Here is a 72,089-nt window from a genome sequence, read left to right as displayed (position 1 = left end):
AACAAGGGCGAAGAAACGCAACAAGCAAGTGACGTGATAGCAGTCGCCGACTTTGAACGCCCACCCGACGAAACCTTCAAGCTTCCGCACCCCTTCGACGTGAAAACGGCGCAACCGCAAGAAGAAAGGAACAAGTTATTGGCTTTGCTGCGTCGCTACAGCGAGTGTTTTTCGTCGAACTCAAAGTTACGTCAAACACCTCTGGCGAAGCACCGGATAATAACCGAGGATGGAGCCCGACCTACCCGACAGTCACCGTACCGCGTCTCTTCCCACGAGCGCGAAGCCATCCGGACTCAAGTCGACGACATGCTGAACGACGACATTATACAGCCATCGAAAAGTCCGTGGGCTGCGCCGGTCGTACTCGTGAAGAAAAAACACGGCACACTGAGGTTCTGCGTTGGCTACCGGCGATTGAACAAGATCACCAAAAAGGACGTGTACCCCCTGCCACGAATTGACGACGCCCTCGACACCTCTGCCATGCGACCACCTCTGCCATCGATGGACCTGAAGACCGGCTACTGGCAAATTGAAGTGGACGAGAGAGATCGAGAGAAGACTGCATTCATAACCCCGGACGGCCTATACGAGTTCAAGGTAATGCTGTTTGGGCTGTGCACGGCGCCAGCAACGTTTCAAAGAGTCATGGACACTGTGCTAGCTGGCCTGAAGTGGCACACCTGCCTCGTATACCTCGACGACGTTGTGGTATTCTCCCGGACTTTCGACGAACACCTCGCAAGGTTGCAGTCTGTACTCGAGGCCATCCGTACGTCGGGGTTAACGCTGAAGCCTGAAAAGTGCCGCTTCGCGTACGAGGAACTGAAGTTTTTGGGCCATGTCGTCAACGCCGCGGGAGTCTTGCCTGACCCGGCGAAAACTTCAGCCATAGCGAACTTCCCAAGGCCGAAAGATAAGAAGGGCGTGCGCAGATTTCTTGGACTGTGCGCATACTACCGGCGCTTCGTCGCAAACTTCGCACGCATTGCAGAGCAGCTCACGCGCTTGACGAAAGATACCACCAGGCCTCTCAAGCTTGGACGTTCCTTGGTTTCCCTATAGCCGGCGTAAAAATCGACACCAACCTACAGCGGCAGTTTTCCTAATCAAGTCCACCAGACGGCGCAACCGAGAGGTTACTTTTGGTAGAGAATACAAAACATTCATTCCGTGACTCAGAGAGCCAACAAAGTTCGCTTACAATGTGTTGTTTAAAAAGATTATTAACAAGTTCCGCATCAAACATCTGTTGAGCAAAATGTACGCAACTTTTTACGAACAGCCGACTGGTGCACCACCTCGCTTGTGAATTCGCAACCACAAAGCCAAGCTAAGCCAAGCTGGATTGCGGTTAACTTATTCTCTGTGGTCTTGTCAAATCTAGTTTTCTTGAGTATTTCTGCGCTGTGAACATGCAGTAAGTGTGATACGTGCCACCGGGAAGGCTCAGCGACCCGCGTGAGCCTGTTGGAGCCCGTGTTTGCGGGGCCGCTGTACCGCCGCATCGACTTGTTGTGATGGCGCATCTAGGCCTATAGCCAGGCTGCGACTCCTCTTGCTATTGGCATCACTCTTCGTTTTACGGACTCGCCTCGGTCCAGACCTCGCCAAACGTACGTGTTGCTCCTCACGACGGATGCGCCCGTCTGAGGAGGAGGAGGAGGAAACAACTTTTATTGTCAGACAGAGCGCGTTAAGTGCCCGATGGGGTGGCTCCCTCTTCACGGGTTCCATATGCTTCCAGGGCCGCCTGGCCCCTGTGGATCAGTCGGAGCTGGTCTTCCAGGGCGGGGCTGGATAGCAAGATCTCCCATCGCTCGTCAACGGTGAGGATAGTAGGCGAATTACTTATGGGTATAGGTGGGGGGCGGTCTTTGGAGAAATCGCACTCTCCTATGACGTGCTGGAGAGTGCCTAGTAGATTGCAGTGAGGGCATCTGTTCTTGTAGATTTCAGGGTACATTTTATTCTGGAGGCAGGGGTGAGGAAAGGAGCCTGCCTGTATTTGCCTGTATATTGCTTGTTCTGCTCTAGTCAAGGAGTGGTGGGGGTGTGGGAATGTCTTCCTACCGTCCCTGTAATATTTGACTATATCTGTGTAGCTGGTGATGGGTTGCCATCCCCTTCCCTCCTCCTCGGTGGCCCGGGAGTTCAGCGCTCGGGCCTGTTGATGAGCATATTCGTTGCCCTCAACAGAGGAGTGGGCCGGGACCCAAACTAATTCGATCTTTTGTTTAGGAGGCCTAGCTTTTTCGAGGAGTTTTAGAGCCGCAAGGGACACCCAGCCAGATCTGTAGTTCTTGTACGCAGCTTGTGAGTCCGTAACGATCTTGGTGACGTTAGGTTGCAGGAGTGCGAGGGCTATCGCCACTTCTTCTGCTTCCTCTGAAGATGGAGTGTTGATCGATGCGCAGTTGACCAGCTTGTCCATCCCGGTGACCGCGACCGTTGCCCTTGCGGAGTGTTTGGGCAGGGAGGCGTCTGTGTAGAGGACAGTGTCGTCTTCCTCCAGGGTCCTGGAGAGGGCTCTGGCCCGGGCGTCGCGCCGTCCGGCGTGCCTTGTGTGGTTCATGTTGCGCGGTAATGGTTTGCTTTCCATCTTCTCAGTCCACTCTTCGGGTAATTGGCCGTGACAGGTATAGTGGGATTGCTGCCATCCGATCTTGCGGAGGACGCTTCTTCCCGCCTTGGTATGGCTAAGGCGGACCCTTTGATTGGACAGGTGGGCTTCTATAAGCTCGGCTACTGTGTTGTGGACTGCCATTTGTAGTAACTTTGTTGTGGACGAGTTTGTGGGAATACCCAGGGCCTGCTTTGTGGCTTTCCTGATTATTGTGTCAAGTTGTATTACATCATTTTTCAGGAGTTGCATATACGGCGCTGCGTAGATAATTCTTTAGGTAACAAAGGCCTGAACGAGGCGCAATGTGTCTGATTCTTTCAGACCCCTCCGCCTGTTGGCCACTCGCCTGATCATGTTCAAGATCTGGTCTGACGCGAGCTTGATTTTTCTGATCATAGCCGTTGCCTTGCCGTCTGCCTGGATCAAGAGGCCTAGGATCCTGAGTTGAGGTACCGGAAGGATGCGGATCCCTTCTAGAGTGATTCCAATGGTTTCTGATCGTTTCCCTGATGTACGTGGTCTAACAATGGTCAGCTCCGACTTTTGAGGCGAACAGCAAAGGCCACAGGCCTTCACATAGCTGTTAACCGTCTCAGCTGCTTTTTGGAGCGTGTCTTCGATCCATCCATACGATCCTGCTCTCGCAGTCCAGAGGGTGATGTCGTCGGCATACAATGCATGTCCCAGGCCATCAATGGACTCGAGAAGCTTGGGCAACGGCAGGAGAGCAATGTTGAACAGGAGTGGGGAGAGAACTGAACCTTGCGGTGTTCCTCTATCCCCCAGTAAGATCGGTTGGGATGTCTTCTCTCCTATTCTGATCATGGCCGTTCGGTTGCTAAGCGTGCTCGCCACTACAAGTCTGTCTCGCGCGCTGTGCACGGAGTTGGTTCCCACCACCTCGCTGAAGCATCACATCAAGGTATGCCGCCACATGTGCGCACCCCTTCCTGGCCGCCCGACAGTCACGTTGTGCCTCTTGCTCGCTGGAGGCATTGCGATCAATCCCGGCCCCAAGCGCACGTCGTCACGTCCTACTTGCAGCCGCTGCGAAAAGGTTGTCCATGACAACGTCGCCGCTCTCCAATGTGATGGATGCGGAAGGTGGGCACATCGCACGTGCGAACTGATGACGCTCGCTGTATACCGCCGCCTTTCATCGTCGACTGAGTGCTGGTTGTGTGCCCTTCGTTCGAAATCTTAGCGCAAGTGAACGAGTTGTTATGGCAAAAAAAATGTCACGAAAGCGACTGCCCCTGTAAACTTGCAGATGTCAATAAACGATTTGTTCTCACTTGCTGCTCACTGTGGTCTGTGCCAGTAGAGGCCATCTGGTCACCTGGCGTAACATCACTTCACTAGCGCGGCGCAAGTAAACACGCGGCCAGCCAGCAACCAGCAGGAGCAGCGAGCCGGCGGCTGCCGTGCGAGAGCAGCCATGTTATTAAGGAGCTCAAGCGGCCTGTGCAAAAAGCATCCGCCATGTTTACAAAGCCTTGTTTCAACGGCACCAAGCGGGCTCCCACCGTAGTTCACGACGCCGCCGCTACGATTTTTCTGGCACTACAGGCAAAGCTAGACCTTTGCTTCTCTAAACTCGTCCCTGTTCTGTGATACCACCGCTTTCAGCTGGGAAGACGACCAAGAAAAGGCATTCTGCGAGCTGCAAAAACACCTGCAAAGCCCGCCCGTGCTCGCTCATTTCGACGAAAACGCCGAAACGGAAATACACACGGACGCCAGTGATATAGGCTTGGGTGCCGTCCTTGTCCAAAAACAAAGCGGGTGCGAAAACGTAATCGCCTATGCCAGCCGTGGTCTGTCGAAGGAGGAGAAAAACTACTCTGCCTCCGAAAAAGAGTGCCTGGCTATTATATGGGCCATTTCAAAATTTCGCCCATACGTGTATGGCAGACCGTTCAAGGTTGTAACAGACCACCATGCGCTGTGTTGGCTCGCCAATTTGAAGGACCCCTCTGGCCGTCTTGGGCGGTGGAGTTTGCGCCTGCAAGAGATCGACGTTACAATCGTCTACAAATCCGGCAGGAAACACTCCGACGCCGACTGCCTGTCCCGCGCCCCTGTCGACCCACCACCACAAGACTCCGACGAAGACAGTGCGTTCTTCGGGGTTGTTACGGAGAGCGACCTAGCCGCCCAGCAGCGTGCCGACCCCGACTTGCGAGTAATAATCGACTACCTCGAAGGACGAAACGTCTCCGTGCCTAGAGCGTTCAAGCGTAACTTACCAGCATTCAGCCTCAAAAACTCCGTCCTCGTGAAGAAGAATTTCAGCCCGGAACAAGAACGAATTATCTACTTGTCATCCCCGCAGACCTTCGTGACGAAATTTTGGAAGCGTCCCACGACGACCAGTCTTCCGGACATCTCGGCACAGCTCGCACTATTGCAAAAATTAAGGCGAAGTACTTCTGGCCCCGCCTTACATCCGACGTCACCCACTACGTTCGGAGTTGCCGGGACTGCCAGCGACGAAAGACGCCGCCGACAAGACCCGCCGGACTTCTACAACCGATCACCGTCCCGTCGAGGCCCTTTCAAAAGATTGGAATGGACCTTCTAGGCCCGTTCCCGACGTCACGATCGGAGAACAAGTGGATTGTCGTAGCGACAGACTACATGACGCGCTACGCAGAGACCGCCGCTCTTCCACGGGGGACTGCACAAGAAGTCGCCAAGTTCTTTATAAACCAAGTGGTGCTGTGACATGGAGCCCCTGAAGTCCTAATCACGGACCGCGGAACGGCCTCTACCGCGGAGCTGATGCAAGGAATCTTACGCTACAGCAACACGGATCACCGAAGAACGACGGCGTACCACCCCCAAACGAACGGACTAACAGAACGTCTGAACAAGACAATTGCGGATATGCTGTCCATGTACGTCGACGTTGAACATAAGACTTGGGACGAAGTCCTCCCGTATGTCACGTTTGCGTACAATACAGCGACGCAGGAAACTACGCAGATGACACCGTTCGAGCATGTCTACGGAAGACGACCGACTACGATGCTCGACGCCATGCTTCCGCATGTAGAAGACGACGACCTCAACACCGACGTCCAAGGATACCTTCAACGTGCGGAGGAGGCCCGCCAGCTCGCTCGAGTTCGTATAAGGGACCAGCAGCTGGTGGATGCCGGCCGCTACAACCTCCGACGCCGAGACGCCCAGTACCAACCAGGGGATCGTGTGTGGGTTTCCATCCGACGACGCGCCCTGAGCGAGAAACTTCTGCGACGGTATTTCGGACCCTACCACATTCTGCGACGTGTTGGCCAACTTACCTACGAAGTGATCCCCGATGGGGACTCCGGCACATCACGACGACGTACGCGGCCCGAAGTCGTCCACGTGGTTCGCTTAAAACCTTTCTACGAACGATGACGAACTTTTATTTTCATTTGCGGACTGTCGCTTATGTTAGCATCGGGTCGATGCACTCTTAGAGGGGGGGGGGTAATGCCGCGAACCATGCATTGGGTTTGTTTATTTGTGTTTTGCTTTTACCGCCCGGCTGCGCCGGTCTGTGTTATCTCCGTGCCAAGGGAAGCGCGTGTTCCATTCTTTCTTTTTGTGCCGCATGTGCTATCTGTTCTGATAGGGAGAGCATTCCGATCTAACGTGAACATCCCGGAATAATCTTCTTGCATCTACAATGTTCTCGATGCGAATCGACGGTTCCAGAACCACGCGCGCCGAAAGATAAAAAGCATGCAGAGCTGACGCCGGGGCATTCGATTCTGCGACGCTCGCTGACGCAAGTCACTTTGTTGACCGCTGCTTCGCCGCCTCTCTATTCTTTTGAGTTGTTAGGGGAGCACAAGTTCGCTCCAATAAACTTGTTTCTCCTGCACGACAACTGCGTCGTCCTTGGCTTCGTGACAATATACATATGTCTGTGCTTTCAACCGTACCTTGCATTCAGTGAGCATCACCCCCAATTTTCGAAAGAAAAGTGCGCTTCTCAACAGAGTATTCATGCTGCTAGTCATCATCACCGGTCACAGTTGGTTCAAATAGTAAACTGGCTAATCGGGGTCGACGAAAAGCGAAGCAGTCGCGAGTGCGTCGACAAATAAGAGCCACATGTAGAGACGTTAACCGACAGCTCAATACCCTGGAGAAGACGTGGTCAATCACACCACCAGGTTTTAAGAAGGCACTGCACGCTTATCTTCAATTATGTGTTTTTACAATATGAACCTGGCAACGCTTAACACGAGAACCGTATCTAATGCATCGAGTCTAGACGTGTTGTTCGAGGAATTAAAGGGCATTAAATGGAATGTCATAGGGCTTAGTGAGGTTACGAGGACAGGTGAAGCCTTTACGGCGCTGAAAAATGGACACGTTCTATGTTACCGTGGTCTAGTGGACAGAAGTGAACTGGCAGTTGGATTTATAGTCAATAAAAGCATAGCTGGCAACATAGAAGAATACTATACCCTTAACGAAAGGGCAGCAGGCTCACTAAGTGGTACACGCTCAGGGTGGTAGAGGGCTATGCCCCCACATCCAGCCACGACGACCTGGTAGTGGAACGCGTCTATGAAGATGTGGAATCGGCAATGGCTAAAGTAAAAACACAGTATACCGTAGGTATGAGGGACTTCAATGCTAAAGTAGGGAAGAATCAGGCTGGAGACGAGGCAATTGGGAACTATGGTCTGGGCTGTAGAAATAGCACGGGGGACCTACTAGATGAGTTTGCAGAACGGAATACCTTGTTGGTATGAATACCTTCTTCTGTAAACGGGAGAGCCGCAAGTGCACGTGGAGCAGCCCGAAAGGGGACCACAAAAATGAAGTAGACTTGATATTATGCGATACCCCTGGTGTCGTGAAGGATGTGGAAGTGCTCGGATGGGTAAGGTGTAGCGACCACCGTATCGTAAGATTTCGAATTAAGCTAGATTTGAGGCGGGACCGTAACAAGCTAGTACAAAAAAAGACGATTTATTGATCTAACAGTAAGGCGTAAAGTAGGAGAATTTCTCTTTTGTGCCTTTTTCACAAATATGTTTACAATTCAGCTCACTCAAAGATACATCTTAAAGTTCCGACTAACATTTCACGTAGAGTAAATAACCAACATAGTTTTTCCCGCCAGTACGGTAAAACAGATGCATTTAACTTATCCGCACTTCCCATGGCCATCAGGCTTTGGAACGGTCTTCCTGATAACATTGCGGCCGAATCTAAGGGCGACGCATTCCGTAACCTTCTTCATGCTCACTTTTTTTCGTAATACAGTACCAATCTGTTATCACTGTTTTATGTGAACTTTGTGTTTCATTTTTTTTTTTTGCTTCAGGTATCTGTTTTCTCATGCTTGCTTTTAATCTTGAATGTGCGGAATTTTAGTCTTAGTTCGTGCAAGATATAGCACACATTATCTTTGTATTTTGCGTTTCTCTAGATATGTATTTACGGCTAAGTTCTTGTATAATGTTTTCTTGGACTGTGGTTCTTTGTAGTGCCTTTTTGAAAATCTTGTTAATGTCGCACAATTCATATGTACCCCCCTTACTCAATGCCCTGCCAGGGGCCTGTAAGGTACTTTAAATAAATAAATAAATAAATAAATAAATTCAGGATAGCGCTGCAGAAGCAAAATTCAGGTCTTACCGAGGAAGCCGAGCATACGACACAGGAGGCCAGCGACAACCCTACACGCATTATCACGGAGTGTGGAGTAGAAGTCGGGGTCACGATGGCTAGACAGTATAATGGTAAACTTTCCCAAGAGACGAAAGATCTAATTAGGAAACGGCAAGCCATGACAATCTCCACCCCAGCTGACAGAATAGAACAAGCGGAGCTTTCGAAGTTAATCAATAATCGTAAGACAGCTGACATACGGAAGTATTATGTGGAGAGGTTCGAATACGCTGTAAAGAACGGAGGTAGCCTGAAAGCAGTGAAGAGGCGTCTTGGAGTGGGGAAAAGTGAGATGTATGCACTTAAAGATAAGCAAGGCAACGTCATCACAAATAGAAATAAAATAGTCACGGTGGCCGAGGAGTTCTATAGGGATCTGTACAGTAGCCGGGACATTCAGGATAATGCCGAACGAGAAAGTAGTTCAGAGGAGATAGACATCCCACCAGTATCGACCGAAGAAGTAAGGAAGGCTTTGGATGAAATGAAAGGGGGCAAAGCACCTGGTGAGGATCAGATAACAGCCGACCTCTGGAAGGGTGACGGAGAAATTGTACTTGAAAACTAGCAAACCTGTATACTTAATACTTAGTGTACCGGAATCTTGGAAGAATGCGCATATCATCCTAATCCATAAGAAAGGTGACATGAAGAACTTGAAAAATTGCAGGCCCATCAGCTTACTGTCAGTCGTCTACAAAGTACTTACCAAGGTAATCGCTAACACAGTTTCTGCAACCTTAGATAGCAGTCAACCTAAAGAACAAGCAGGGTTCCGTAAAGGTTATTCAACAATGGACCATCTTGACACCATCAATCAGGTGATAGAGAAGTGCGCTGAGTATACTGAACCCCTATGTATAGCCTTTGTAGATTATGAGAAAGCATTTGACTCGGTCTAATCCCTAGTACACATTGAGGCATAACGGAACCAGAGGGTAGATGAGCATTATGTAAAAATACTAGAGAATATCTACAATGGGTTCACAGTTACCATCCTCCTCCATAAGGAGAGCAGCAAAATACCTATAAGGAAGGGCGTCATACAAGGAGACACAATAAGGAGACAAGGAGACACAAGGAGACAAGGAGTGGTATTCTTGTCTATGCTAGGCTTTGCTACGAATATAAGCGTGGGAAAGAACAAATGAAACAAAATACAAACCGCTGACCATCTTACAAAAAAGAGTCTCCGTATATTAGCCCCGTTTTGCAAACATCATGCCCACTTGAGGACGGGTCCTCAATTTCTTCAATACAGTAGGCTTAAGGCTGATCAAATTAATTGTGTGAAGTTTTTACAAGTTCTGCACAACAAAAACTGCTTTGCACATGCAACGACACTAGCAGTATAAACACTTTCAGTTATCCCTAAATACAAACACCAAAATTATGAACAAATTACGGCAGACTTGCACTGCGTAGACTGGCTCAAATTAGCACACTTCTCATCGTTTATCCGGTTGACAAATCGGTAATTATTTTACAAAGCGCGAAAGAAGAAAAACTACCATGCGCTGTTTGCGGCGGCCGCACCAACTAAAGCTGTGACGTTGGGAGGAGCGGCACCGTGATTGGACGATGCCCAAGGTGAGCAACCAAACAAGTTTCGGTTTCGGTTTCGGTTCTGTAAAACACAACTGGTGGCGTTGTTGGATGGGCATTCTCAATAACTCAGTAATCATTGTCCCGCGCTTCTGCCATGTTGTCAGCTGTAAAAATGCATAAAGATAAGCCTCCCAGGATGGCTTGGAATCGTAGCATTCACTAGCCGAGACCTACGCAGTGCATGGACGCCCTCCGCGTACCCCCAGACGCCCAAATGTCATGCGCTTTTCCCCCATATTTGGAGCTTGCCTCACTCATGCCTGTACCGTAAAAAGCGTGTTCGCACCAGGCCAAGGGTCTGTGCATTCTGGCCTGTGCCCACTGCCCGCAAGCAGTCGGTGGTTATGGCAACAGCACGCCAACGAGAACTCCCTAGCGCGCCAGTGCCAGACTGCGCGCGTTTTGTGAACTAGTTCGTGGAGCCATGAACGTTGCGGCCCAAAAAAAGGTGAACTCAATGTAGAAAACATCTGCAGAAAACGAAAAAGTTAACTTACAAAAAAAAGCACGTAGCCGCGGGGACTCGAACTCGTGACTTGCAAAACACTTGCGGCAACATACCTAGCTCCCCAAACAACTCGGCCACGGGACGGGCTCGCGGGCCGTGGTAATATAGGGTATATATTGTACAACAAATTTGCACTTTTATTTAGTTTTGGCATTTCAAGCAGCTTAGGTGACTATTTGTTGTATTGCGCTCGTGCAGTAAGCGTCCCCCGAGTTTCCACAATAGCTCACGTCTAGCAATTGCATTTCGTAGACGGAAAAGCGTTCGCAGATGCGTAGTCGTGCTGCTGACCGCTGTGCTTGTTCGCCCAGCGCAAAAAAGTGCTTCCCGCACCCTATTTTTACGCTGTACGGTAAAAATATCAGTTGATTTTATTTCCTTAGTACCTATATTGACTTCGCTGACTCTTCTTCCGCCTTCAAGAGGCCTCATATTTTCCTACTGGCGTACCAGTCAGCGAAGCATCGCATGTGCGCTTGTGCAGCGCTTGTGTGAAGCGACCTTGACTGGGAGCTAGATACAGTGTACAAACTAACCAAGTAAAGAAAGGCCCATTCTTCCATTTACAAACGTGTCCTGGCTTTGTTTCAACTGAGCGAACGAATTGCGACGACCCGACTGACTCTGTCTGAAGGCCGGGGAGCCGTGCAGTAGCGCAGCCAATTGCAAGCTCGGCTCCTCGCGACGTCACACGAAAACGCCGCACAAAATGGGCGAGCGTAAAGTGAGGAGGACAGCATTTTCGAATTAATTTTTCTACTAAATAAAATCGCGTAAACGCGCCCAGAGTGGTCGTAACATGGTCCGGGAACTCCGGACTACAATTTGCGCAAGTAATCCCGCAATGTTTACATATCACTTCAGTGTCTCTTTAACGTTTCATTGCCTTCTTCTTGCTGTAACCCTGATGTCTGATATTCACCACTCGTCAACGTAGTCACCCCCCATCTGGTGTAGCAAGCCTTGTCCCTAGCAGGGGTGACCTCCCCAGTTCACATTAAGGAGCATTCTCTCTCTCTCTCGCTAGTCACCATCGTATGAATAGTTTTTGTCGAGTTCCTCGTTCCAGTCGTTACATTCCCTGGCGCTTGAAGACAGCGCTGGAGTTTTCCGCTTTTTTCGCTAAAGCCACTGCACGTGCCGAGAGCACTCGGCCGTGCCACGATGCACGCGCTCACTAGCGCTACACATTTTCTTTGTATTTTTCCTGCAACACCAAACTTACAGCTTATATAACAGCCCCGCTGTCAAAACCCTACAACTTCAACGACCAAGAAATACGTGTACAAATGAGATTACTCGAAATATCAGGCTTTATTTTTCAACAGCAGCGACTGGTATATCCAGAACTAAAGCTTAAAATTTCAGATTTTACTGACACGTTACACTTTGGCTGTCAAGCATGTCGTGATGGTAGGCTGCTGTTTAATTTTGGCTGTTTTTGCATCCAACTTACGAATATAACCCACGCTGAAAACTCGACGTACGGGTGTCTGCAATTTCCGCCTTCAAAAAAAAACAAAAAAAACAGATGCCTCCGTGAGCTGTCTCGAACCAACCTCCTTGGGCTATACCGAAGTTGACAGACATTCTGGGTGGCAAAGAGAGGTGCGAGGTAAAATGCAGATGTTATGGAGGCGATGTTATAATAGCCCCGATATACACGCTCTATTATTCACAGCACTAACCATGTGTGCTATAACAGTGGTTCCCGTTCGCAAATAAGGGCATTAAAAGAGCACTCACGCCAAATGCTTGTCTTCTTGACTTTTACTCTATAAGAAATACTTCTGCGCCCAGTAATAATGAAAATCGAGCAAAAACTGGTCAGCGGTCAGCATGGACATTGTGGCAATGCCTTTTTCAGCCAGTTTCTATTTTAGGTATCCTGCAGCGCAGATGGGAGTTTTGGGCCATGCCGGTCGCTATTACGTCACACTATTGAGGTCTCAAAACTGCAGGTAGTGAGGTCAATGAGAAGCCCGTTACGTCACACACGTTTTCCGCATCGTTTCCGGTGGTCTTACGTGATGTGCATTGGCCCGCCTGAGCTTGTGGCGGCAGCCGGGGGCGGGAAATTTGAAAATAGGAAAATTTATGTAATTAGGTGCCTTTTTTGGGTTTAACTTTTTATTGCATGGGATACATTTGAGTTCATTTGTGGGCATGGGTTGGCCTTCCATTAGATTTTTGAAAACATAGCGTTACTTTTTTGCAACTATGGCAATGCCGTCAATAGTGGGCACAGGCTGGACCGAAGGCTGCATGGGCACGGCTGCATGGGCACAGGCTGCATGGGCACGGGCTGGACCGAAGCCCTTGTCCGGCCCACAGGCCGGGCCGGGCCGCCCGAAGTCGATTATTGATGAACCCGCGGCGGACCAGGGCTTGATGACGCGGGCCCTGGCCGGGCTCCGGCTTGAATTCATTGGCCCGGCCGGTAATAGTTCTGACGTGAAGTGTAGAAAGGAGCATAAAAGTAATGTTCCGAGTTTCCTTTTACGCCTTCTTTATGTTAGTTGTACGCATTGTTTTAAAAACATTTTTTCTAGTTATGATACTCACTATACTGTAATTTTAATGGCACTTCATGTACTGCAAAGTCTTTTATATTTCGGGGTACAACATACCAAAGATACGATTACAAGGAATGCCCAGGCGTGGAAGGGATTAATTCAGACAACCTGAAGCTCTGTTCGGATGTCTATGTACAAGTGTGTTTTCCATGTCGCAGCCATAAAAATGCGGCTATCGTTGCCGGGAATCAAACTCGCGTGCTATAGAAACACCATCGCTGAGCAACCACTGCAAATATAATATTTCGATGTACGTACGTGCTCGTGGATTCAAACGCGGAGCAAACAATTTCAGCAATACCAACTTTTGTGCGAGACAACCACCTGAAGTTTCTAAGAATCTCGTCATCAAAGGTGATGGTGTCTCTCGCGTAAGAATACGAGCTATTATAACGCCCATGGGACGTGGACTGCCGACGGTGTAATACTCGTGCTACCCGAGAGTTTCGAAGGCCTTTGACCGGAATTCCATTTGATTCAAATGCCACCTTTTGGCTGCTTGCTACACGACGTTTTTTTTCAATGACATTTGGTTGAAACGCCGCTTGGGTCAAAGGAACACGACAGCTGACCTTTCGGAATCTCAAAGGCATTTGAAACGCGAAACGCTTGTACTGTTACACTGAGTTTGTGTATGCCGTGTTTACAAAAACAATTATTTCCGACCAAAACTTGGTTTTTAAAAAGCTCGCTTGTAATCACTTTTCTTTTGTTTTTGTTTACTTATACGTGGTCTGCCAATACAAAGAGGCATGGTACTCCCAACACAGGCGCTCAAAAAAAAAAAGGAAAAGAACTGCCTACGTTGTGCATGTTTTATTCTTCTGTGTAGATTATATTTATTTTTATAATTAATAATTGTGTTTTGGCCCATTTTAACTGTAAAGTAATTTTTTGTGATTTTACGAGAAACAAACTGGGCAGCAGCGGCGACACCAAAGCATAGTGGGTGAACGCGGAAACTTTCAACCTCTTTTGAGACTTCATGTATAGATACAGTTCTTGTTCCAGTTCATATTGCATTTGAAATTTCGGGGGCCATTTGTCTGAAATGTCCTTTCAAACACGCGTTTGGCACAGGTATAACCTATAGCACGTGCACTTCCTAACGCTAATTTTTTGCATTTCAGTTCATGAGGTGCTTGTTCAGACTAGATGCCCCGTCTGATTTCACGCTACGAAGACACTCAACAAAATATAATAAACTGTGTTCACCGTCTAAGCCCGGGCCTGGTCACACACATACGGGCCCTCCCTAGGCTTAAAAATCAATGACTGGGCTCGGGCCAGGCTCACTTACGGATACCCGGGACCTGGCCGGACCAGGGCTAGGTGTTACGGGCCCGGGTCGGGCTCGGCCTTCATAAACCGGGCTCGGGCCGGGCCCGGGCCTTAAAATCAGGCCCGTGCAGTGCTCTAGCCGTTGAGCGTCTCGGCCTGGCGAAACGAGACCACCACAAGCAGCAGTTTCCAGTTTATAAAAGGGCTGCCCGACATCATCCAGAACCGGCCAGTTCTCAGAGAGCGGACTGTATTTCGTCACGCTCATGGCGATTTCCCTGACGCTGGGAATCGCAGGTAGGTGGCGGCGGCCCGGCCAATTAAATTCAATTTTTGATGTGTTGCCCGACGCGGCTCGCTGCAAGAATTGCTCTTGGCAAACCACTTCGCAAACCACTGAAGCCATTTATTTCATTTTTTCGGGTTGTGATTTCGGTGTCAGTACTCGTTTAAGGGATACTCTAGAGTTGGAAGCTACGAGAATGTCCGAGGGTAACCCATCACGAAGAGAACAAATGCACGGCCGCTAAAACCAGACGTGCCAGGACAATTGGGCTGTATACGTAGCTTTCAGATTTGAACGCGCGGAAGTTAAGTTTTAGGCGATCAAGAGAAATAGGGGAGGATGTGCAATTTGGGCGTGTTTATTTTATAAACGCCCAGACTACGTGATATGGGTTGGCTTAGGTAAGGGTTAGGTAAGTGAATAAAGGGGTGGTGAGGAGTAAGACGTGTTCCGAACCATTTTTTGTTTGTTTAACCAGGAGCGTATACTGCGTTTCTGGGAAATATTAGGATGGCATCTCAGAGGTTGCAATGATGTAGTGAGTGCGAAAGCGTTATTCATCAATTGTCCATGTTTTGAAGTTTCTAGTCATACTTTTATATTTTCGTTTTTTTTTTCCTTCCTACAACTCGTGCATGAGCGCATTGGTGGATCAAGAAAGCGTGGTTTATCTGAACGTACAGCCTTCATCAAAGCTTTCTGGGCCATACCAAAAATGGTGTGGGAAACGAAATATTCAAGCTTACCTATTCAACGACACTGAAACGTTCACGCGAAAAAGCAAAATTCTCTCTTACGGCCAAACGAAAATTGGTCGCAATTAAACGTTGAAAAGATGCTTAGAATGTTTCGCGACGTAGAAACCTTCGGCGTGGCCTAATACATTTTTACAGAGACTAAGTTGCTGCGCCCATAATGGCTACTTTTGTATTTGTAGCATGTCGAAACTTCTTAAGCTGGCCTCATCTCATGTCTCTAATACAGACCTTTTAAAGGCCTTCGTGCCAATTGTCGACCGCAAGGAGCATAACGCATCTATCAGGCGCACGTCTAGGCAACGTTTCAGTTTCCAATTTAAGGTTCCCACGTAGAACAGCCAGGTTTGCAAGAAGACGGCCAAACCGGATTTATTATGCTCATTTTAAACTATAGTGTGGAAGTAATATTTCCCCTTCACTCTGCTAGATAGTTCTAACCATTCCCAGTAACTTTTCAAGTCATTGATGATAGTAATAGTTTTTTTAATACTATCCTATTGTTACGCAGTCACAGACGACGCAGTTGTCTACAAAAGAAACAAGTTTACTGGGGCAAACTTCTGCTCCCCTAACAACTCAAAGAATACACAGGAGGTGAAGCAGCAGTCAACAAAGTGACATGCTCAAGCGAGCGTCGGCGATTCCAATGCCGCGGCGTCTGCTCTGCGGGCTTTTATCTTCCGGCGCGAGTGTTTCTGGAACCGTCGATTTACATCCAGAACATTGTAGATCAAAGAAGATTATTCTGGGTTAGGGACGTTAGGATGGAACAGTCTGCTTATCTGAGATAGCCGATGCGGCATAAAAATAAAAAATGGAAGAAGCGCTTCGCTTTGAACGCAGATAACACAGCCGCGCGTGGCCGGGCAAGAAAAACAAACAATAAATAAACCAACCCATACATGGTTTGCGGTGATATTTAGAAATATTTTACCACATATACATATAGATATAGAAATATAGTTTACTATCATAAAAATATTTTTATTCATTTCATTCAGAACAAAATCACACTAACGCTATTTGTCAAACTGTCGCTTCTTCTAATGGATTTTCAGCGTCCGCTTTCCTTTTGCCTGTGTTGGTAAACGTACGTTAAGAAGGATTTAATACGTTCAAATTAGAGGAATAAAATAGGACCCTGCAGCCACATGAGGACTGGAGATGAGAGGTGTTTTTGAACTTTACGGAAATAGGAGGAGCGGATATACTGCAAAAGGAACTGGCCGAATGAAAGGTGACCTGAATACGCACTTCCGTGCCGATAAAATCAAAGCTACCGACACTGCGGAAACGTCAGCTTTATTGTTCTTACGCGTTAAGACATCTTACTGCTACGTTAATTGTACGTCACAAAAACAAATTAAGCAAATGCGATGATTAGCGATACAGTTGTGCTAAATGAGAAATATTTACATGTGCGCGCACTTAAAAATGTTCTATGTACCCTCCAACCTCAGCTAGGAACTTCTTTCTGCGGCTGGCGCTGATCCAGCTGTTGCGGAAGAGCTTGCTTGTAGTCGCAATCGTCGCAGTCCGGATCGAGCTCATACGTGGGATACCGCGAGTCCCTGAATGAGCCAAGGAGCCGGTAATGCCTTCGACGAGTGTACTCTTTCCACTGGTACCAGCCGAAAATGGCCAGCACTATGAGCGCCGTTAACAGAAACCCGTACATTCCGCACGCGAATCGGCTAGTTGCACCACCGCCAAATACGCGCTGGTTGAGGGGCTGCTTCCGAAAATAGGACTCCTCCCCGAATGACTTGTTCCCTGCTGCCTGCCCTGCGGCTGGTTTGTTTCGGAAGTACGACTTGCCGCCGAACACCTTGGCGGCCGGAGCTCCAGGCTTGCCATCTGCAGAAAAGGCGCCTCCAGCGCCAGAAACGTTGAACGGCTTAGCCATGGGATTGCCAGCCACGTTTCCTCCCATTCCACTGCTCTGCTTGTTGGAGTTCCAAGGCAGGGGCAACAATCCGCCGAGTCTTGACGTCGGTGAACGCGGTGGAGGAGCAGCTGGAACCGCCACGACTTCATTTCCAGTGTCCACGAAACAAGCTTTACCTATCACGGTGGTGCACTTTGTTGGTAAAGGTGTCGGCGGAGGAGTAGTCGTGTCTTCTTCGCACGGTTCTTCCGTCGTCGCTGGTTTTGGGGCCGGAGGTGGCGGTGGCGCAGGAATGGGTCCTGGAAAAGGCGGAGGCCCTGGAAATGGCTGGCCAGGCACGGGTCGAGGCGGTGGCAGCAAAACCGGAGGTAGTCCGGGTGGTGGCGCTGGTGGTGGCGGCCCCCCAATGCCACGAGGAAATCCAGGAGGGAAAGGGTAGGGGAGAGGAGGCGCACCGTGTGGTGGTGGTGGCATGAGCGGAGGTGGAGGCATCCCAGGCCTGGGTTGGCCTGGAGGGGGAACAACCAGAGGAGGTCCCGGTGGTCCGCCAGGAGGGAAGCCGTTAGGTATGGGTGGCCTTGGGAGCCCAGGTCCTAATGGAAAGCCCGATGGACCTGGCGGAAGGATTGAAGGAGGCCTCGGTGGACCAGGTAATACTGGGGGTGGAGGGCCACCTTGTCTAGGGGGCCCTATCGGTGGGCCGGGATGTGGCAGCGCACCAGGTGGCAGCGGTGGCCCTCCATGAACGTGAGGACCGAGTGCAATACCAGGTGGTGGTGGTGGTCCTCCTACTGGTCCTGGTGGGCCCTGAGGTAACCATGGTGGTGGTGGCATACCCGGCCTCCGTGGAAGCTCTCCTCCCGGGGGTGGAATTCCAGGTGGAAACGGTGGACCACCCAGACGTGGACCACCGTGCCCGCGCGGCCCGGGGGGTGGTCCAGGAATCAGCACTGGTGGGCATCCCGGGCCGATGCAGGGACCTGCGGGGTTTAGTGGTCCTGGACGTGGAGGCAGTCCCGGTGGAGGGGGAAGTCCTGGAGGTCGAGGGGCACCTGCACCGAGATTCAACCATGGAACAGCATAAGAACCGTGTCTCTTGACATGGCACCTACATGAGTGACGCAAATTCCAAACTATTCGCTGGGAAAAAGTTCAGCTGGTAAATGGAAGCAGCAAATGGTTGGAAGGTAAAGAATTACATTTTATTACAGCCCCATTTGATAAGGTTTAGGTGCCAGGTGTTTGCATTAGGTTCGTTTCTATCGTGGCTGTAATGTCACATTTTCTAATACCCTAAACAAATGCGAAGCCTAAATAGCAAGTCAGCAAATTTCAAATCGCCAAACATTTCTTTATATTGCTAATCCCTCAACTACATTAGTGGTTGCATGCTAACAAGTTCACACAACGCAAGGCGCCTGCGCAATATCGAAAACTTTCACGAGGAAGAGCAAACATTTGTACTGGGAAAACTGCCGCCTCGAACTAACAATTCAGTTCATTGTGCAGGGTTCTTTACGCAGCATAAATCTTCTGCCCATGGAGTTGCTGTAATTTTTTAACTTTCTGTGCTTAGCGCACTGCATAATGGTACCACAAAATCAAGTAAAGATTATCCAAACTCCTTTTTTTTTCGTGATTGGCGGTGTTATCCATCGGTACGTGGCGCGGATACGGTGTCGGATGGAATTTTTAAAGTGAATTCACGTATATGTACGTTTATCTCCCCTAATAAACTATAGCATTAGCGACCAGGATGCTTCAAGATCCTTCGCTGGTGTATACACGGCCGGTAATCGCATAGGCTGAGATTGGGATCTCTGCAGGCCGGTGTTCTCTGGTAGGGGTATATTATTACGTGTGAAGCTTGAGTGATCGAACGCTCTTGCGGGATGATCTCGTAATTGGTTTCCTCATATAGACACCCGTACGAACTTTTTGTGCGCCAAAAAGGTCCTGTCTTCTCAAGAAAGAATTTACACCATTTCAATATGGTTTCGGCTCAAGTAAGATAACCGTGCAAAGCTCCTCACAGTGAAGAAAAATCGAGAATTCACAATTTCGATTTCACTGTCACATGCTCTATTCCTGAAGTAGCACATCAGCATTACTCTTTGCCATCTTCACTTGTACATAGGTCGTGGTGATTGTTCGCCGAAATAATCGTCGACAGCATGATATTCAGTCATGTGATTCGCCATGAAATGCCACGGACACACTGGCTCAGTACTATGAATGTCGACGTGGGCGATGTGTATCGTGACACAAGCTGCAGGTCCGACGGCTACGGGCCTGCGGAGTCACGGTATTCATCATGATCAAAGGGGAACGTTTCATTTAAAATCGCCGTCACGTTCCAATGGGATCTTACATACCGAGTTATTTACGGCAAAAAAACTTGGAAGTGTTGTAGTTCACCCACAATAAATAGGGTGTAAAACGTTGAATGAGAACCTAATCTTAAGAGCCGGTTTTTCGAACCAGTATGACCGCTCAAAATCTCTGGGCGGTCGAAGGCCTATCAGGCTTCGTGAAACGGCGATTATTAATTATTCACGGTAATGTGAAGGCTTAATCTTGATTCCAATAGGTGGTTTCGGGCAAACATGTTATCAATAGGTTGAATATGCATGAGTTAAATGCAAGTTCTACCTGCTTCTAGGACCATGTACTGGTTCCATTGAAGCACATGCATTAGGCAAGGAAGAAGCAAAACCTATCTTCGCTTTTTTTGTAAGAACAACACCATTGTTGAGAAATACAGAATGTCCATGGACTGAACGTGTTAAAGCGGTAAAATGCGTATGATGATTCATTTGTTACAATATATGGTAAAACGGTAGTCTTCTGACCTCGGGGTCAACAAAAAAAAGCGCTCCTGCTTCCACCAAATTTTTAAGACAGTCCTTTCCGTAATACCTTTTACCAGTATCTACAAGGTCATTCAAGCACGATGGTGTTGAATAAAAAAAGTCGTTGTGTATCCCAGAAACCGCACCTAACGGCGGCATCCCTGGCCCCGGCGGAGGACCGCGGGGCCCAAGAGGGACCCCCGGAGGCGGAGGCCTGGGCGGTGGTCCCAAGGGGCCGGAAGGCGGTGGCCCACGAGGTGGACCTGGTGGGAAAGGTGGCCCGGGAGGCCCAGGTGGCCTGTGGATGCCTGGGGGCACTCCAGGGGGCGGTGGAAGCATGCCGGGAGGAGGTCTAGGTGCACCTACGGTGTAAACAGTAGTAATCCGGCGGATTTAAATAAATTGCAGTAGTATTTATTGACCAGTCTCCAAATATCTCTTTCTTAAAGGTGTTGTGCCACCAAATTTGTTGCTTGTGCATTCTTTGTTGCAAACGTTTTATATTTCTTTAGAAAGCATGATACATGCTCTCATATGCACATATTCTGAGTAAAAAAAATTATTATCGCACGATTCATGTGAACAAGATTCGGTTTCGGTTTCTGGGCGCCGATTCAAGCAGTGACGTCTGAGTGTTGCGAGGACGCTCTGCCATGTGTGTCTACCATGCGGCGCTGCGGTACGCTGCGACTTTACTGCGGTGTATGCTCCCGCACACACGTGCTTCACCACAGAAGTAAACACGCCGACTCGTCATGTCAAGCCGCGACAGCTCCGACACGGACTTTTTGTCTGCATCCTTAGATGCAGACAAAGGAAAACCATGGATCTGCAAACCATGGAAATGCAATTGGATATGCAAACCATGCCCCTTAAAAAACCGCTAAGAAAAAATAAAGAGAAAGAAAAAAGCTTCCCCCGCCGCGAATTGAACCCGTAATGTTTGCCGAACGGGCGCGACGCGCAAGACCACTGCGCCACCGGACAAATAGTAAACGGTTCCGAAATAGCCGGTGTAATCGATGGAGACCCATTCTTCCGAGTCGTACGTCGGTGTTTACTAGCTAGTTTACAGAATTCCTGGCTGGTAAACTGAAATTTCTTAAATAGCGCTTGCCCATCAAGGTTCCGCGAAGCCCCCGCAATAGTTTGTCGCCATCAACTCTGCTGCTTCGCGAAAGCGCTCGCAAAAATAAGTGTGCCTGGCTGCCACTGCGATTTTGCACTGTAGGGATAGTGCTTGCCGTACTTTGGTTTTACGTTTTACGTGAAAAACCCTGGCCGATATTGATCTCTTATTACCCAAATTACCCTACGTAACTCTTCTTCTGCACAAAACAGACCTTATATTTTCTACAGGCGAGCCGATCGCACACGCCTATGCAGCTCCGGGGTAGCGGCGTTGCCGAAGAGCACGGCCGAAGCGTCGAACGCCAAATACGGATCGCATTAGCGCTAGTGTTGAGTTGTATGAGCTTCATGGACTTTACTGAGTTTATTATACTCCAGAAACTAACAAATAGATCCGGATTCATTCCGGCACAAATGTTGTCGGGGCGCAGTTTTCGCTTCTCGGTCGATTCCCGGCGACGCGTTGCGCGACCAGTCGGGTGAACGGTTTTGTTGGCGTCTTCGGTCGGCGAGTCAGTCAAACTACGGCGGCTTTCCACCGGCCGACGTGTTTGTGTCGCCGTCCGCGTAGTGTGACAACGCGGTCTGGCAATTCGGCAGTTGGGCGATGGTTTGGCGACTCGTCGGCGTCGGCGTCGCCGCCGTGTTGTCGTCGCCGTCGTGTCGGCCTAGTGTGTCTGATATGACTACTACTACTACTAGGTGATTCGGGTGAAAGGAAAGAAAGTGCACTGGGGATATGTCTGATACGACCAAGCGACCAAACAAACTGTGGTAACTGGAGTTCACGTTGACGTCGCTCGAGTCGCTAACGTGGTGTGACGTCACAAACTTTGTTATGCTGGCAATTCATTGACGTCATGGTTAGTGGCGCTAGCGATGGGTCCCGATTTCCAGAAGATCTTTTAGGTACTTCTTAGAAGCTGATTGATTGATTGTAGGGTTTTAACGCGCCGACGCAACGCAGGCGATGAGCCGCGCCGTAGTGGAGGGCTCCGGATTAATTTTGACCACCTGGGGATCTTTAACGTGCGCCGAAATCTCGTACACGCGGGCGTTTTTGCTTTTCGCCTCCATCAGAAAAGCGGCCGCCGCGGCCGGGAATCGAACCCGCGACCTCGTGCTCAGTGGCGCAGCGCCTTGGCCACTGAGCCACCGCGGCGGGTACTTTTTAGAAGCGAATTAAGATATATATTAAGCGCTTGCTGTAGCCGGCACTTCGTGTTGAGGGTCCTTGCATACAGAGAAAGCCTACAGCAGGCTTTTTACCGACTTAAAATTTGGTGGCACAACAACTTTAAGCTTCTCCATAGAGGAGTAGCTGCTACTTGCTTCCTATATGCTACTGTGACGGCCCACTTATAGAACCCGTACCGTGGCCAGCGTTCAGCGCGCAGGGCACAGTGAGCCTAGAAGAATTGGCTGAATTTGTGAACTGTTTAGGAATTGGCGTATTTTGTGTTACCTAGTTTATGTAGAAATATAGATTCTGGCCGTAGATTTCTTGGTTCAATATGACATACCAGGTAATTGATAGGAGTCCAAAACGAATGTGAACATGCTGTAGGAGCAGTAAATTAAGCCATAGATGAAATACACATCGCAAGTAGTAAGAACACATGGGCCGCAAGCTAGCGACGAAAATAAGGCTGTTAGGTTGTTTCTATGACAATACAAACCACTCATGGACTGCACCCTCTCGGAACTCGATTATAATAGTAGACATCTCTTATGCAGCAGAGGAATTTCGGTGAGCACGCGTTAGATTGGTCAATCGCAGCAGCCGACATAATGTATGAAGTCATGTCTCGAGAAATAATTATTGAGGCATTTAATCTCAATCAATTTCTGGTCGAAACATCTAGAGTCATGGTGCATTCAAAATAAAACAGGAAAATACACAATGCTGCCAAGGTAAGCTGCCACTACCTGACGCCAGTCTGGGCCTCGCCTCCAGTGTGTTTTTCATTGCTATGCAGCATTTAAAGAAAATAACAGATTCTGCCAGTTCACGCGATCAAAAGTGCAGTTTAGCAACTTCAAAGCTTCCGAAACGGGATGCAATCTTGCGCATTAAAGAAACAAAATAACACAGAATAAGAAATTGAATACATAGCAGAGTATGCAAATACATTGAAATTATTAAAAGCTTACCAAGATGTTTTTACGCGTTTTTAAACGTAGCAGTCGTCTTTGACTCACGTGCAAGGTCAGTGAATTGCAGGCATTTATTAGAAGATCAGGTATACTGCATTCTATTGACTGGGTTTCCTAGCACTTTCGCACTATTTGTAAAGACGATAGTCTTTCTTGGGCTACTTAAACCCAGAAATTTTGGTCTGTCTGTATGTCTGTCTGTCCGTCTGTCTGTCTGTGACTCGATTCAGCCACCCGGCCAAAGTAAAACTATGCCTGCGCAATAGTCTTATATAGTCACAGCTAAATGTACCCGTCTAAGTCCGGTGTAATGTTAATACTTGTCAACATTGTTGACGAAGAACAAGACAGTACGCAAATATAAGACAAAAAATTAATGCTGAAGTGATATGTGCAGTGTTCCTTTATAAAAAATTATGCATGCTTGCCTTTCGCGATATTAAATACTTCATCAACTGGAGGAAAAAAAAATTCACTTCGCTGTCGCCTGCTGTCGCCCGCGCCACTGTAGCTTCTGGCGCCATTTAAAAAAATCAGCCGGCTAGAAAAGAAAACGTTACTCTACATCGACTCGAAACCAATCCCTGAGAGAAGCCAAATAAGAATCTTGGGCATGATAATCCAACGCAACAACGGAGCCTACGAAACTCTAAAAAGAGTCGCCAAAACCACCCAACAATTAGCTAAGATTATAAGAAGAATCACCAGAACCCGAAATGGAATGAGAGAAGAGGACACGCTGAGGATTACCCAAGCCCTAATAATTAGCAGAGTAGCTTACAGCCTACCCTTTCACATTCTAAAGGGTAACCACCTCAATAAGATCGATGCGATAATTAGAACAGCCTATAAAACAGCACTCGGCCTCCCCATCTACACAGCTAATCAAAAGCTGTACGATCTCGGAGTGTGCAACACATTCGACGAAATAAGGGATGCAGTGCTCGCTAACCAAAAAGAACGACTACTCAAAACTCGCACAGGCCGAGCAATCCTAGCCAACATTGGCTCTCCGGCAGAAAAAAAATTCTTGAATAGAACGACAGAACTATCACCAAACCAAAGGAAGGGAATGAAAACCCTACCTATACCCAAACACATGGACAAAACCTTCAACAAGGAAAGGAGAATAGCAAGGACTAATTTTCTAAGAAGAAAGTTCGGAAATCATGCAAGCACTGTCTACACTGACGCAAGTAAGGGACCACACGGCTCTTCCATTGCAGCAGTTGTCGACTTCAAAGGCTCCCCCATAGACTACGCCACCCTTAGAAAACAGGACACTGATGAAGCCGAAACCAGTGCTGTTCTGATGGCTATCAGATGGGGAGAAGCAAATGAGAGGAGCTTAAACATCATCACGGACTCGACAAGAGCTATCAAAAACATTACTGCCGGAGTAATACCCATTGGCTCTAAACATATCATCCCAAGGGAGTTGAACCGTGTACACAACATTACATGGTGCCCAGCGCACGAAGGCTTGGAAGGAAACGAGAGCGCTGACTCGCTTGTGAGAAGTCTTACGAACCGCAGCGACGAGGACCACTCCTACGCCCTTCCACCATACAAATCTTGCGGAGAACGTCTTAAAAGAAAAAGACTTGAAAGGAGAACGCTACCCGCTCCTCACATGGCCCTAAACGCCCACGATGCACAAACACTGAGAAGAATACAAACCAACACATTCCCACACAAATCAAGGCTGGCGCTTATGTTCCCAGACAGATTTAGTGAGGACTGTTTTGAATGCATTGAAAAAGTCACCCTTTTCCACACCATATGGAATTGCCAAGTTATATGGCAAACACAGAACAATACACCTCATTCACTAGAAACGTGGGAGGCGACTCTGGCCAGCAAGGCCTTGGAAGACCAGCGCCAGCTGATCGACAGTGCCTGGGCCGGGGCACAAGCTTCTGGGGCCCTGGAAAGAGGACTCCACCCATGTTTCTCCCTTTAATCCCTTGCCCCACCTCAGTAAAGTTTTACTGAACTGAACTAGAGTTACGAAAGGTTCCACTAGATAGGTTCCACGTTCTGCTTGCAACGCACGTGGAGTAGGGAAACGCGGTTCTATAAACGTTGAAGTAGGGCGCCTCGATTCACGCGCGTCTTCGCCGTACGGCAGCGTTGCATCGAGACACCCGGTTTGGAGCAGTGGAACGCGGGAAAATTAAAAATGATTTAAGCAAACCTTAGGCGACTTTACCTTGGGAGGAGCGCGACGCAAGAGGAACAACATGAGAGGTGAGCAGGAAAGCGAAGGGAGATATTTACTTGGCAAAAGTCAATAAAGACTATCGTCTTTTGACGACATTTGCAACGAAAGGAGCAGATACGCGGCCAATTTTTTAATATATGGATCGCGTCTGAACTTCAAAACCCAATCTAGATGTTTCTAACTCCATAGAAACGTCGTAGCATAATACGTGGCCTCCGCGATTTGCTGCCGGCGGCGCGCCATTGCTCCGGCCGTCCCATTCGGCGCGGAAGCAAGGGGAGCGGAGTTATTTTGCTAACTCCGACACACGCCGCGAGGCGGCGCCGTTAGCCTAAGGTTGAAGCGAGGCTCGTCTGGCCGACGCTGCCTGCGCTTTGAGTTGTAAATTAGCCTTCGTTGTCGCGTCTTCGGGATAGAAAACTTTCAATATGTGGTCTATGTATTTTGACTCGATCCTACAAGTACAAAATTGTTGAACGTACGTTGTTTAACACCCACGATTGCCTTTGCACGCAGCTTTAGTGGTCGTTTGCTTGAAAGGCGAATGCCATAGCCTAGGGTTCTGTCATCTGGGGCAGAGTGGAGGCCAGCATGCTGAATTCTTTTTTCGCTGTTACAGCATTTTCGCGCGATATCGCTGCACGAAAATATGCTTTTTTTGCCTTCTAATTTGTTTCGAACGCTCTGCGTATCTGTTGTGTGTGCGTGTGCGCGTGTGTGTGTGCGCGTGCGTGTGTGCGTGCGTGCGCGAAAACAGCGTAATACCGATAAGCTCTCGTGTATTGTTTATAGGCAGGCGACTACGATAGTCAAATAATCTGTTAGGCTTCCACGGGTACAAATCAATCACATTCTTGTGTTTTATTTAATATATGCTTAGGAGTTTCAAGAACCTACTGCAATCACGCTACCAAATTATTTGCCGTGAGTGAAAAAGTCATGATATTCCGCGATGCCTTTCATATCGCTATCGACTCGACATATGTATTTTTTCGAAAGACTGTTTCTGAATTTCTAGATTTGCTAATTTGTTGTCATGACATATTAAGGGCATTATTTTTTTCGGTGAGCAGTTGATCTGATCACTAATATCTGTATGCACAACATCGGCTGAAGTAAGTTGTTCGGGATATTAGTGAATAAACACATCAAGTGGAGAACTATACCAATCGTAACTCGGGTGAAGATTTTTATTACATTATTTAGACCACGTCCATTTATGGTAGACTGGAAGTCTCTCTGTACGTTTGTAAATGCAAGCATGCATGCCAATAAACGGCACCAGCACGTTTACCCTGCCTATTGCGGAAGAAATACCGATAGCCATTTGGACAGCATACACTTTAGATGCTGAAGTGTACGACGTCTCTGTTAATAGTATCGCGGTAAAAGTTACGCCAAACGTTTCAAGTATAGTGTTGCCATGTCATCTACTTTATCTGTCAAAGACCGCACGTTCAAAGGAGAAAAAAGGAAACGACATAGTGGGTATTTTCGTGTTTACTAATGGTTGGATGTCGGTCGGTTGAATTCCCATAATTTGGTTCTTGCTTGGAACGCACAAAATATGCGTTCCGTGCGTTCCAAACATCATGTACGGGATTTTCAGAAATAAAACCGGAAAACGTGTTGTGTTTTGGAACCATGCGTGACTACAAAAAAGAATACTGCTGTGCAATGAATTCATTCATGCATCACCCCGGGCATAGTCTACGTCAAAAATTCAAAGCACCAGTGACTACCCTAATGGCACCAGTAACTACTTCTACCTTCCACCTGCATTGGTGTGCGGTAACTTTTTTATTAAACGTCGCACACAGGCTGCGAAGGCCAAGTTTTCGTCCTCTGGACCCACCCGCGCCAGGGAAAACGACCTTAGGCTACGCGCGCCGCGGTGCGGTGGAAAACGGCGAAACGGCCTCTTCGGAATTACGCTCTCTCAGGGCGATTGGAACGGCCGGAACAATGGCGCGCCACCGGTAGCCGATCGCGGACGCCACGCATAATATTTTAAGCCATTGTAAATTCTCAGAGCTAAACGGGGAAGATAGATGCGTCCAACCATTAGGATCTTGTGCTTTTTTGAAAAAAATGGAAGTGTATCGTTGCCCTACAAAAGGTTTTCGATAAATCTAAGACTTCTCTTTTGTAGAACCAGAATCCGTCCATGATTGATTGATTGATTGTAGGGTTTAACGCGCCGACGCAACGCAGGCGATGAGGCGCGCCGTAGTGGAGGGCTCCGGATTAATTTTGACCACCTGGGGATCTTTAACGTGTGCCGAAATCTCGTGCACACGGGCGTTTTTGCTTTTCGCCTCCATCAGAAAAGCTGCCGCCGCGGCCGGGAATTGAACCCGCGACCTCGTGCTCAGCAGCGCAACGCCTTAGCCACTGAGCCACCACGGCGGGTATCCGTCCATGATTACCTTTTACCATAGCGCCCTAATGTAAGCGAGGATACACCATTGCATATTGGAGCTGTTGTTTGAATCATTACCATGATTGACCTGAATCTGTTCAGCATTCATATGGTTTTCAAATTTTCTACACTCAAGTAGTAAACGTGTTCTGGCCAACTTAAGTATTCTTGTAAATAAACGCGCATACATTTCTGTCATGTAACTTTTTTTTTCTCATTTTCCCTTCAAATGTTAGTGCCTTCCTATTATCAAGCGGTTTGTTTTTGTTTTTTGCTACAAATGTGTTGTAGCTTGCATTATGTATGTTAAGGATGAGTTGTAGACAGCCAAAATAAAAGCTCGACTTATCAGCGTGCTTCACTACCTTAGGAAGAGCAGCACCGTGGAAGAATACATTATAGCACTCAGAGTAGTGCACTTTGTCATGGGTTCCGTTATTAGAACAATGTATTGATGCACAAAAGAAAGAGCATCGGGCCTAAAATTGAGCCTTGTGGCCAACCATATTCTATTTTCTTTAAATTGGATTCAGCATTACTGAACCACACAAATTTAAAACGATTATGCAGGTGACTTTTTCATTAAATCAAGCGTTATACCGCAGATTCCCCACCGGTCCAGCTTATCGAAGAGTATACTGTGTTTTATCGAAACACAAGCCTTTTTGACTGCAAAAATATGCCAATCAGGTAGAGTTGATTTTCAACATTTCTGATAATTTGTTCTGTAACTTTTTGTAGTACACTTTCACCCGATTTTTCTTTTTGGAGCCCATATTGGTGTTTTGCTATGATGCTATTTTTAAAAAGAAAGCAAGTGAGCCTATTTGGTGAATATGTGTTCAGGAATCTTCGAAAAAAAACAGATATGCGGCGGTAATTTCCGAGAATGTGTCGCGCGCGTTCCTTATAGACGCCGCGCAATGTGCCATTTTCGTTTTGTCGGAGAAGAGGTCGCGCCGCAGAATCAAATAGCAGATACGGGAAAGCGCAATTTTTAAAAAATCAGGCACTTCCTCCACAGAACGAATAGCAACGGCATCATAACCGCTTGCACACGTGTCTTTGAAGTGACAGAACGTAAAGGCTGAATGAAATTTTGTTTTGACTAAAAGATCACGCGCTTCACAGCTCTCTCGGCTTTTGTTCGACGAGCAACGACGCATTATTTGCTAAGAAATGAGAATGCAAAGCTGGCATTCCTCTCACTTGTCACAAACTAGGAGCGCGGCATCGGCGCGGCCAAGGCGGTCAAGCTGGCCGCGGTAGCTTTTACGTCTGCAAGCCATAGCCGACGCCGACAACGCTTCTCTGGCCGAGAAAGATGGATTAGAGAGGTAATATTTTCTCGAAACGAAAAATGCACGTCACCACTGCAGCGCCCGGCGTGCCTACCAACACCGTATTCCCAGACGCCATCACGCCGTGCGCCAGCAAAGCAGAGCCAACAGCTGTTTCAAATATCGTGCAAGCGCGGCTGGCTGTCTGGCTAGGTGTCGCTCAAGCGAGAGCCTTCGTCTCACCTCGTCTGGAGATCACGCCCATCTCCTCTCTTCTCACGTGACGCGCCAACCTGGCGTGAAATAGACACTCGCTTCCCGCACCCGTGTCCAGTAGTTTTCGTGGCCGAGGCTCAGCCCGGACCGAACATTACAGGGGTAGAGCTACGCCCGCACAACTCACGGGTTATTTATCAAAAGCGGGTAGCAGTGAACGTAGAAGCACAAGTCTGGATTATTTTGGTAACAACCTGCCGCGAGGACCCTGGGCTCTCGCGGGCGATAACGTTCGAACAAGCGGGCGCACGTTTGATACTATCCGATAGCAACATCGGCGCGCGGAGAACGGATTACAAGCTTATAGGCGGGTCTCTTAACCACCTGCAATGCATCTTGGTCCGTTTGCCGCTTCCTGCGAAGCCAGGGCATTCACCGATGTAGGTTATTGACTTCGCTAATTGCACACCAATGTTATCAATAATGAATATGAAAGCAAGATGGCTGACTATGAAGCGTTGGGAAGCATCATTCGTCGAAATGTATATGAGCTGTATTTTGTATTTTTAAAATTAGGTCAGCTCACGGAAAGTTTTGGTTTACGTGTATTTCACGTGCTCAACCACTTAACAACTGTATATCTGAGGATAACATTTATAGATTCTCCTCAAACGAGCTCCCGCCGTTCACGTTTGTGACGTCCCAAACCGTAGTACCCAAAAGCGTACGGGGCGTCATCGCCTGTTTTCACGTTCCTGGCGTTTTTGGCATTAATAAACAACTGCAATTTGCGAGAATGGTGTATTTTGATTCTCTACACTGTTATCTGTCGATGCAGGCCGCCGTATGTCCACCCTTTAGTGTCCCTTTATGTCTCAATATCACTTTAAATGGTCTCAATTAAGCGAGGCCTTGTATTGGCTAGAAAAACTGGGTTCGATCTTTTTTGCTGATGTGTGAAGCTCCTAAACTTGTGACAGTAACAACAGGGACGAGGAACACAACGAAACCGGACGAAGCGCTAACTAACAACGGCTTTATTTAGTAATAATGATCATATATCATTCATATTTTTGTTTTCATAACAGAGAATGACAAAAAATTCGCTCCAATCCGCGCGGTAAAGGTGGTAGCAAAGCAAAGCTTTAAACGACGCCCACAACAATTTCACAAGCGACGTCACTTCAATTCACACACCTGGCTCTATAAAGAGTGAAACCCGAGATTCTGCCAGCCGTTACCTGGAATTCGTGGGGGCGGCGTTCCGGACGCAGCAACCCGGCGGTGAGACGGGGGAAATAAAACGGAGGGAAACGTCTTTCGAAGGGTGAGACAGCGGAACCTAGCCATCGTGATGTGCTAGCTTTGGGCTACACCACCGCGCGACACAAGCGCAGACACCGAAACAATCCGGCAGGTGAGCTTAATGATTCTCATTTACACCGATTTAAACTAGTTAGCTTAGTAAGGTTGAGCAATGCGAGAAATCTGAGGGAACTTTTATATTCGCTATTTATCAGAACCAGTTTCTTCTTTCGCCTTTTGTAGTACCTCTTAAAATACAACCGAATTGTTATTCACCCATTTAGAAAACGGAGTCTCACGTGTGGCAAGCACTGCGCTAAAGGTATCGTTTCTCTAGCGGCCAGATGTCTGTATGTGGTCTGTACATTTTGTTTTTCCACCCTGCAACCACTCAGTTTCGTCGGGTGCGGGTTACCCTGGAGGCACTTTCGAACAAGTTAATCAAGCCGTGCGAAGGCAGCGCGCAATGGATGCGAAGATGCTCCAAAACAGGCCCACAACAACCGTCGCTAAAGCAGGCGACAAAGCCCTACCGCTGGCGTCGCCGCCGGCGAGCACGCTCGACAAATTACATAGAGTTAATACTATACTGATTTCTCTAATAGTTAATACTACTCAGTTAATACTACTGAATTTGCTGCGACATCCAGAGTGTTCTCCGTGAGTTAAACCCTTGCGAACCCCCATCCCGCCGCCGCCTCCGCCACGTCGGGAGTTTCTTGTCCCGCACGCCACGACAGAACCGTAAGAAGTAAGAAAGCTTTGCTTTAAAAATAAGAAAGAAAGAACACAAAACAACAATTTCTGGAAACACGTGTGATTAGCATGACGCACGGTATACATGAGGCACGTGCTTCGTTCTTCCTGTGACTAGAAGTCCACCTCTATTTTCGATAATATTATCGATGGTGCACTTAGGCTGTTGACTTCTTTTCCGGACACCGTGCTGTAGGCTTCCCATATCAAGCACGCTCTTTTATCTTGTGACCTAAAATCATTTTCTTGTATTCTGCCGTGCATTCAGATCTTCAACAATGCGTTGCTGGATGGCTATAGGCGCGTTTAAAGAGTGAGTGAAGGCCGAATAAAATTTCGTTTTAACTGAAAGATCACACGTTGCGTATACCTATTTTGTCTTTTATTCAACGAGCAACGATCTGTTCTTTGCTGAGAAACAAGTAAACAAAGCTGCCGTTTGCCTCACGCGCTTCTCTTTCATTTTTTTTGTGAAGTAGCCATTGCGTCACAAAATAGGAGCCAATCCCTGGCGGCGAGCACACTTTGCGGACTTTGGCAGTGGCGCAGAGCGGCACGAACAAACAGCTTGCGGCGGCGGCGCGGCGCCGAAGCGCACAGGTATACTACGGCAACGTTTATGTGGCCTAAGACGCTGGCTTGGACTTTCAATTTTTCACTGACGGTATGAGAAACTCGTTTAGATACTGGAGCGACCGGTGTGCCTGCATACCATAGACCCCATCGAGCCGACTGCGAGCATGGAGGGCTGCCGGGAAGCCGCTTTCGAAGCAACAAGCGCCGTTTCGAATATCAAGCGCAGCGTCCTGGGCTCCCGGCTGGCGCCTTTACATCACCTCTTCTGCCGATCACATCAATCTAATATCTCCTAACCCTCTTCACGGCAGCCGTGTCTAGTAGTCGTTGTTGCACGCAGAAAGTGACGCACTCTTTCCGGATTATCAACGGGTAATTACTCGATGCGAACGGCGGATCGGTCAGCTAACCACTCGCAGTAAGTTTATTTCACCGGTGATTATGTTTAAACCGGGCGCACATTAACGACTGCAACATTTTTAATAAAATATTACTCCTCGTCCCACTACTGCTACCCCGCGCGCGGAGAATAGGAGATTCGAAGCTCGAGCGGCTCGCTTAATTAACTACCTCCAGTGCGGCTTCTTCCTTTTTTCCCGTTCTCATGACGAGACTTTAGCTGCTCCCTGCCAAGTACATGGCTTTCAGAAGCTCGGACGCTTAAGTCATTGATTCAAGATAGATAAAATAATTCAAACTTCGCTAGTAAACCGTGTTAAGGCGAAAATTGTAGCGTTGGCTTGCTACAGTGACTTACCGCGGCGGCCAACGAGTGACCCAAAATGGCGGTACCAACGTATATGGATCTCCACCCTTGCGGCGGACGCGCGCGTTAATGTAGGCACCCTAGCAAAGAAAGAAGCGCGGTGACAACGCCGCTTTGAAAGACATTGATAAGCAGAAAGCAGAGACGGGGAGGGTGGAGAATTGAATTGAATGACATTTATTATGATGGGGGATGCCACATGGCCGTAGTTGGGGAAGGGGAAGAAGGGAGGATAGGGGGAGAATGGGAGAGAGCGTCATGAAAGGAAGAAACTTGGATCTAGCCGGCGGGGGAACTGGACTGGACTGGAAAGGATTTTATCCACAAAGGGGTGTTCAATCATCGCCATGGGATTGCCTCGTGGTGTTTTCGCATTTGTCGGCGTCCCGATGGGAGCTTCAAATTCACGGTCTGCCAGCCACCTCAACCCTGAACTATGACTTCTCGCGGTTGGCGTACTGCTGCCGCGTGGGGCAGTCGAAGGTCAACTCCCGCTCACGAGTACCTGTCGGCTTGCTTGCGTCTGTTCAGCAAGTGGTCTCACCTGTATGCAGACCTTTTCACATCATCAGCGTCAAACGGAGGTCTAGAATAAAGGTCAGGACGAGGAGGCGAAGCGGTGTAAAATATGGAAAAAAACGCCGGTTTATCCGCGCCAGGGTCCGTCGTATGAAGCGGACAGCGTGCACCCGAGAGTCATATCACCGGGGTTTTGAATCGATTGTTTCTAGGGAAGTTTGTTGGGACCGCGGTGATCCGTCGTAAGAGGCGGGTCGTCGCAAGTCCGAGGGACGTACCAGCAGGTTTCACTGTAGAATTGTTTCAGAGAAAAAACTTCTTTTGAAATGTTTGAAGGTTCAGCAGTTTGAACGCACGTTAGCGCAGCTTTTCAGAACATGAACACTTTCTGTTGAAGAATATGTCTTCATGAAGAGAAAAGGGAGAACGATGCAAGTACCTGAAGTTTTTTACATTACGTTACTACCATCCAGAAACCCGAGACACGCGGTACGGGTATAGATTTGACTGAAAGCTCTAATGTGATGTCTTAAGTTACTTAAAAATGTTTGTGCTTCAATCAAACTTCGACGAAGGCAGTGCAAAAATATTCGCGTTCTACCTAAGGACTACAGGGTAGTTTCAGAACCATAGTGTGCAGTGAATAGAACATCTAAGCGTTGTATTTATGTTGCCTATCGCAATAAAATAGCCTACCCAACGGCGGCATCCCTGGCCCCTGCGGAGGACCACGGTGTCCAGGAGGAACCCCCGGAGGCGGAGGCCTGAGAGGTGGTCCCACAGGGCCTGCTGGTGGTCGACCACCAGGAGGACCGGGTGGGAAAGGTAGTCCGGGAGGCCCCAGTGGTGGGCGAAGGACTGGTGGCACTCCAAGGGGTGGTGGGAGCATTCCAGGTGGAGGTCTCGGTGCACCTGCGATTCATGGAGACGTAATTCTCTTGACTTCCATATGGCGCAATAGTAGTTATCTCTCTCTCTCTAGCAGCAGTCTCCAAAACGTCGTGTCGGTCATGCTTGCCTATTTTGTAGGGTTAGCTACGAGGAACGGAGCCCGGTGCCCATTTAGAAGCACGAGGCAGGTCTCCCCGGTTTCAAGCGAGCCCCATCTCGGTGTCACCATGCCGAAGCACGGGAATCGCGGGGGCCAAGTCTACATTCTCTGAACTGTTCAAGTGCCGCTTCCGACGTCACGCTTCTACACAAAATGCTGACCACAAGATCTTGCCCACGAAATGTGACACTAGCTTAACGCCCCTCATTGTGCTGAATTTTATATAAGAATGAGACAGTCTATAGGTATCCACTGAACCCCAGTACAAAGATCTATGCATTAGCTCTGCACCGAAAATGTTCCACCTGTACCGGCCTTCCTGTATTCTCTCTCACAGTGCGATACTTTTATCACGGAAGCGCGAGCAGTTTTTCGCGTGGCAGGCAAGTTAGGCCCATTTATAAATTTGCTGAGGCAGTTCTTTTGCAAATATTGAAAATGAGTGGTGACGCTGCTATATATTCGTTTCGCAGGAGTTTTGACCCACATTAGGCTAGCGCGATGGCCCGCCTTTTGGCCCTGCTTTACTAAGCTAAAAAGAAGCGCAATACTGAGTTCCTTTAGTTTTTGGGGTCCCTGTTTCACTCCTGTACAGTCCCTCCATAAGTTAGCACTTGCAAATCAACTTCGTAAAAATTCTAACTTTTGTTGCATTCGCACAAAATTTCACTGAAGGCTAGCGGATTTAATTGAAAGTAATCATCCGGTATCGCAGTCTTTTCACACATCATGCTGGGATGGCGTACCCAGCCGTGGCATTCCTGGCCCAGGTGGAGGACCGCGGTGCCCAGGTGGGACAACCGGAGGCGGAGGCCTTGGCGGTGGTCCCATGGGGCCGGGTGGAGGTCGACCGACAGGTGGACCGGGTGGGAAAGGTGGTCGAGGAGGCCGCAGTGGTGGCGGTCCAGGGGGTGGTGGAAGCATTCCTGGGGGAGGTCTCGGTGGACCGGGTGGTAAAGGTGGTCCAGGAGGCCCCAGTGGTGGGCGTAACCCTGGTGGTGGTCCAGGGGGTGGTGGAAGCATTCCTGGGGGAGGTCTTGGTGGACCAGGTGGTAAAGGTGGTCCGGGAGGCCCCGGTGGTGGTTGTAACCTTGGTGGCGGTCCAGGGAGTGGTGGAAGCATTCCTGGGGGAGGTCTCGGTGGACCAGGTGGTAAAGGTGGTCCGGGAGGCCCCTGTGGTGGGCGAAACCCTGGTGGCGGTCCAGGGGGTGGTGGAAGCATTCCTGGGGGAGGTCTCGGTGGACCGGGTGGTAAAGGTGGTCCGGGAGGCCCCAGTGGTGGCCGTAACCCTGGTGGTGGTCCAGGGGGTGGTGGAAGCATTCCTGGGGGAGGTCTTGGTGGACCAGGTGGTAAAGGTGCTCCTGGACGCCCCGGTGGTGGCCGTAACCCTGGTGGCGGGCCAGGGATTGGTGGAAGCATTCCTGGGGGAGGTCTCGGTGGACCGGGTGGTAAAGGTGGTCCGGGAGGCCCCGGTGGTGGCCGTAACCCTGGTGGCGGTCCAGGGGGTGATGGAAGCATTCCTGGGGGAGGTCTCAGTGGACCGGGAGGTAAAGGTGGTCCGGGAGGCCCCGGTGGTGGCCGTAACCCTGGTGGCGGTCCAGGGGGTGGTGGAAGCATTCCTGGAGGAGGTCTCGCTGGACCGGGCGGTAAAGGTGGTCCGGGAGGCCCCGGTGGTGGGGGAAGGTCTGGTGACGCTCCAGGGGGTGATGGAAGAATTCCTGGGGGAGGTCTCGGCGCACCTACGGTTCATTCAATGGTAATGTGATTGACTTTCCTGAGACGCAAGAGTAATTACAAGATCATCTTCAATAATGCGCCGCCATAGACGACTAGCCGCTGTATAAACGCCTCAGTTGTTTTGATGTGGTTCTGTGACGCAAGCATACAACACCCTTATATGTGGTAAATGTTTATGCCTGGAAATTCGTGAGATTAAAAATAGTGTGGTTTATGAACAACAGGGCAATGGGTCATATCTTGTTTATGGGAGCTATGCAAGAATGAAGATGTTATCGGTATGTTATGTGTGTGTAAAGGCAGCAGAAAATTTACAAGAATTAAACAATAGTTGCCAGTAGGCAGCAGGCTAAGTACACCACCTGAGATGAAATACAACGCGGAAAAGAAAACACGAGAATGAAAGTCCTGCAGAGAGGATGAACGCTGACTTCCAACGAAACTTTTTGGGGGCTCGGGCTGTCAATGTCTTCTGTCGCCGTCGTCGTAACAGTCGTCTTATGTAGTCACGGTACTAATACACCGGTACACTGGTTTAAACCCCGCGCTAGAACTTAACACGCACTTTAAAATACCGGTCCACTCGCTAACGCCTCACGCTGGAATGCTTCGTGCCGCGTACTAAAAGATCACCAGGACATTCGCTTCCGCCTCGCGCTAGAACGCTTTGTGCTTTACAGACACAAGAAGTTTACTGCAAAGGTGTATACCTCTAGCCCCCCCCCCCCCAGGTTATATCTGCGTTGGTAAAAACGCTAAGGCGTCAAGAATACACTTACACACTCTATGCTTCGCCACTCCCCAGGATTGGCGTCAGTGGAGATGGCACGGGATTTTTTTAACGATACAAGTCATGTATATAAGCACCCACACACAAACAGAATCGGTCAACCCGATAATGAAGGATAACAGAAAGACAGATAATAAGCAGTGATTCCCCCTCGCTGCCGCTTCATGCACTTGTTAAGTTTTCATAGGATTTCTAGCTTACATCACGCGTGTATCGGCATTTAGGCAATTGTGTTCCTTAAGGGACAATGCCATTGCAGAGGCCCTTACGCATGTACCACCCAATTTTGTTAATTGCGTGCATTCAACAATCTTCTCGTCTAATGGTCCCCCTTTCATTGGAGGACTTCGCATTGGTCAAAATAGGAAGTAAATTTGAAGTCAGGACAGTGTATGCCCAAATGCCCGCTCACGCTGACATTTACATTGTGAATGTGCTGAAGTGGCGGAGTATTGCTTGCGGAGTATTGCTGTTGCCATTTGACCGTCTTGCCGCACAACAAAATTCCCCAATTGTGGACTTTACAAATACACAAATTTAGTTTTTTGCCTACGGGCACACTCGGTGGTCTAATGTTTCGAAGAGACACTTTTTTTCTAGTCTCTCTAGTGTGTACGGAGTCCGAAAGAAAACTTGCACGCGGGTTGCATTGCCTATTTTTGTTGTCTTATGAGCAGCACCACGTACGTAGGGAATTATCGCAATCTTTGTTCCGGCGGTGTCATCACTGTTGCTCTCGACACGGCTTTGGTTCAGCTCCCTCAGAATAGACCCTATGCGAAATTGCTTGGTGATCTAGCAACACTGATGTAAACGAGACCGTCGGCCATATTGGTACGGGCGCCGATCGGGAAGTCTCGTATTGTTTACTGTGGAAGAGTAGGTGACGGTAACGCGGTATGGCTCAAACTGGACGGCGTTTTCCGGCTCCCGACCGCGGATTGTGGACGAAGGACTTGCCTGCGCTGCCGACTGTGTCCGAAGACTCGTACTACTCGGGGTGCCGTGCCAAAGACCCATCCGAGCGGCAGCGGAGCAGGGCATGCCGCCTAGCCACCGAGGCGCATTGCTCGCCTTCATCGGTGCGGACAAACACGTGCGACTCGCAGTAAGTAAATCCTTCTTTGTTTTTTACTTGACGCGAGTTAACCGGTATGAGCATTTGTATGGCACTTTGTTCACCGTTGTTTACCATGCAAATGCGCAGCGGCGACCCTGTTGCAGTAACTCTGAAAGAGGAAAGCGACAATCGCCAGACCATACCGCTAGTGGGTGGATTAGGTATTTTCAAATGCTGTACATCGAATTTACGGGATGATTTTTGGCGAAGATGTTAACGGAAAGGTTGCGGCCGTTTTCCGTGACGGTCGTCCGCCCGCGCGTTTGCCGCAAAGCAATCGTGCTCTGCGGCGAAGTCAACTACAAAAGCGCACATATGCCTTGAATTTTCTTTTTTTGTGTGTTTTCATTATTTATTGCGCATGTTCTGCGCAAAAATCTGTTTGTGTGTCTTTCTTCTCCTTTTTTGGCGGTGGGGTGGTTGTGTTTGTTTTAAAGCGCATGTGTTTGGTGTGCACGAATAGATAATACAGTAAAACCTCGTTAGCTCGAACTCACTGAACTAGATTTTTTTTAATTCGATGGGTCATCGGTATAGCCCGAATGTTTACCTGTTTATCTCGAAAGATTCTGGAAGTGAGTTCCAGATAATCATATTATTGCTTGCTTAAGTTATGACGAACACGATTATGCGGGTACTGGTATCATTACCCACGCTGAGGTTTTTAAATGTTAAACTTCCTTCTCTTGAAAAATGCATTAACAAAGCATGCAGAGATACTTGCATGATCGAACTTGGCAAACAATTTTGACATCATTGCTGTTTCAGGTGTAGATTATTGCCCTTGCAACAATGTTAAGGAAGACACAAAATCTGGTCATTTTGAGTCTGTTCCTTGCGGCCACTTCTTTCTGCTCTTTACCATAAACTGTAGCGGACTAGTCCTGTTCTTCACTGAGTGTTATTTACTTATACTCTCTCTGTTCTTGCAGGTTCGGCCTCATCCATGTGCTCAGCAGCTGCTTTCGCTCCCAGAAGAAAAGTGGCCGGCCCTAAGTTGTGTGCCTCACCTTTGAGACGGACAGTGGGGCGATTGGGGAGGCAGCGTGCGATTGCCCGGCGGGTTGCAGTGCAGCATGGAGTCACATCCTGGCTGCTGTGCACCTACTCGCCCTCTTGCAAGCCGAAGGTTTTAAGAGGCGCCACCAAAGCTTGCGTGCACTGAGCTGCCACAACAGTGGGGACGTCCGAGACAGCAGGGCATCAAGCCAGCGAGTGTCCAAAACATTGACTGGAGAAGCCCGCGATAAAATGGCCCCTCCCTTCCCTCGCCAATGCGTCTGTTCGATGCACGTCGAGTACAGGAAGTGCCGTGCAGGCGCTTGGGGGAAAACTTGGTAGCCTTGGGAATGAGTTTTTTGCCCCAGTTGTGCTGGCCACCCGCTCCTCCTCCTCACCCCCCCCCGGCCAGTGACAGAAACAAGGACTGGCATGGCACCTGAACGGTCACACCAGCAAGCATTCAGGAGCACGCAGAGGCTGGGCAACGTCGCGTTTACTAGACCGCGACATGCAGGGGTGCGCGAATGCTTCTTTTTGTTCCATTTATATCCACAGTTTGCTATACTGCACGCGCTATAAATCGGCGAAGTAGTTTAATTTACTGGGATTTTCACTGTGGATACAAAAAACGCAAAAGCTCTCAAGCTGATGCGCGGCAGCCTGATGCAACTGTGGCCGTTTTCTTTTTGAATAAAACTTGAAAATTGTCTCAGCTACCTACATCAATGGACACTATCATTACGTCGGAGGCATGCATGCAGCGAGTGACAAACTAGAGGAGTGAGTGTGTATTTTAGTCGCAAAATATTTGACGGTAAATACATCGTTGCTGGAATGACAATGGGCACCAAGTTAACTTGACGTAACAATAAACCTTTCAGCCCGGAAAATCGGGAACCAAGTGCAAAAGCTCGAATTTTCCACCGTTAGATTATCATAAAACAGCGTTCGCCACTTCTGCAACGACACACGGCTAAATGCAACGTAAAGAAACCAACAACACACTCCCATACCGTGCGCGCCCGCCACAGAGAAAATTTTCGACGGCGTAGTGCGGCAAGAAAAGTTTGTTTACAGCCCTAGGTAAGATAAAGGCTCGTGTAGGGGCTAAGCGGTACCATTTAACAATGAAATGAAGCGGGCGCAGAGCCACAGGGACGAGTAAAGAAACAGCCTAATTTTGGCAACGTGTGGTACTGTTTTCCCGGTCGAGCGCCGCTGTCAGTCGCGTGAAAAGGCGGCGCACGCTCAGGCTTCATTTAGAATACAAAGGCTGGACAAGAGAACTCCAACGCAGCTGTATTTTTCATACGGACAGCGACTACGGAACCCCGCGCTTAGCGAACCAACGACAAATATTCGCTCCAAGCGCACCGCGCCCAGCGTGTCACAAAGGTTGCTCGCACCGGCACAGTTCGCGTCACACAGTTCGTTCAAAAGCGTGGAACTTCACGTACCTTTTCTCCATTTGAACCGGTAATTCTGCATTGCGTGCTCTGCGGCACGAAGCAATGCTCCGGCATTGTAGTCCATCACCAAGAGCGGTCAATGCCCGCCTTCTATGTTTTGCTAATTGGTTTCGGTTTCAAACGACCGTACCAAAATGGCGGACCTAGTTACCGGAGTCGACGTGAGATGGCGGGGCGCATTTTGCATAGGGTCTATTGACCTGTCCTCTGGCAACACCACTTCAATTTCCGGATTTTTCTAACCGGGTTCGTTGTGTGTAGATACTATCTTGTACACTTCGGGGAAATTGAATCTTAGGAGGATTAAGCAAGCCCATCTTCACTATCACTCTATCGACAAGCTTGGAGTGGCCGGAGGAAAATGGAAGGAGTGGTTCGTTTCCGCGTGGGTACCGGAACCGTAGCGAGGAAGTGTGGCGTGCAGTCATTGATTTGCAATAGTACATAAGGTTATGCCATAGCTCGCTTAAAACAGCCAACTTTGAGTGAACTGAACTGAATCCACCTCATATGTAGCACGAACTCCTTCAATAAGTGTCGGAGCGATTGTTCTATATCTTTATGCAGCTTTTTCTTTGCAAAACCCACGATTCGTTTTCGCGCCTGTTTTTCCGCTTAGTTTTTGCTCTTTTTTTCTTTGTTCACTGCATTTCCGTCAGGAGAATCGAATCTTTACAAAACCCCCAGATTTACCATAGCAGTATAGTTATTCTAAAGGGAAGGGCTCGGGCCATTTTCAGTCTCAATAGAGAGGCGCGTACAGTGACACGGCTGAGCACATTTTTCCAAATAAATTACCTACGCCTGTAACAACGCTCTGAACACTTGTGAGTAAAGATAAAAACATGGCACTACTGGCGAATTCTTTCGGTGACAATTTTGCTTCCCTCATACAAAACGGGGTCGTCATGGCCCTTCGTGTCCGCCGCACCCTATCTACTAGAAATGAATGGGGTTGGTTGCTTACGGTGTCCTTAGTGCACATAGGGCCTACAAATAGCCACGCATGCCTTAACCACAGAAAGCCCTGCTTAACCAGAGCCACATCCGCAACAGCGTCCCGATGGGCGCTACTTCAGTGACACCGTATATCGTCGCCAGTCATAGTCTTTACAGCTAAAATTCTCGAGGGTTACAACAGACGTTTTGCTGATAACTATAGCGCCCTTATTGGGCAGGTCTCTGGAACGAAGTACCTCCTTAATAAGTGTTCTGACGTTCTCTAAAACGAGCTCATTTAAGATGAAACTGCGTCGCGTCTTACCGGTTTATATGGCTAAACATAAACGATAGTATTGTAGTGGTATTGTAGCCACTTATGCGTTCCGAACGGCCTACTATACTAAAAGAGCTACTCTCTACTTGGTTGCAGCCTTTTCTTTGTGGTGCCGCAAAGCCGGCGCAACAGCATTCTAAATTTCATGCACGACGATCTTACGTCTGGGCATATGGGATTTGCACGTACACTCCACTACGCCAAACAACGTTTTTGCTGGCCAAATATGCGCAACACCACCGAAAATTACGTTGCAGCTTTTATACAATATCAGCGCAACAAGCTACCCACCGCCGCTCTGGCAAGAAGGCTTCACCCTCTGAATCCGCCAACTACACCTTTCAAAAAGGTCGGTATCGATTTACTGGGACCATTTCCGCGCTCATCGATGGGTAATCGTTGGATTATCGTGTGTGTCGACTACATTTCCCGTTACTCTGAGACCGCCGCGCTACCATCTGCTACTGCTGCGGAAGTGTCCTTGTTCCAGCTCCGCACTATACTACTTCGCCATGGACCTTCCCGCGTGATCAGATCATATGTGAACGTGGCCGTCAATTTACAACGGACGTCGTTCAATAGTTCCTTCGCATGTGTCAAGTGCAGTTCCGCCACTCTACCCCATACCATCCTCAAGCGAATGGTCTCACCGAGCGAACGAACCGTACACCGTCCAATATGCTCGCAATGTACGTAGCCTCCGACCACAAAACTGGGACGACATCTTGCCTTTTCTTACGTACGCCTACAACACCGCCAGGCATGAAACCACCGGATACAGCCCTTCCTTCTTTATGCACGCCAACCTCGCTGTTGCCTGGACACCATCTTCCCTTTTGCTGAACACGACGAACCTTCAGTAGCTAAGACGCTTGCCCTTGACGAAGAGGCCCGTAGGCTTGCGCGCCTACGCACGTTGCGTTCCAAGGCCGCTATAAACAGCGATATGACCGTCGTCACCGGGACCTCTCTTACGCAGCAGGCGATCTAGTCTGGCTCTGGACCCCACAGCGTCGACGTGGCCTCTGCGAAAAACTTCTCGCCCATTACGCCGGTCCCTTGGTCGTTGTGAAACGTGTTGGCGAAGTTAATTACGTGCTGTCACGCCTAACCACCAATGGTCGACCATCGAGACGACCCAAATTGTACATGTGGTGCGTCTCCCGCCCCACACAACTCCCGTACCACACAGTGACTTGCCCAGAGGGCTTCGTCTGCGACGGGGGAAATATAACAGTAAACCAATTCTGTAACATTGGCTTGGCCAAGTGATTTGGCTCAGCTGAAGAAAACGAAGAGGATGCGGGAGCTGGGCTCTCTGGAGAGAAGAAGAACCGGGATTTTTCATCGCGTCGTGCTCAACGGCGCATGACTTTCCCCTTCCTTCGGAGCCTGCGCTTATGCCTGAGTAAATCCCTCAAAGACGTAATAATATTATTATGTTCATTATATTATTACAAATAAATATGCTCCTATGTGCACTAATATTTCGCCTCAAGTGCGGCCCTCAAGCACTTAATCAGGTGCTCACGGACTCAGGACTTACGAACATCGCTGTGGCCATGCTCCCTCATGCGACAAGGATTAGGTACGACGCCTAGGTGACTGCGGAACCACTATTGTTGACGACCTACGATCTAGTTCAAATTGAATCTCAAGTTGATAGAATCTTATAAAATAACTAACACGACAGAACATGGTAGTATTTTTGCCTTTCCGTAGCAGACAACAAACATGGTATAATTTTTCACTGTCTAGTTTCCTTCACTACTCATCTTAAAGCCGCTGTCTTGAAGCAGTCTGGACGGTTAACAGGCATGGGGGCACTGAATTTCTGAGTCTTCCTATTGCGACAGTGAATAATTATTCATAGTAATGCATGGAATTACACATGGCCGGGGAGTAGTTTTAGCTGACAAATTCATCATAAATTGTTTCAAGATACGTAAGATTCAACCCACGTTCGTCCTGCTTTTTGACCATTTACGTAGATTTTATGTTGAAGCATGCATGTGGATTCGTCAAAGGAAAACCAAGAGGCGAAACCAAAGCTTTTTAACACGAAAGGGTTTTATGCCGGCGTGCACCACGATCTAACTGGCGTTATATCCATCACAGCAATCCTATAGAGTTCCTGTATATAGCTCCCCTAGGGGAGCAGAATTGCGCGTAGATCCGCCATCTTGAGTTCCAGGTCGTGCCGGCAAGCCACCCTTCTCGCTTGAAAAAGCTGCCGCCGGGCCTCCGCGCCAGTGGCAGCGGCGAGGAGGAGTGGCGAGGAGCGGCCGGACAAGAACTGGCGCACGATATTGGACCGCTTATCAGATGAGCGGCCGCCTCTTCCACAATCGCCGATGCCCAGTTGAGTAGAACTGACTGTGCGCAGCACTGAAAGCGGGCTTTCTGTCGAGCTGGAACCCGCGGCATGTGGCAATCAGACGCGCAACTCTTGCGCTACGCAATATGCAGGAACTCTAAGCACCTACGTCTGCGGGCGACGCGCAGCGTAATCTGCGGAGAAGTTGACTTGCGGATGGCGCCCTCGTGACACGGTCCGCTGCTGGTTTCTCTGCAGCGAACCTTGTGTTCACCAAACGATACGATGACAACCCGTTTGCTTTCGTTCGCACGGACGGTTTCCGAGTGCCTGTGGTTTCAGTCGGATTTACGCAATGCTCCGGTGCGTGCAATCCAGCGTATAACGTTGATGCGTACAACGGTGCCATACCAACGAAATATAAATAGCGATGTGCAAGCTCAAATTGATGCACAATAAGCATTCAACTGTTACTGTGAGGGCACATTTCACTTTCGTGTTTTACTGGTTCCTTTGAAAAGGGAGCAACCATATTTTTTGCGTGGAAGTACTGCTACTCAGAAACACGGGGTACTCTAAAGGGTTATGAAGCCGACCTAGCATTCAATGTAATAAATTGTGATTTGAGACACGTCTACTTAAGATACAGCCAACCAGTTTTTTTTTCTACCACCGGGAAACAAAGAAAAGCAATCGTGCTTCAATAACGAGAGGCGCAGAATTAATATTCCCCTTCTACCGATTACGTTCGTGGTCATTCAAGAACCACGGTGCTAATCGAATACAGTTGCATAGCGAACCCAATGGCGGAATTCCAGGACCTGGTGGGGGACCCCTGGGCCCCGGAGGGATACCCGGAAGCGGAGGCCTGGGCGGTGGTCCCATGGGGCCGGGTGGCGGTCTACCACCAGGTGGACCGGGAGGCCCCAGTGGTCTGTTGATGCCTGGGGGCACTCCAGGGGGCGGTGGAAGCATTCCAGGAGGAGGCCTCGGTGCACCTGCAGTTTATATCACCTAAAACTAGCCGCATCCCTCAGATGTGTTTTGCGCGTAAAACACTTTTGACGGCTGGTCCGCTGCTTACATAAAAAGCGTGCTCACGTAGGGCTTCCGTCGTAGACGAGCGAACAGAGTAATGCGATTTTGTATTCACGTGCTAGTGGTGACAGGAGTTCGCGGATAGTGCCAGTACCATTTCATATCAAACCGCATCGCCGCTGTCTCCAGCTGCAGGTAGCCTGCTAAATTCGGCCACGTTCGGCCGTCGCCTGCTATTTTCGGCGGTCCGTGTATTGCAAAGCGGATTCTTGCAGGACAGCTTCAAAGAAACCTTTCCTTGTTCCCAGGTGGGATTGCGTAACACAGGTATAACGTTGTTGCTATCCGCACAATATTGTCCTGCCATCAAGCCAGGACTCAGGACCCCACATTACGACCGTGGTTTCAGGCGGCATGTATAGGGCTACTTCTAAATTGTTTTCACGCTGTTGCTGGTTGACTTCATTTGTTTCTAGGAATGAAAGAGCTCATTTCTCCAAAATGCAGCTGCATGGCTTCGTGTGAGAGATAAATATGTGCCTGAAATTGTTGTTGACCTCACTTGTATGTTTGATTTTCCTACGACCCGGCTGTCTCTTTAGGAGAACAAAGCAGGCTCCCTGGCTGTGCCATCGCGTGTTCAGGAACAAGTGGCTATCGCCGGAATTATGACGCTGGAGCAGGTGCTTCTGTGCGTTCCAACAAGCCTGCTGTCATGCGGTTGCTCCCAGCTTCTTTCACTCACAACTCCGTTTAGACATGTGGGCACTAATTTTGTGGTGGCATGTCCAGATCTATGCCCATAGTTACAAACACCCGCATAAATCTGTAACAACAACACACTTGTCTTATCACGATTATGGGTCCACCTTGTTGCGGAATAATGAGTCCCTTGAGCTACTATACACCCGCTGTACGATCATGTTTTAAGGCGTTAATTTTTTTCCGCAACTTGAAGAATTCAAGCGCCACTCTCGGACGGCAAGGGGAGAGCTGTGCTTTCTCTGAAACCATTTGGTGCGCCACTCAGACGGAACTCTCGTTCATGCGCACTGTGCCAGCCTCTTTTGTACAGGCGCATTCGGGCGTGGCTGAGGCGAAGGATGTGAACAAGTAAGAATGTGCAGAATGGCAACTGATACAGCCGTGCGCTGTTGCTGGAATTTGGAAATTATGTGGTATGCTTTCTCGGTGGCATGAAGATGTGCGCATGCTATGCCCCTGCGTCTGGGCATAAGCAACATGTCGGCAGCCGCCGACTGGCTGGGCGTGCTAATATGTAAAGATTTTATCGAATGCTACCTTTTTTCGACTCTTTTCGAATGCTACCTTTTTTCGAAGTGCTATGAATTTTCGTTAGTACAGTACATGGTAGGTTACGTGTCCTTCATACATTACAGACAATGCAGCTTGAAGGACCCTGCAACGCTTTTTAAGTTTTTTTAAAAATCCTAAATTCGAACACTTTTTAATTTTTTTGAGAAATGCTACATTCTATCAGAACGTAGTGAAAACAACATCCGATACTTTGAAAATGAGGACACAAAGTACGTCAGCTAGCCATTACTTCTCTATGCCCATCAGACAACTCAGAAAGTTGCTGAAGGACATTTTCTCTCCTTTTCGATCTTGGAATTCTCCAATCACGTCCTTACAGCGGTGTAGCGGCTATTGGTCGGATTTGTTTCAGTTGCAGAAAAAAAACACGTGATAGCCACTCAAAAAAACGACAAGAGCACAGCAGAAACGGAAGCACAACGGCTGCTACGTACGACCAGACACGCAGTGCCCCTCTGAGCTAGTGATAAGCACAGCTTTCACCATTGTTCGCTCATCGGAAATGTCGCTCATCAGTACCTTTAAAGCACATTCCAGTTGCTGCCAACTCATATGCACTGTGCTCGGCCAGCGTTTATTTTTGAGCATTTCCAGTATGATGGCTTCATTATGTGCCGAAATGTGTTTATATTGTACGTACAAACATTTCCTAATAGTCCGGCAGTGATAGTTAGTTCTCAGCTTAAACATAAGTATGCAGTTTTTCTGTTATTCATCTATATTGTTGGTAAAAGTATTGTGCATGCTCACGTGCGTCATTTTACGTCTGTCTGTCTGGCCAGTGTTCATTTTTATTTCAATATATTGACCTATTATATTGTTCTGATAACGTTACTCCATGACCTCAATACACCTGGAGACGGTTTCCAAGGAATAAATAAATATGGTACAGGCTTGTGTCTTCCTTCGCATGAAAGTATAGAGAAAGCTGAGAGGGGGCTGAAACGGGAATAAAGAAATAGAAAAAAGGAATACGATGTAAATTTAAAATTTTCAAATTCACGATAAAAACTTCAAGCCACCACCCGCCACATACAGCACATTTTTTATTTGTATTCGAATTGGAATCCACTACTTCTAAGTTAAAATTTGCTCATCTCGCAATGCAGAGGTAAATAGAGCTGATTACCAGGCGGAAGCGGTGGTCCTGGTGGTCTGGGGCCACCAGGGATCATTTCCGGAGGCGGCGGTCCCGGCGGCGGCGGCGGTACTCCCGGGGGTGGACGACGCAGGTCAATGGGAGGAGCCAGTCCCGCACCGGGAGGCCCGCGTCCTGCGGTAACGTTACGCATAAGGAGGGAGTGAATTCGAGCAGGTCGCGGAATGCCGCCAGGTACGGTCGCAACAGTTCACCACATAATAAATACCACATTACCACTGATAAAGGTTCGAAGACGTCGAAGCGTGCTATTCGTGCTATTCTGGTTTCAAAAAGCAGATTTCTTTTACTGGCCTTCATTTATATCACGTGCTTCCAGCTTACAAACATTATTTTTAATGGCACTGGTTGTAGTGCTTAATACGGGGAATTGGTAACACAGGCGCACTCACGGAACGGCGGATTACTGTTCATTAAGTCTTCCGCGAAAAGACTGCCTCCACAACCCCTGGAGGTCCTGCTCTCCTTGCGATTGGGCAAAATTTGCGAAATATTTCAAATCCATCGCGTGATCTATCCACTTGCGTTAATAATTAGAAGTTTTTGTAAGCTACGCGCAACTTTACTTGGCGTTTTGTGACATCACAAAATGCTTGTGTCACCGACCGCTTATCTTTCGGGTACGTCAAAAACTCGACATTTGCTGGATTTCTAAGTGAGGGAAAACGGCCCTCGGTGCGGACACAAATAAAACTGTAGTTTTTCTTGTTTGTTGTTCTTCACTTTCTACTTCGTGACCAACCACACTGCGAGAATGAGTTAGGACGGACGCAGCACGCTCGCTCCTCGGTAACGGAGACGGAAGTAAAATGACGCACGTAAGCATGCACAATGCAATTACCATCAATATAGATGAATAACAGAAATCTGTGTACTTATGTTTAAACTGAGTGAATGGGAATTGAAAATAATAAAATTATGTATTTTGTTTATCAGCGTAAGAATGTAATATTTATGTTTTATTATTCCACAGTCTTCTTTGTCCGTTAAACTAGCGTTGAGTTATAACAAGCCTTAGGGCATGGAGTCACATTTTGAGTAGGACTGGAAACGTTTTTTTCTTAATTTAAATCGGCAGTAGGTATTTGCACAAACTATGCACACTTATTCGCCATGTCCCATGACAGGAAGGTTTGATAGTTACTCTTTAGGGTCTCGAAATGTTTTTTTTTCAAAACTTGGGGGTGCTTTCATTGTACATGTTCTATTTTGTAGTAACTGTACTAAGCACACTTTTATGAGCTATATTTTCTGTCATACATGCTTCGTTGCTACTCTCGTGTCGGCGGATTTCCGCACTGCCTACGAGACCAAGCAACAAGTGCGCTAGGTATATTTAAAGGCTGGGAGGCGGTGTAGTCTTGGCGATCACGCATAACCTGGGATATGCTCGCACTGAAAGAGACGTGTGAACTTTTGCATGGTGACTTCGAAAAACCACAAAAATGAAATGAAAACACACTAACCCCCTTTTATTACTTTTTCACTTTCATAAACGTGCATGTAGGGAGTATGTGTGCACGTAACAGACAAATAATTTGTTCAGCCCCTGCCCTATGGCCGCAGTGGGTAGATCAGGGCAGCGGGAAGCGTAGGATTTCACATTACAAAAATAACAATTGATACATCACTGTCTGCAAAAAGGCTGCATGCTTCAAAAACCTTGAGGATTAGGTGAACCGGCTGATAGAATAAGTTTTATCGGACCTGGTGCTACGATTGGACCACCCGGTGGCGCACCCATTCCTGGACCAGGTCGTTCTGGCAGACTACTCGGGGGACCGCCACGTCCTGGCGGCATCGGTGGCATGCCCGGTGGAGCAGCCATACCAGGGCCTGGTGGTCTCGGGGGTCCGCCAAGTGGCCCACGCATTTCCGGGCCAGGTGGCATTGGTGGGCCACCAATACCGGCACCGGGTGGCCTTGGCGGTCTTCCCGGGGGACCACCGGGTCCCGGCGGCATCGGTGGCATGCCCAGTGGAGCAGCCATACCAGGGCCTGGTGGTATCGGTGGTCCGCCAGGTGGGGCACGCATTTCCGGGCCAGGTGGTCTTGGTGGGCCACCGATGCCGGTACCCGGTGGTCTTGGCGGACTACCCGGAGGACCTCCGCGTCCTGGCGGCATCGGTGGCATGCCCGGTGGAGCAGCCATACCAGGGCCTGGTGGCTTCGGGGGTCCGCCAGGTGGGGCACGCAATTCCGGACCAGGTGGCCTTGGTGGGCCACCGATGCCGGCACCCGGTGGTCTTGGCGGACCACCCGGGGGACCACCTGGCCCTGGCGGCATCGGTGGCATGCCCGGTGGAGCAGCCATACCAGGGCCTGGTGGTATCGGTGGCCCGCCAGGTGGGACACGCATTTCCGGGCCAGGTGGCCTCGGTGGGCCACCGGTGCCAGCACCCGGTGGTCTTGGCGGACTTCCTGGGGGACTACCAGGTCCTGGCGGCATCGGTGGCATGCCCGGCGGAAGAGCCATACCAGGGCCTGGTGGTCTCGGGGGTCCACCTGGTGGAACCCGCATTTCCGGACCAGGTGGCCTTGGTGGGCCACCGATGCCGGCACCCGGTGGTCTTGGCGGACTTCCCAGGGTACCGCCAGGTCCTGGTGGCATCGGTGGACCAGCCATAGCAGGACCTGGGGGTCTCGGGGGACCTCCAGGTGGGGCACGCATCTCCGGGCCAGGTGGCTGTGGTGGGCCACCCACACCAGGACCTTGAGGCCTCGGTGGAACACCCATACCTTGACCTGAGTGTACCATTGATTACGCATTAATATACTCTTACAAACTCAGTTCACGTGGAGCATAATGCAGCTGCAAAATGAATCCTGCAATCCTAGTCGAATCCGCATACATCTCCCATCACGCAAGGACAGACACTGGTGTCATGTCAACTACAAAATATTTTTGCTAGTCCTTTGTTTGTTCTTTTCCTCCTTGTCGCATTCTGATGCGATCTAACACCTTTTAAGCCCACCGCATTTTGTCCCGAACTCATGACGTGGTTCGAAAATTCATTTTTCTCGCTAAAAGAAACGAAATCGCTTCTGCTGCACCTTTGCAGGCACGATAATCCTTCCCACCCAGAATTATTTAAATAACGCACCTACCACCCGCGGCCACCCTTTCAAACGGCCTACAGCCACTTCTTGATTTGCTGCCAAAGGGTGCAAAGATTAACATCACACCAACAATTACAAAGCACTTACTCTTTAGAAAATCGCGAGGTCATCTAAACACTTTTATTGTTACGTTGAGTACAATAAAAATTGAGGAAGTCCACACTAACGCGTAAGTCTTGAGGGTAGCGAAGCTGTATGCAACCTTCCCAACCATCACGACGGTTTACGTCTACGATTGCAGCCTATTTGTTTCTTCGCTGCTGCCGCAACGACCTTCGCTCGTCGTTGTTGATATATGTGTGACCTTCCTTAATTTTATAGAAATTGAGAATCATTGTACAACACCCTAGAAGGGCGTCCGTTGTGAGGTGTCTTCCTCGTTCCGAGCAAGTGTTGCCACGATTATGGCGGACGCTGTGGTCTTCTTGGCCAATTTTGGTCACTCTCACTAAGTGGGTACGCTTGGCTTGACAAACATGCGCCGGGGACGCTGGGCGGTCGTCATGAGGCACGCACACACGAGCGCTCGGCATTTTCTTGGTTTTTTTAACAGCCGGGCGGTCGCCAGCAGGCATGTGCTCACATGCGCGTTCTCGAAATTTTCTTGGTATTTTTAACTGAGGACAGAAAAATTACGGTTTGCTAAACACCTTCACTGTTAAAAGAAGTTTTCCAATTTCCGAGCGGCTGTGCCGGTATTGTAAGCGCCTCGAAAGTGGTCTGGCTCTGCCGTGAGTGTTGTAGCGATGAGTGAGGCAGCGTTGCGAGTTCCACGCTCGCCGCATTTACATGCTAAATCACTCCACCTGTCTGAACCGTTATAATTTTTTGTGCTTTGTTTTTCTGTCCAATATTAAAGCTGGGAGCTGTTTCCCATTGCCTTCCTAGGATTACATCTGGTTTTAACTTTGGGTAGCCGTAGTATTGAGCCTCACGACGGGCAATTAAGCCGCGTCAGCCTCATTGTACGTCTTGCGGTAGCTACCGAATGGCGGCGTTAGAACTCCAAGCGCAACGTTAAGGTTATGTCGCACCGGTGAGCCCATCTTCGCATTGGAATTCTCATTTTGCTGGAGCAGCGCAGTGTGACCGTTGGTTTCAGTGGAAGCCGCATAGTGGCGCAGCTGTTGCACGTCAAGCAAGGAGGACATTTTTGAGGAACTGCAATTTTCTGCACGCCCTTTGCTTCAGAAAATATCATAATCATTGTCATCATCATTGCGTCCACTGCAGGACACTTCATCCGTAACCCGCCGCGGTGGCTCAGTGACTAAGGCGTTGCGCTGCTGAGCACAAGGTCGCGGGTTCGATTCCCGGCCGCGGCGGCCGCTTTTCTGATGGGGGCGAAAAGCAAAAACGCCTGTGTGTGCGAGATTTCGGCGCACGTTAAAGATCCCCAGGTGGTCAAAATTAATCCGGAGCCCTCCACTACGGCGCGCCTCATCGCCTGCGTTGCGTCGGCGCGTTAAAACCCTACAATCAATCAATCAATCAATCAAATCAAATCAATCACTTCATGCGTATGCGGGAAAACAGGTGGACCATCTCATTAACGGTGGCGCTTTAAATCGACCGTAAACTCAATAGGGGTCGGCCAACGACTCGATGTAGGGATGAAAATACGAAATTCTACAAATATGGCACACCCATATTGCTCGCGTGGGTCTCAGTCAATTTCTCTAAAACACGTTTATGAAGCCACAGTGCCTTCCCTACATTCATCTTTAGCCAGTCGAAAACATCGAGGCGCGTGGCAGTGTAGATGAGCGGTCGTTTCGCATTTAATATACCATTGAGTGAATCAAACCATGCAAAAATTTACCCAGTTTTTTCAAATCGCTCACTTTAACGTTCTTGCGCCATGGGCCATTTTATGTGCCATGTCTTGGCATCGATGTCAGATTTTCCACCATTCCAGTCAAGTAGTGCGTGTTCATTGAAAAACACGGCCTCGATAGTTACGAAACGGACCTTTCGTGAATTCGGTCATCATTCTTAACGCTTTAGATCACCATGTCACGTTGCGGTTTGCAATGCAATGATTATTGAATGCAAAAAACTTGCTTGTCAAATAATTCTTATGGATGGCTCGCCCAAGGAATATGCGTTTGTTAGTTTTTGTGGTGCAGCATGACATAGCGACGAATAGTGGTAATCACATTGTCTATATATTCCAAACGATATTCATGCACTGCCACAAGTTAGCGTATCAAGGCTGATTCTGCCAGTTTAAGCGCGAGCTAGAACACAATTTTTGACATTTTTCTAGACCGCGCAGAAGGTTGGCGTGGCTTGTGACCTGGCATAAATTGAAGTGTCAGGTTATTGACTCATGACGTCATGAACCCCTAAATGTTCATTTGACTTTCCTAGTGGGCATCGGTTTTCTCGACCTCACCTGTTCCACCCGGTAGTGGTGGTGGTCCACCGAATGGCGGTGGCATACCCGGGCCCCTGGGTGGCCCTGGTGGGGGACCTGGTCCCTGGGGACCTGGTTGGCGAGCGCCTGGTGGGGGGCCTCTCCCTGCGTATGCGGGAACCATTGAAAGTGTGTCCATTGCGACCTTACTACCATTTTTACGTAAAGAAATTATGAATGCAATACCAATGGTGAAAATATCGTTACTATAATTTTATGAGTCGTGTACAACTCTTACTCAGGGCAAAACTGGCCTTTGTGTTTTTAAAATAGTTAACTGAAGGAGCACTGCCACAAGATAAAAAGGAACAATGAAAAGATAAAATCCATCTCTGATGTTTCGGCAGTACTTATGTAGTGACTCACAGTAAAGGTAACAAACCACAGAGAATACTGGGTCGGTTGCGTATGAAGAGATCGTTGATGATGTTCAATAAAAAATGGCAGGTCAGCCGAACTTCAAGAAATGATCGCGTGCATTAGGGGTATTCGTTTTGGATATCGCTTACGGTCTCTTGAACGTTCTGAAAGTTGTAATTGAGCGTATTTATAGATGGGGAAAAAAGCGGATTCGATTTCAAATCAAACGCGCGCGGCAGACATTCCCAAATTGAGATAAAAGATCCGAATTGGGCTGGGCACGTCGGAAATCGACAACCGTTTGTGGACCACCAGCATAGGAGATCGGCTACCAAGATCAAGAGGCGAAACGAAAAAGGCGGAGAAAAAAGATTGCTCGATGGCATGATGAGCTGCAAAAATGTGGGGCAAACAATCGGCTCGTAAAGAGCAGGACGGCAGTAGTTGGGAGTGTATGTGAGGTGCCTTAGTCCCGCACTGGGCGCAAATATGATGATGGTTTTTATTAAGACAGCGGCATTGCCATACACTATTCCTTGCTACAAGGTGCACCGTCTTGGAAAAATGTAAGTCAGACGTGTTCGCTGGGTGAACCCGTAACTCCGGGTATGTGGTCATAACTGCTCACGCGTTCGAGAACACGCGAAGCAGTGTTGAAGTCGTCATTGCAGTTCAGTATTCTAGAATACTAAGTCACGGGCGCTTTTACAACTTGCCATTCGGCGTATGACGTAAGTGGACCTATACTTTTTACCCGTGGGCAGATTTAAACATTTCGGAGAACCATATGATGATTGTTTTTGTGACGCGGCCGGTTGTTTTAAAGCGAAACCTTTCTTAGTGGTACCTCAGGCGCCCTGCTAAAAAAATTAATGCGTTTCACCATTGACCGGTTGGTCGACCGAAAGGTTCCGATAAGTCTCCGCACAAACGGCGCGTGCGTGAAACATGGCCTCCGTGGTGTCAAAACGGTTACCCGAAAATCGCGAAAATGAGCGGTTATAGATAAGATAATACACGCGTCGATCATAAAGAAGGAACAGAATAGTATACGTTAATCTCATAAGCCTCCTATCGGTATGCATTCCGATTGTTCGTAGATGAGTTTACTTTGTGCGCAAGAAATCGTCGCAGGGGTTCATTCTTCGTTTGCTATTTGGGTCCTCGTGGGTTTAATGATGGATTGAACTGAGTTTCAGAGAAGATTAGACGCACTTTTAACGAAATGTTTGACGCATGTTTGACGCAATTTTGTTGTGAGAAAGCTTTCGCGCTTCTCTGAACTTTCCTTAGGAAGGCATCGTAATTTTTTTTATTCCCTTATGTATCAGGATTTGAATGAACACGAGCGGCTTGTGAGACGTGAGCACATCGTAATTTAGAACGTTAACGTGGGAAGCTGTAATGACACCGATGGCGCGCCGATGAAATATATTACAAACAGTTCCACAAGGTGTTCCCTGCGCCACAGCATGCTAGTTCCCCCTCGGATCTGAGACCGCAAACGCCATTTCTCCTATTCTGCTGCCGTTCGCCTATAGGTGGCGACTGCATCGAGCTGATATCGATACTTCGCTGAGGTGCAACGCGTGAATGTGCGTTGTGGGCGCACGTAGCGTATATTTCTCCGGTTATGAGCTTATCAGAAGGGCAGCCAAAGTTTTACACTGTTCTGATCCTTAATGTTCATCGTAGCGCATGGAAGAGGAAAAAGCTTTGAATACTACTCTGCAAAAGGGTGAATACGCAGGGAATCTCTGAATGTCCTAAATCACGGCGACGAACATAAGACGCCTAGCACAGGGCTCAGTTCAGATACAGATATATTTACGCTGCGTGATGAAGGAAGCGAGATCCAGAGAAAATGGAGCTTGTGATGAGGTCGGTGTCTGCACTTTTTGAAGTCTAATTTGCCCCGGCGCTTAAATCCACGCAGAGTGCCTCATAGGGTGTATTTTGTTAAACGCAGCGGAAAACGACGGCGACAAAGAATAGAAAACAAACAAACAGGACGACCCGTGGCGTCGTGTATATTTCATATTCTGAATCGCCGTCTTTTACCGCGCGTTTTTTTTTAATATATATAACAACCAACGCAGCCAAGTTTCAGTCACATCCCACCTAGCACAAAATGTCTTTAAAACGTTCGTTTGCGAGATACATCGGCCGAAAGAGATTTTCGACCAAGTTAGACGCACTTAATACGATTTCGGAGAGAGGGATTTATTTCGGCCTCAAAATTCGTCGAAAAGGCGGGCTTTTGAATTCTGGTATTATCTGAGCGCTGTTTTAGTTGTGTGTTCAACGTAGGAAACGGTACGGATTTATTCAGTCCCGATTATTCGCCAAAAAGACGTTTTCTGAAATGGCGTTTCCACTCCGGGGAAAACCAGCGGCGCCAGGAGCATGTCGTGGGCGAGGAGTGGGCTAGAGCGCATGCTCTATGCCCAAAGGAAAAACTGTCCTGGAGCGGTACTAATTTCATCGTAGGGTTTAACACGCCGACGCAACGCCAGCGATGAGGTGCGCCGTAGTGGAGGGCCCCGGAATAATTTGGACCACCTGGGGATCTTTAACGTGCGCCGAAATCTCGAACACACGGGCGCTTTTGCTTTTCGCCTCCATCCGAAAAGCGGCCGCCGCGGCCAGTTGTTGAACCCGCGTCCCCGTGCTCAGCACCACAACGCCTTAGCCACTGGACCACCACTGCGGGTCTTGGGGCGGTATTCTCGTGTTTGTCCGTTTTATTGTGAAGTACTTCCAGTTGTAGGAGGGCTTTGGGTTGGCTTTTGCGCAACTGTTCTTGCAAGCACATTTTAAATGACTAAACCAATTTTAAACTATATTTTATGTGTTTATTGTTCTGCCAGCGAACAAAGAAGGCGACGAAAAATCATCTGCTCCGAGAAGCCGCGGTTCATAGCTCCGCCGTGCGTCCATGGCATCACACCCTGGTGTTCGCTTTCAGCCCACAAGGGCTTGCTCAAAACGGACACAAAACGGACAAAACACAAGAATACCGACCCTGTAACATACAGCCAGGACAGCGCATAGCGAGCGCTCTGCAAGCAGCGCATCAGGGCGCAGTCCGGCAACGAGCCACGACCAAGGTCCACGACGCCGGCCACGACGCCGTCTGATGACAGCGCACTGACACTCGCTTTATTTGCTCAGGTGAGTACAAAACCTATGTAGTGTCTTCTCTTTTCGGGTTTTGATTTGGAGAGTAACGGTTATACAGTGATTTCCTGTTTATAGGAATGGGGCAGTCGCGTGCTATTTCAAGGTAATCGCGCGAGCGTCGGCCGACTACGACGATAACGCCCCGCCCGACGTCCTTTACTGCGCCTGGTTCCTAGTTTACGCAGTTTTCTCTTTTTCGGGCACTGTTTTCCAAGCCGCCAACCCTCCCGCTGCAAAACAAGTATCCTCTCCCTCTTTTTTATAGCTCACGCAGCGACGCCGTCCAACTTGTCGCAACAAAAGGAGATGGTAATAAATTTTTATCTAATGCTAGCTGTGCAAGATAGCTCAGAGGCGTCACATCTCATAGCAGTTCTCGAAAAGGTGCGCACAAACACATCCGGAAATAGAACTACTGGGCATTTATAACAATGGGTGCTTTCGCAGCTCACGATAACCACGAAGACAGCGCGCACGTGCTTACAACTAGTGTCACTAGATAAAGTTTGATCGTGGGGTTTAACGCGCCGACGCAACGCAGGCGATGAGGCGCGCCGTAGTGGAGGGCTCCGGATTAATTTTGACCACCTGGGGATCTTTAACGTGCGCCGAAATCTCGTACACACGGGCGTTTTTGCTTTTCGCCTCCATCAGAAAAGCGGCCGCCGCGGCCGGGAATCGAACCCGCGACCTCGTGCTCAGCAGCGCAACGCCTTAGCCACTGAGCCACCGCGGCGGGTCACTAGATAAAGTTACGGAGTATCGGCACACTTTTCTGCTATTGTTCCGTGCCGCCGCCGTGATAATTGGTCAGTTCGCATCACGTTACATTTGTTTGCACTGCGACGGTTCATGGGCTCCTCCATTTTGTTGTTTATGCGTTTCCTGTCGGTCAACTGTGGTAGTCTCAGCTTGTCCTCCCTGCTCTGCGACTGCGCGCGACTGGCGTCGTTCCGAACGCGAATGAAAGATAACGCACTTCGCAGCATTTCAGCCGCAGAAGTGTGTTCGAAGATGCCGTGCTGCTGCGTCCTCGGCAGTGTTGTTTATAAATGACCTCGTCAAAGTTAGCGGTGAGGCCGCAGAACCGGCAATCGGGAAACACTGATAAACACCAAAATGGCCACCATTGCTCATTTGCGTGCCTCAGTGACGGTATTCTGTATCTTATGCAGTGACACTAGTTACGACTTTCGATTCCCGGCCGCGGTGGCCGCTTTTCTGATGGAGGCGAAAAGCAAAAACGCCCGTGTGTACGAGATTTCGGCGCACGTTAAAGATCCCCAGGTGGTACAAATTAATCCGGAGCCCTCCACTACTGCGCGGCTCATCGTCTGCGTTGCGTCGGCACGTTAAACCCTACAATCAATCACTAGTTACGGCCGCCGAAAATCACCATAAAGCGGAAAGGGTAGTTCACTAGCCGCGGGAGTGATCAATGCTTGAATGAACAGCCACGGAAGGAGAGGAGAAAGGAGAACTAGGTCCCAGGCGCCCCGAAAATGCATGCCCGGCAGGGTTTATCATCTTCATCTGTCGAAGCTCGTGCGATTACCTTCAAATCACAGGCGACTTTACAGTTGTGTTTTTTTTTTGTATGAACAGGTGGGCAACATGCCACTTTTAGATGCGACGGAATCTCATTCACTCGCCTTGTCCCTCCATACGGCGTTGTCGTTGTCCGTCCACACCCCGCCCCCATTCTCCTCGCCGCGTGAGCTGCGCTCTCCGCCGCTCACCCCCTCTCCTCTCCGATAGCGAACACTCTCTCGCGAGGGGCATTGGAATTGGATTCGATTGGATTGGCTTGGCCTGGCTTGGCTTGGCTTGGCTTAGATTGGATTAGACTGGATTAGATTGGATTTGGATTGGATTGGATTAAAGTGGATTGTGTTGGATTGTGTTGCGTCATAGCCGCGCCACGTTGCGTCATAGCCGCGGCAGGGGGTTCACGGCACGTTTCACGCGATGGGAGAATCAACCTAACGGAAACAACAACGGAACCCCCTATGCGTCGCATCTACACAGGGGTTCCCGCGCCGGGACGTGGGAGTAATTTTTCAGGAAGGACGTGAAAAATATTGCGCGCTTGAAATTGTTGCCGCTTTAACTTCTGTATTTTCATGCGCGTCCTTTCATGTTCATAGTTAACGGCGATAATGTACAGTTTTCATGCGGCCGGTCAGAAATGTAAGAGTCGCATCGGAAGAAAAAAGGGGGGAAGCTCGTTGGCCAGTATGTCTAGCTTCGCAGCGAAGTTAGTAGCGCTCATTTATTGCAGTGTTTCACGTGCTTGCTTTCTGGAATTGGGAGGTAGTTGCGTTATCAATCCTCAGAAGTAACCCGATACCGTTACTCGTTCCTTGGCCTTGAAAGGAACTAAACACGTTACCCGTTCCTTTCTTGAAATGTAACTAAGTACGTTACTCGTTACCGAGAATTATAACTAAGTAGAAGTAACTCCTTCCTTCCAACGAATTACGTACATGTCTGGTTCTGATGTTGTCGTGCCCCAGCGTGCTGAATATGTTTTTTTTTCTAGTTCCGGTTTTCCAGAGGAACGCCCTAATGATATTATCGCCGTTGCCAAGCCAGCGACAGACCGATGCGAGACAGGCCGTGATCTTAACATTCAAATATCTTGTCACGCTTATAACTCTCATAATCAAACTGTAAATCCTGCATTCCAGTGTTAGCAAGTGCGCTTCACTGAATTTAATAAAATGTTTGAACTGATTGTATTTCAATTATTCAGTAGATTGAGTAACTCACGGATGGCGTGCGGTGCGTTCTGTTTTGTCGCGCACTGCAGTGTTTCAGTCATTTTATCGACGACGTCGTGTAGAGCGAGGACAACAGGCCCGTGATGGTCGTTTAGAAGGCTACTTAAATGCAGCTATAATATGGGAATAGAGAAATTTTATAGCATCCCAACGACCAGTATTGAACGACAATTTTTCAGGCGTTTACAAGGCGTCTTATACGCCGATTCAGTGATACATCCAAAACGAACTTTACAGGTCCTGTATACGCCTCAAGCGCTGCCTGTATGGGCGCCACTCAAATCCCGCAAGCGGCCAGTTTCGAAAGCAGTCGCGGGGGGCTCCGGCCCGCTACCCACAGTCGCCGCTGCTTTTGCGGAACGTTCGCGACTGAGATTTACCTTGTGTAAGCTCTGGAAATAGATATTAATGCGGAGCAGTCACTCTGTTTGCAAACGTGGTGTGTTTACGAGACTGTAAAGGGTTCTCACGCGATCTTAGTGTGGTATATTCGGTGTGTATAAGCGCCAGGTGTATGTCACAGACCGGCGTCGCGAAACCGGCACATACAACGAACTGACTGTAGTTCCATCGCACTGAAATTTACTAACAGTGTCTCCGTAAGCAGTGTTCTTTGAGGTGGTCATGCTACGGCTACACACTACGTTGTAGATCAGTTTTGTGCGCTTAGATAATCCAGTGGGGCACTTGTACCTGACAGCACGCCAGTTACGCTTGCGAATATCATACCTCAGGTATTGATGACAAGCCAGTGTGGCATAAATTTCATGAATATTCTACCAAAGAAGTACAATCGATAATACAAAATTATACCGGTGGTCCACAGACGACAAAAAGTTTAATGGTGGTTGTCTTGCCGTGAGGTGAGTGCCCGCAAACATTCATCTAATACAAATATTCTCCGCCAGCAGCGCGGAGGCGGGCTTCTAGAGTAATCCGCCTCCGCGACTAAACGTTTCTTCGAAGCATCGTTGTATGACACAGGTAGCGTCCAGAATCTAGCACAAACAGAAGTAAGAGAGCCTTAACAGTAACCCCACACTTCCAACGGCACATTTTATCAGTTGTGAACTTTCGCCGAGTGATCAGCTGTTCGTTGACGTATATAAACAAAAGTAAAGTGAACGCGAGGCTTGTATGTGCGATTAGTAAAACTTTCATTCCTTGATTTCACACCGCATTCGTACACAATGATAGTTAAGTGCCCCCCTCCCCTCACTGCCTATGTTTCGTGAAATAGCAGTGCATTTTGCGTCTAGTTGATCTCGTGAGTCCTACCTGGCTTAAATTTAGACGAACGTCTTTAGCATATAAGAAGCTACACTGTTTTTTTTTTTTTTAAAGCAAAGCGTTCTACCTATAACAGCCAATGGTTCTTTCGCGGCGTGCGGGACATGAAACTCCCAACGGGGCTGGGGAGGCGGAGGGCGTTTTTCACTCATGGAGCGCAGTGTAGATGGCGCGGCGATAGGGCCCTATTACCCAGCGTTCTCCGTGCTCACCTCGGCGGCCGCGCCAGTGGGACCCTTCCTTAGGCTTTTACGTCTGCTTTAGTGAAGGTGTCGGGCCTGTTTTGGCGCAGCTTCGCGTCCATTGCGCGCTTACTTCGCACAGCTTGATTAACTTGCTCGACAGCACCTCCTGGGTAATCGGGACCCGACAGAATTAAGTTGTCGTACGGCAAAGATACGTTAAGGATTGGTTTGCAAGGCGGGAAAACAAAATGTGGAGACCACTTGCAGACATCTGGCCGCTAGAGAAAAGCCACCTTTTGCGCATTGCTTGCCACTGCGCAATGGGACTGCGTTTTCTAAATTGTTGAATACTGATTCGGTTGAGTTTTAACAGGTTATACAAAAGACGAATGGAGCAAATGTTACTGATAAATAGCGATTATAAAAGTTCCGCCAGCTTTCTCGCATTTCTAAAAGTTACGAAACTATTTGGTCTAAGTCTGTGTAAATGGGGATCACTAAGCTCACATGCCGGATTGTTTCGGTGTCTGCGCTTGTGTCGCGCGGTGGTGTAGCCCCGAGCTAGCACATCAGGATGGCTAGGTTCCGCTGCCACCCTTCGAAAGACGCTTCCCTCCGTTTTCTTTCCCCCGACTCACCGCCGGGCTACAGCGGCGGCGTCCGCTGCTGCTGCGTTCGGAACGCCGCCCCCGCGAATTCCAGGTAACCAGAATCTCTGGTTTCACTCTGTAGAGCCAGGTGTGTGAATTCTCGTCGCCTGTGGAATTTCTGTAGCGGTCGCTCACAGCTTTGCTTTCCAACCACCTTCACAGCGTGGATTGGAGCCAATTTTTTCATTCCCATATACGAGCTATTCTGTTTCTTTTGCACTTGCAGTCCATTTATTTTTCCATGGTTTCATTCACTTATCTTGGTCCTTGCTATGACTTGGCAAATCTCTGGCGACGCAGTCTTGAAGTATACTAATATTTTAACGTGTGTTATATTCCCATATCAGGTATTGGGTTATCACATCCCACCTTGTCAGGTATTGTCAGAGATTGGGTGATCACATCCCTGAAACATTTTTGTACGATGGATATATTCGAAACGACGCCGCATTCATTGTCTGCCCTGCAAAATGAAACCAACCTTTCACTGCCAGTATCAGGTATACACGAGGCAACAATGGAATTCACTTGTGTGTGCGTGATGTATTCTGAGGTGGCAGTGGTGAATATGCGGCTTCGGTCGCCAACGCCCGTAACAGCGGCCAAGAAGCGCGCAGAACCGCGTCCCCGGATAGCTCTTATTGGAGTTCGAGCACTCTAACAAGACGCAGCTGCTTTTCAAGTACCATAAACGTACTGTATGCTTACAGACGTCACCATAAATTTTTTAGGGCGTGGTAACGAGGCGATTCTCGAGAGACTGGGGACCGGAAAACAAGTTTGCAATTACATTAGAAATTTTTCTTTCAGTCTGAACGGCATTCCTAGGGATTGGAAACATCGAATCGAGCCAAATTGCAATGGGAAGCCGTTGGACGCCGCAAGGCTCGGTACTTTCACCGTTTCTATTTAACGCCGCCATGACGGGACTACCCGACAAACTAAATGAGATAGCCACTCTAAATCACAGCCTCTTCGCCGGCGACGTGACCCTGTGGTTCGCGGGCGGCTGCGACGGACATGGGCAAGACACGTTACAGAGCCGAATAGACGCGATAATCGATTATGTCCGCCCTCGAGGCCTCGAGTGCTCCCCCAAAAAATCCGAACTCTTGATATACAGACCCTCTAGCAGAGGTCGCAAACGGGACCCTGCTACACCTAACATCGAGGTCTACGCGGGCAGCCAACTCATTCCTACAGTGGCCAGTATCAGAGTCCTTCGCCTTAAAATTCAAGGTAATGGCCACAATAAGGAAACCATTTAACAGTTAGAAAAAAGCACGCAACTAACCATGCGATTTATTGCACGGGTAGCAAACAGGCACATAGGCATGAAAGAAGAAAGCCTAGTATGACTGATCCAGTCCTTCGTGCTAAGCGAACTTACTTACAGTAAAGCCAGCTTATATCGAGCAGCGCAAGGGTTGTAAAATAGTTCGATATAGAAAAAATTCGATATACAAAGTGAAGCAAAAAAAAAAACTTATATGAGAGCAATCTTGCCGACAGAGTCACCAGCTGACGCTGAGCTCTTACCACACTGCAGTTCACTATTGATACGACACTTTCTCGGACAGAAAATATGAATTTATTGGGACGGAAGAACTGAGTGAGTGTAGCCTGCTTTTTTGGAGCACAACGCGTTGCTGGTGACTGCTTGCTCCACGGTATCTAAATAGTCGACAAGCACAAGACCGCTGCCCTCAATGGCACTGCAGTATCACCGTAGCAGGGGCACGGCAGCGACGCCTTCGCTGGTGCTCGGAAGCGGTGCGGAATCCTCGGCGTCTCCGACAGGGCGGAGGCAAGCATGGATACAAGCGAATAATGGCGATCCCAGCGAACCGAGCAAGCGCGGGCAGCGAGTGGCGCGGGCAGCGAGTTCGGTGACACCGCAACCCGCAGCGCCCAATGTGGCGCTTTCGGCCCCAACAACATGCATGCGTGGAGCTGGTCCGCTCTGCCACGGCCGGTTCGGACGCGCCCGAGCTCGCGCGGGAGTCACCTCGCCACCGCTGCGCGCCGATGTACTGCGGGAAAGCCTGCCGCATGCCTAAGGAGAGCGAAAAATCTCGCGCGGGAGAGTTCGACATATCCATTGTGAGCAAAATCACGTTCGATATGAAAAGTTTTAAATGCATGTAATTTTTACCTGAATTATACAAGGGTTCGATATAGGCAATATTTCGATATATCCGTGTTCGATATAAGCGGGCTTTAAGTATGTGACTCCCTTTCTCAATTTCAAAGCGGACGAGAAAATAAGAATCAGCGGTCTCATCAAAAAGGCGTTCAAACAAGCGATCGGCCTTCCATTCAGCACTGCAAATGATCGTTTTGAAGCGTTGAGCCTTCACTACACGCTCGACGAATTCGTACAGGCACAGAGAACGGCCCATTACGAAAGGCTATTCCAGTGCCGGACCGGAAGACACATTCTTCGTTCGCTAGGAATAGCATACGAAAGACAGGCGGGCCTGAAAGAGAATATCCCCCCTGAGTGGCAAACGCACCTCTACGTTCCCCCACTCCCAAAAAACATGAATCCTGTGCATAACGTCGAGCGCAGACGGAAACGAGCACGCGCGCTAGACAAACGATTTGAAAGATCAGAGGACGTGGCCTACGTTGACGCAGCCGAATATCGTGCCCGCGACGCCAAGACGGTAGCATTAGTCGACCGTTAGGATCAATTACTCACGGCCGCATCGCTTGCTGCGGTGCCACCTACGGAGGGTGAGTAGGTGACCATTGCCGTGGCCATATCCAACACCAGCGCAAAAATAATTGTTAGCAATTCGAAATTGGCAGTTAGAAATTTCGCAAAAGGTAGGGTATCTCCTCGAACCACGAGCATACTCGCGAAAGCTAAAATAATAAGCAAAATTCAAATAACGTGGACGCCAACAAACTCGAGTCTCACAGGAAACAAGAGGGCCCACGACGCCGCCCGAGGTTTAATCAGCCAGGCAGACGTCGACATCACCTCACCCCACCTCGTCAGGTCGGAAAGAGATCGCATGGTGTCATACAGAGAAATATACAGATTGGAAAGACGAACGCACCCCACCGCGCACCGCAGCCTCACTAAACGGGACTCTGAATGGTGGAGTCAGTTGCAGACGAACACGCTTCGAAACCCGGTGGCGCTCAGCTGCTGCTATCCCGAAATATACTCAGGAGATTGTAAGATATGCGCGGGTAGGGAGGACCTCTACCACATGTCATGGTCATGCCCCGCAAGACAGAAAAAAAGTGGTGCAGCAAATGCTAGGTGCAACTCGTTTACTGTGGCGAACACGGAGCAATGGGAGACTGCTTTTCTCAGCCCCGTTCCGAAAGTGGAACTTCGGGTCGTCCGGACGGCCGGGGCCGCCGCCACAACCCAATGGCTTCTGGATGACGACTGAGGAAGAGGGCAGGAAGACGAGTAGAAGACACCAGCTTCTCCTTCGTCCCTTACCTTTTTGACCCCATCACGGGCACAATAAAAGTTTCTACTACTCCTACCACTACTAGTGCGCGGAATGGCAAGAAGTGAAAGAGAACCAAAACACTGCATGAGCCACAGTCAGTCACGCAGCGCTCCTGCGTGAAAGTCGAAGAGAAGGCGGCGCAGCGATCGCAAAGCTCGAGGCGTATAACCACCATTTTAGATGCGACTGCATCTCATTCACTCGCCTTGTCCCTCCATATGGCGTTGTCCGTCCACACCCCTCCCCCATTCTCCTCACCGCGCGAGCTGCGCTCTCCTCCGCTCACCCCCTCTCCTCTCCGATAGCGAACACTCTCTCTCGAGGGGCATTGGATTGGATTCGATTGGATTGGCCTGGCTTGGATTTGATTTGATTTGATTTGATTTGATTTGATTTGGATTGGATTGGATTGGATTTGGATTGGATTAAAGTGGATTGTGTTGGATTGTGATGCGTCATAGCCGCGGCAGGGGGTTCACGGCACGTTTCACGCGATGGGAGAATCAACCTAACGGAAACAACAACGGAACCCCCTATGCGTCGCATCTACACAGGGGTTCCCGCAAGGGGAGGTGGGAGTAATTTTATTTTAAACCGGATTTTTCCCGACATTTACTGAACCGGATTTAATGGTGTAGAAAAGTTCGAGCCAGCGGACATTAGGAGAGATATAAGACATTCTTTTCCGGGTCGTTTTGTCGGCATCATTTTTGTCTGGGATAAACACAGCATATACACTTTGTAACCTTTTTCTGCTAGCTGGATAAGTGCAAACTTGGTTTGAGAGTAGCTATTCGAAACAGGGCCCCATTTTTACTTACAAAGCACTGCGCTAAGATGACGTTGGTGAATACGAAGGATGGCGAGCATGCATCTTGTCTCGCCGCCCTTCGTCTTCGTCAATGTCAACTTAGCGCAGTGTTTTGTAAGTGTCACTGTACCAACTAGCTCGGAAGCAAGCTCTAATTTTCTCATTTTGCTCTTATTTTTAATAGATAAAGGTAACATCGGCGTCTAATTTTTGTATTGATGACACTAAATCGTAAAATTAGCCGCTTCCAACGGCAATTGTGGAACTACCACTGTAAGTGTGGTTTGCTTACAGCGCATGCTGGTGAAATGTTTACAGGTGTTCCATACAGCGGCTAACCAGTAGCTTTCTTTAGAAAATGACCAGTATGTGTCAGCTCGAACTGAGAAACAGAGCTGTTGCTTCAAAACAGCGCTATAAGTGTACCAGCAAATGTGGTGACGGCATTTATAGATTTATGTCCAGCAGTTTTTTTACCTGTGAACAATCTCCACACAAATGCAGAGTTGACATTGGTGTGCCCAGGTGCCACTCTAAAAATAATTAGCGTCCAAACAGGTGTATCCGGTTAGCAACGTTCACGTGGGTTCTGATATTTGTGTCTTTTCAAAACCTTACACCGAAAGGAGGACCATGTGGCCATTTAACGGTTATAACAAATTGTCAGTAACAAAATATGTACGTGACCACGCAGCAGAACTACTTTGCTGGCATGCATTGTTCCCACGCACATTGCAGGTAGGCACAGTGGCCTTCTATACTCCGCGTCTCACCTCCTGGTGGCGCCATAGGCGGAGGTCCCCCGGGAAAGCGGCCGGGGGCTGGCGGACCTTGCCCCGGACCTCCCGCTCCTTGAGGGCCAGGTCCTGGTGGGGGAGGGCCCCTTACGGGCAGCGGAGGACCCATGTTCGGCGGTGGACCCTGCACAGGCCTACCCCCTCCCTGAGGTCCTGGCACTGGGGGAGGAGGAGGGCCCATGCCTGGTGGTGGACCACGTCCTGGTAGGCCCCCTCCCGGAGGACCTCCTCTAGGCGGAGAAAAAGGGGGGCCCAAGCCTGGGGGAGGAGGGCCCATGTTTGGCGGTGGACCCGCGCCAGACCTGCCTCCGCCTTGAGGACCGGGCCCTTGCGGAGGACCCATGTTCGGCGGTAGACCCTGCCCGGCTCTGCCGCCCCCTGCGCCAGGTCCAGGTGGAGGCCGAGGACCCATGTTCGGGGGTGGGCCCTGCCCGAGTCGTCCCCCTGCAGGGCCGAGCCCTGGGGGAGGTAGAGGGCCTCTGCCAGGCGGAGGACCCATGTTTGGCGGGGGACCTGGTCCGGGTGGGCCCCCTCCAGGAGGGCCTGGACCTGGGGGAGGCCGCGGACCCATATTTGGTGGCGGACCCCGTCCATGCGGGCCAGGGCCAGGCGGATGAGGTGGCCCCATGCCGGGAGGTGGTGGTGGACCCATGCCGGGAGGAGGTGGTGGACCCATGTTCGGGGGTGGACCCTGGCGTTTTTTTCGCAAGAACATCAGCTCCTGGTCAAGGTAACCAGAAGAATTAAGGGCACGTGAATTGAGAGATAGAGACCCATCCGCCCTAAGGATGTTGGCCACATCTTCACCAATACTCAGGCCTTGGTGTGTGGCTCGTGGGAACGACGTTAGTGAGCCCAGCAGCGTGTTCTGGAGCCCACCCAACTCATCCAGCGAAGACACGTCCGAGTCCTCGCTCTCGCTGAAACCAGCATCTCCTCCGCTCGCTCCGTTGCTGTATTGGTCAGCCGCCGGACTATCGTCCCAGTTGAGCGAGTCATCAGCTACGACGTGCTGTCGTGGGCCGTCTAGGCCGGAGTACCTGGTTAAACAGAAGAAATTTAAGATATGGGATTGGAATTACACAAATGAATGGTTCGCCGGGCACGGGTAGCAAGGGAATGTACAAGTACCCTAAAATTAAACCGAGCATGGGCTGGAGACTTTGAGGGGACTTCTCCGCCATGTGCGCAGCCAGCAACCTCTAGCTGACTTTTAAAGAAAATCATTCTAGAATAAAATTAGGTCTCACGTATTCTATGTATGCTGGCAGCCACATAAATTTATTTATTAGCAGGAATTTATTAGGCCCATTTGTATCTACTACAATAACAATCACCGAAGACTTGCGTACTGAGGCTTGAGGTTGTCAAGTTACTGAATGTTTGAAGTGGTCTATAGGAATCGCTATTGAAGTTTGAATGGAAAATCGCGAAAGATGATTGGGACGACCCCAGGAATTTAAACTAAATTAACACTATGTGAGAAATAAGAAATCATATTGATGAATATGGCTACGGCGACTTCGGAGGGGAGGAGAAACTAGAAAGGCAAGGTAGTTTTCTACAACAAGCCTTACACAAGGGCGCGGTTTCTTGCACCGTCCACGAGGGCAAGGTTTCTAATTATCACTATATTCCAAAAAGGAAGCCACAATGGTCCCACTTACTAGCCGTGCTGGGCTCGCTGTAACTCCTCACCACAGGGATCGATTGGCCCGCGATCGAGTGCTCTCGTACCAATAAGTCACGAAGCATTACTGGCTCTCCAACTGCCGCTATCCCCGTGCCCAGATACCCCTGACCAACGCTCCAGAGCGCCTATTGCTACTCCTCCAGACCAATTCCCTCGCAAGTCGTTCCATTCTCCACAAGATCTAACGCCCTCACTTCCGATCCCCCAACTGTCCCCTCTGCAACTCCCTCAACGGTCTCACTCACTAGCGCCATGTGGACCTGTCCTTTCAACCCGTTACCCCATTTGCAGTATCGAGTAATTGAAGGACGCTCCGGGCTGCTCGAAACCAGGGCTTCAACGCTGTCTGGTTGACCCAGCCGCCAACGCTGCCGCCAACCTTCGGCAGGCGGCCATCATGCGTTCCTAAGCTAACTTGATCTAGAAATGAAGGCATTTCTCGGTGTCTCTCAGTGTGCTTGGCTTACAACGAGCGCCGCACATTAGAATTTACTTTAGTTTCATTACCACGTCTGTTTTTTTTAATAAAGAATGGGACATCCAAAATATTCAAAGAACTCCAAGTGAAACGGCCCACTACCATGAAGGACGAAGAGAAAAAACTAGCTATAACCGGGGGTTTACTGTGTTTACTCCCGCAGTGCAACAAAGAAAGCCAAACGCGAGAATAAAACAGTATTTTTGTTACTTTGTTTAAGGAGTACTGACACGAAATTTCTCGCTTTCAGTTTTTATGCTGTAAAGAATACCTATTGGTCCAGTAATTACGAAAATCGAACCGAAAGCCGTCAACCACCAACACAGAATTAACTATAGCACGTTTATTGCAACCAATTTCAAATTTGGTCGCCGCGCGGGAAAATGGCCGTTCGAAGGCCAGCCTGCAAGCGGGCCAGCCTTACGTCACGGTCTCACCCGTGACATCAGGGACGTTTTTCTTTCCTCCATGCGTTCGCCGCATCGTCTGCTACGATTGCACATGGTCCGGGACTCGCCCGCGCAGTCGACATGTCGCCTGAATCATCAGACTCAGATGAGTCACTGCCACCCGACAGGCAGAACAACTTTATTTGGCAGGCGATTAGGCCGGCCATGTCTTCGCCGTCGTCCGTTTTTTAATATCACTGCGGCTCGAACCGGCGCAGACCGTGATAGCAACAGCTTGTCGCCACTCTTCTAATCAATCTGATCCCGAAAAAGAAGCTCCACATGCGAGAAAGTAGATGTTAGTGTGTTGAAAATTGTGCTAGGAGTTGTTATCAGCGCTGAATTTAAAAGTGGCGTTCAGATATTTGCCGCGATGGTAAGCCTACGCTGACCGGCAGCGGAGGTTCGGCGCTCCGACCCAGCACTGCCGGCACCACGGTGCGGCGAGCGGCCGAAAGATGGCGCCACCTGCGCGCTAGAATCAAAACAGGCCGCGGCAGTAGTCTTGGTCACCGATCGCTGAAACGGAAATTATTGCCAAAATAAAGCTTCATATGCGAAAAAGGGGATGATAGTGTGGTGAAAAGTTGTGTAAGGGATGGTCATTCGCAGTTGTACAGATACCAGCGAACAAATAGTCGCCACGATACCAAGTTCCCAACACCCAAGGTGACCCGTGCAACCCCGAGCCCGCTGGCTTGGGCGAAAGTTCTTGCGGCCGCCGGCGCGCACGAACTCAGTCCACGTTTAGCGCTGCATGTCGTCGCGTGGAAAATAATGCGTCTTGGCGTCGTCGTCGATTTGCTCGGACAGGCTTCCACGAGCAGTACTTCGCATACCGCGAGCTTGCCATAGCACAACTTGGGCGAGCTCGGCGACGCGCACCGCCGCGGTGCCCGTCGACATCGCGCAGTTTTCGGCACCAGTGCCGAACACCATGCGCCGGCAACGAACTGAAGAGCAAAGACGTCGAACACGCAACGTTTACAAGCATTGCTCACACAGCTACGCCCACGTCTCCTGCCCAAACGAAAACCACCGACAACAGCAGCGCAGGATATCGTTTCCGGTTCTGAAAACGACTATATGACGTCACCCTGAACCGGCCAGACCTCTCTCAAGCTTGGACGTTCCCTGGTTTCCCTATAGGCGGCGTAAAAATCGACGCCCCACGTGACCAACCTACAGCGGAGTTTTCGACCATCAAGTCCACCAGGCGGCGCAAGCGAAAGGTTACTTTTGATATAGAATACAAAACATTCATTCAGAGCCCACACAGTTCGCGTACAATGGATTATTTAAAAATATTATTAACAAGTCCCGCATCAAACATCCGTTGAGCAAAAATGTACGCAACTTTTTACGAACAGCCGACTGGTGCACCACCTCGTTTCTGAATTCGCAACCACAAAGCCGCCAATTCAAATTGAAACCGGTGCAACGGCCCACCGTTTCTATGTGCGCGGAGCACTGGTTTCGTGACTGTTATTGCTGTTATGTGCTTTTGCGTCCATCAGTTGTTGAGAGGACTGGCAAAACAGGGGAATTGAGTGCTTGTGGAGTGACAAATGTGGGAAATTCCGCATCGGAAGACAGCTGTCGAGGCCAGAATATTTTATTCTTCCAACAGAAGGTGAGTGTTATGCACTCCGCTAGAAAGACGGTGCAAACGAAACCGTCGTAGCCGTCAATACCTCATTTGTGCCCTTCGTTCGAAATCTTAGCGCGAGTGAACGAGTTGTTATGGCAAAAAAAAATGTTTTCACGAAAGCGACGTACAATTGCAGCGATCGAAATGAAATGATGTCCTGGCCTCTGTAAACTTGCGGATGTCAATAAACGATTTGTTCTCACTTGCTGCTCACTGTGGTCTGTGCCAGTCGAGGCCATCTGGTCACCTGGCGTAACATTATTTCACTAGCGCGGCGCAAGTAAACACGCGGCCAGCGTGCCAGCCAATAACCAGCAGGAGCAGCCACAGCCGGACTCGACGCTCCTTTCGCGCGCGGGAGGAGAGTCGAGCCGGCAGTGGAGCAGCGAGCCGGCGGCCGCCGTGCGAGGGCAGCCATGTTATTAAGGAGCTCGAACGGCCTGTGCAAAAAGCATCCGCCATGTTTACAAAGCCGTGTTACAGCGCCATCAAGCGGGCCTTCTCGGTAGTTCACGACGCCGCCACTACGCTTTTTCTGGCACTACAGTCAAAGCTAGACCTTTGCTTCTCTAAACTCCTCCCTGTTCTGTGCCAGACACGCAGGCCAATGTTTCGTCACGCCGAAGGCGATTGCGCTAGTGCTGCCGATTTGTGGAAGCTCGCGGCCTGGACAATCAAAATCGAATTTAGATGTGATTCCGGCCTCGTATCGCTGCAAAAATTTCTGTGAGGCATCTGTACAAACTACTGAAGCCAATTATATAATTTTTTAGGTATCAAAATTTGGTGTCAGTACTCCTTTAAGCAACTTTAAAATATTTTACTCTGGCTGTCTGCCTGCTTGTCTCTCTTTGCCTGGATTTAGCCTTCCAGCCAAAAGTTAACAAAATATATGAATGAGAGGTTTATGTAAGAAAACTTTTTCAAAAAACGCAATCTGGAAACATACTCCAAACATTTCTACGTTGTTCAGGAAAAGAGATACATTAGGCATAATTCAGGCAGAACATCAATACATATT

This window comes from Haemaphysalis longicornis, unplaced genomic scaffold (assembly GCF_048455015.1).
Source record: "Haemaphysalis longicornis isolate Haplotype H1 unplaced genomic scaffold, Haemaphysalis longicornis Haplotype H1 scaffold_182, whole genome shotgun sequence".
In the NCBI taxonomy this organism is placed as follows: domain Eukaryota; kingdom Metazoa; phylum Arthropoda; class Arachnida; order Ixodida; family Ixodidae; genus Haemaphysalis; species Haemaphysalis longicornis.
This window is presented reverse-complemented; position numbering follows the sequence as displayed.